This window comes from Eleginops maclovinus, chromosome 13, assembly GCF_036324505.1.
Source record: "Eleginops maclovinus isolate JMC-PN-2008 ecotype Puerto Natales chromosome 13, JC_Emac_rtc_rv5, whole genome shotgun sequence".
NCBI lineage: Eukaryota > Metazoa > Chordata > Actinopteri > Perciformes > Eleginopidae > Eleginops > Eleginops maclovinus.
Window position 1 is genome coordinate 1,965,038 of NC_086361.1, and position 60,948 is coordinate 2,025,985.

Genomic DNA, 60,948 nt, shown 5'->3' on the forward strand with positions numbered 1-60,948 from the left:
ATTAATAAAATGTACCTCAAGCTTCTGATGGAAAGCTGTACTGTATATGTATATGTAATGCACTGCATGATTCTAAGGAACATTAATTAACACAATATATTCATAGGAACTGAATATGTATGCTTTGATTGTTACCATATTTGTTTGAAACATTTGTTATATGTTATTAATTGAATTAAATCTGTCTCATAATGATTTAAACAAAATGCTGGTGTTTTTGCATGTTTGACCCTTTATATTTTTCCTTCCCGATTTACAGTTTGCTTCAATTAATTTTCATCTGAACACAAAAACCATAGCCAGAGTCATAACAAAAGCATGCATTCACAATAACAGATCGCTAAATTGCAGTTTTTACATCGATATGTGGGCTTACTTATTCGATATATAAGGTGTAAAGCAGCCATGGTTAGCCAAGGGCTGACTGGAGTCTGGTAGGGTGATCACTGGCTTTGATTGAGAGGAGAAGTTATCAAATGTGGCAGCTTTTGTAGGTGTTCTTATAGATGGAGTAGTATATTTCTTCTTCTTGCTTTGCATTTAAATGTTGGATATTTTCCATATGCAAACAATTGATCATCAATTTTGAATGTATTACCATCTTCCTGTCTAGCCTTAAAGGCAGAGAGAACTCTCTGCTCCTGAGCTTCTCTTGGTAAACTGGACTTAAACTCACACTGTACATTTTACATTTATGTTCTATTTAATATTCCATTCCTTACACACTTAATGTATATAGCATATCCTGCTTTACATTTTGTTTACTGTACGTTTTTATTTCAACATGTATATTTTCTGCTTTTTTAATGCTATTTTATTTCTATTGAGATGTTTACATTTTGAATTGTTTATTTCTAGTCTTTTGATGTACAATGCCTTGTGTTTATATGCTGCTGCAATGCAAACATTTCCCAAATTGAGATCAATAAAGTACTTCTTATCTTATCTTAAATCTTTAGTGCCAATGACTAAGGCTACATGCATTAAATAGCCTGACACTCCTTAAAGTAGCAGAAACTATATATAAACTATAGCAGAATAAAGCATCACCATGGCAGACAGACTCAGGAGTATAACATCAGTATAGCAGCTACAGATCAGTAACAAGTCAAAGGTAATAATGCAAAATGCTCTTTAATCATGACATATCAACATAAATATGTGTTTCTGGTGTGTCCACCATACTACCAACGTGCTAGCCCGAGCATCAAGGCCCACCAGATCTTTGCACTGAAATGCATTCTTAAGAATGTTCATTAAACAGCAGGATTCACTTCAAAACTGCAGCTTGATACCATCTGTCTGTAAACCAACTTGACACATTTAAACAGTGAGTTTGGGTTATGTTGTTACTCTTTATATTGCATGGTAGCCTGTCTAACTTAGCGTTACCATGATTTGCTGCTGCTGTGGCTAGCTTCGATCGTACGTCCAAAACTATTTGTTCACAGCGTGTTCCATGACATCATTTGAAGATGGTAAGATAACAACATTGCTAGGTTGGATGTAATTGTTTTTCCGTATAAACAACCCCCCAGGCCCTTGGAGAGGTGGGGTGGGCCCAATAGGACAGATCACACAACAAAGGAAGTGAGCATCAGCAGAAAGCAAGATGTGGCGAGTAGGGCCAACAGGACGCAACATTGGTGAAGGCAGGGAAGAATGAAAGGTAGAAGGCCTAATGGTGGAGAGTAAGCCCCCTTGTGAGCACAATACTTTCACCAGGGTCCGCAGAACTGAGGCAAGCCAAACTTCACATGACAAGGAATCCTCCAGGATGAGCAAAATCAATGGGCAAAGGTAATCGAGGCAGAGGCATGGCACAAACCTGACAGTCAGGAGACAGTACAGCGATCCAACAAGTAACCTCCAACCACGAACACCAGGGTATGTGCCTCATTGTAACTCGCCAACATCAGGGTTCGCCATCATGCCCCCCAAGAACAGCAAGATCAGAGATGTTGTGGAAGGTGCAATGGTCCAATCAGCACCAGGCCTCAAGTACCCTACGAAGCTCTAGAACTGTCCATAGTTGCGACAGAAACTGGCTGGAAAAAGCAACATGTTCCTACTTACTGGCAAAGAACAGTAGTGTCACTCATGCCAAGTGCTTGGGGCTGAAGACTTCAAACACATCAGACAATTCAGGAGCAGCACCTGCTAAATGTAGAAGAATCTTTTCAGTGCTAGCCCAATGCCCAGACAATGCATATATTGAAACCATCTGACAAAAGGCTGGAATTCCGGACTTCCCAGGGTGTCTGGAGGCCTCTTCAATGATTTCGGAACAGATGCAGAAGGCAGAACAATCTGCATGTCATCTAGCATCTACACCTCGCCAGTTCTTTTGGATCATTCCAAACCAGTCGATCAGCTATGCCCTGGAGTTCTTTTACATACTTTCCTATATTAAGAGCTTGGTAGCAAACTACTTCCAGGAACACTCTACATCAGATTTAACGATCCTGATACAGAGGTCCTTCCTTTGGACAGTTGTAAATGAATGAAGTTGTACCTGCTTCAGTTGATTTACCATATTATATAGGAGATACATGTATCTTTTCAGTTGAAAGACCAACTGAAAAGAAAGAAAGAGGAATAAGGAACAAATAAAGATGAAACTCAAAGGTTGTGTGTTGTGGCGTGTGTGAGTATGGTTGTCGTACATTCCCGTGGTTGCACTCACATTGTATTTGGTTACACCTTACATTGTGTTCCCTTTCCACAGTGCCATTGTGTTCTTCTGTTCTGCTGACAATGCGGCAGCTATTAATCTTTCTATTAGCAGCTCTGAGTAAATGTTGCTTCTCAAACAAGTAAGAAAGAGTGGAGCTATTCATGGGTAACTGTATACACAGCACTTGGTATTTTATCATTGTGATTCATGCACTGATAAGCAACTGTAATGTAAGAAAAGGTGTCACTATAGTGGGTCCTGCCCAGAAGTGTGGTACCACAGTGCCATTCAAACAATTGTTGCAGTTAGACAATCAGGGTTTGTGTTTGTATGCTAACGTCACAGCCCTGTATAACCCTGGGCAATGCATCACCATTGAATATTTAGATTCTTCAAAGCAGTATGCACCTTTTCACTACAACACTGCTTTTTTTGTCAATGGATATAGTCAAGAGTGATAAATAACCAGGTTCAATATACTGTAGGTCATACACAGTGATGACTCGTGATAACAACTGGAGCCTCACATCTGTTGCAGAGCTTGTTAATGAAACAGAACCTATAGGAATAGTGACACAGTGAAACAAAGACTGTGAGGAAGACCCTCTTTTTTTCATAATTGAAGGGGCCCTATTCTGCTCATTTTCAGGTTCATATCATTTTGTAGTGCCTCCACTGGGACATGTCTCCATGCTTTAATGTTCATAAAGCTCTTTATTTTTCTCATAGTGCCTGTGCTGGGGGTTATAGAAAATCCATCAGGAGGGAACACGTGGGATTTTAACCCTTGCAGACCATTTACATGCACAAAAACCTATAGAACACTCTAGGGAAGGCGTGTCCAAACTATCTTGAATCGGCCCTCAGCAAATTCTAGAAGTATAATGGAATATGGACCACAAATGAAACCTGTGCTTGTACTTCTTAAATATATATGTTTACATATATGACACATTATTCATGTCTTAATAAAACCACTTGTCAAATAAATGCAGTAAACTAAAGTAGAAAATGTTTTCGAATAAATCTTAGTTGATAAAAAAAAAGCCCAATAACTTATTTGCACAACATGCTTGGAATAGACCCTTCATATTTCCCCTTCTTATGAGCAATCCGAGGCCTCTGTTTTAAGGAATGAGCTGCCAACAAAATAATATAAAGGCTGCTTTTTTATTAAAGCATTTTCAAGTATAACATATAATTTACCTACATTTGATTGATTTTGCTAACTTGTAACCTCACCTTTAGTGAGGGGCCCAGCCCTTCGTATGTTTTATTGTATATGGCCTTCAGTGAAAAATGTTTGGACACCCCTGCTCTAGAGGAGGGAAAAACAACAATTAACATAATACGGCCTCCTCACCAGAAATAACCTTGAGTAAACATTGGAGGAAATGTATTCTTTGCAATAAAACCGTCCTTCAAAGCAGACAAGTTCAACTCAATGGTCCTGTCATGTGTCCTGATTGTCTAACACGTTCCTCAGGTTCTTCTTTTCTTCTTGCTTTATTCAAATCTTGCGGCTTTGCCTCCTTAGCTGGTCTTCAACATTGAAAGATAACTTATAATCAGTGGGGTTGAGGTCATGGGAGATAAGTAACATTTCAGTGCTTGGCTATACAACACTCATTGGTTGAAATTGTTGAAGAAAAATATCCTTAAACCACTAAATGACTCACTGGACCCCCTGCAGTTTGCCTACAGAGCAAACAGGTCCACGGATGATGCCATCTCCCTCACCCTCCACACTGCCCTCTCCCACCTGGACCAGAGGAACACTTATGTGAGAATGCTGTTCATTGACTACAGTTCAGCATTCAACACCATTGTGCCCTCCAAGCTCATCATTAAGCTCAGGGACCTTGGGCTCAACAGCGCCCTCTGTGACTGGATCATGAGCTTCCTGACGGGCAGATCCCAGGCAGTGCGGATGGGGAACGTCACATCCTCCACCTTAACCCTCAACACCGGAGCCCCTCAGGGTTGTGTGCTCAGCCCTCTCCTCTACTCCCTGTTCACGCACGACTGCGTGGCCACACACAGCTCCAACACCATCATCAAGTTTGCTGACGACACGACCGTCATCGGCCTGATCACAGACGGCGACGAGACGGCGTACAGAGAGGAGGTCAGAGCCCTGACATCTTGGTGCCAGGACAACAACCTCCATCTCAACGTCAGCAAAACAAAGGAGCTGATTGTGGACTACAGGAAGAGGCAGAGAGAAGCACACACACCCATCACCATCGACGGGACTCCTGTGGAGAGAGTCAGCAGCTTCAGGTTCCTCGGGGTTAACATCAGTGAGGACCTGACATGGACACATCACACCAGGGTCATATCCAAGACGGCTCGACAGCGGCTCTTCTTCCTCCGCAGGCTGCGGAAGTTCAACATGGACTCCAGGATACTCTGCAACTTCTACAGGTGCACCATCGAGAGTATCCTGACTGGCTGCATCACCGCCTGGTATGGCAGTTGCACCGCCCTCAACCGTAAGACTCTACAGAGGGTGGTGAAAACTGCTCAGCACATCACCAGGACGGAGTTGCCATCCATGGAGGACCTCTACACCCAGCGGTGTAGGAAGAAGGCCGGTAGGATATTAAAGGACCCCCATCACCCCAGCAACAATCTGTTCTGTCTGCTGCCGTCTGGCAGACGGTACCGCAGCATCCGGACCAAGACCACCAGACTCAGAGACAGTTTTATACCACAGGCTATAAGACTGCTGAACTCCTGAGATCTGTGAATGTCTACTCACATCTGTTTATAGTACACACATACATATATATATATATATATATATATTATTCACATCTGCCATACATATCTGTTTATAGTACACATATCTATATATTATACATATCTGCCATACACATCTGTTATACATAATATATGCATCTGTCCATACCTCCTCATTCAACAGTGTAAAGTATTTAAATACTTTCAATGTATTCCACATATGTATATATTTCACATCCTCAAATCTGTATTGTTGATATTGTAAATATTCTTCTCTCTTTTTCACTATTTTATTTATCTTTTGCACCATGTATGTTGAGTTGTTGGAGGAGCACGCGACATAAGATTTTCATTGCCAACATATACGCTGTATCTGATGTGCATATGACAAATAAAACCTTGAAACCTTGAAACCTTGAAACCTAAATGTCAACATTTATTAATTTAACCCTTTAATGCGTTCTGCATCCTGGGGTATACACATTTGACAGGTACAGTGCCCAATGTACAGTATGGGTGTAATAGTGAGTAAAAAGGGTGTAATAACATTGCAATATAAGTGTCATTATTATTGTAAATCGTAAATACATGTTCATTACACTCCTTTGTAAGAGTCCTCTTGATAAGCATATGACTCTTAACAAATTGTTTTTCTGTGTGTGTTTGACTTGGCACTGTTTTTAGATCTTAGAGAGCAGGATGTAAGGCTAAGGGTTAGTGTGCATAGGTTTAATCCATATTCATACAAAGGTAAATAAATACTGTGTTTAATGTATCACAAGCGATTGGAGATTGGAAAGTAGAGCATAAGTTATGTTAGCAGACAAAGAGCCCGAAAGAGTGGCATATTGATCTATGGTATTAGCAGCTCCTATGTTTATCATATGGTTTCCCATGTCCTTCAAGATGTATAAGACAAGACCCTTTACCTCCAGTCGTGATGTCCAGTGCCTCAGAAGCCCACTCAAATCCAGATTGTCAGAATTCTCTTCATCCCATCAATGTCTTCATACATTGTTGTTATTCGCTAAGGAGGACATCTTTTGCACGTCTGTCTGTTCAGGGAAATTGAGCCCTCCACTCTTGCTTTACAAGAAGGTTTTTTTTGTATTTACATGTCTTACTTACAATGTACTTTGGGAAGAGACAAAGGACAGAGGGTGTCAGATGCTAGACATGCTATAGAGCTCCCTGGGTCAGATGATGTGAGAGAAGAGAATCTTCTACTAAGATAAAAGAAGAAGAAAAAGAAGAAAAGGAGGAATAATACACAGTGAGGACTCGTGAGAAGAAAAAGAGGCCACACATCTGTCGCACAGCTGATCAATGAAGCAGAAAGTATAGGAATAGTGACACTGAGCAAAAGACTGAGCTTGTATATCAGGATGCAGTGTCTCTACTTTAAAGAGTCCTCTCTTGCATACCCAAATCATGAATATGCATATCACAGTGCTAAAACCAAGGGGCAACTTCCGGGGCTGAGCAGTGAAACACATAGGGAAGTGCCAAAAAACTGCAGTTCATTGAATGGCAGCTTGGCCTGGCGCCAAAACAGAGCAATTTACATAGACCCCCCCTATGTTAAAAAGCCAATTTGTACAGCAGAAATAAACATGTTTACAGTGTAGTACAAAAATTGCTTTTGGTCTCTATAGCTAATTTCCCTATTCATGACAACTGTGAGGAGGGTGAATTTCTATATAACTCTCCCGTTTTAATTATATTAAGGCTTAAAATTATGCATAATTAAGGGCGTGGTCACTTTGATTGACAGGTTAGCGCCGTCAGTGGGCGCTAGCCGCTAGTATTCTGCTCTGCTAGCTCCGCTAACAGTCACTGCATTTGACCTGTCGGACATGTTGGTGGTGTTGGTGCGTTTTGAATGCAAATATCAGAAATAATATGGCTTGCTGTGCGATAAATTGTACTAACAGACCGTCCAAGAAGTCTGGTCTCCAGTTTGTCTCTACTTTAAAGAGTCCTCTCGTGCTGATGTTCAGGTGTATATCAGTATGTAGTGTCTCTACTTTAAAGAGTCCTCTCCTGCTGATGTTCAGGTGTATATCAGTATGTAGTGTCTCTACTTTAAAGAGTCCTCTCCTGCTGATGTTTAGGTGTATATCAGTATGTAGTGTCTCTACTGGGACATGTCTCCATGCTTTAATGTCCAAAAAGCTCTTTATTTTCATGCTGCCTCTATCTAAGATATAGATCCATTTTGGATAATCACTCATACGTGTGAATAATTTCAACTGATTAAATTCTCCAAACTTTCAAGATCACAGGGCTAAAAATAAAAGAACAAACCATGAATGAACAACAGAGAGCAGAGTTGCTGTCGTAATACTCTTACATCAATGAATTCTACAATCGCATCAAGGCCAGTTTGAATTTACATGAGCTCAATAAAAGGTGAAAGGTTAGTCAACAACATTTTTATTTCAACAGTCAATGATGGCCAGAGCAGTTTGAGATATTTGAAAGGCAAAAAAAGTGCAAACTTACTTATTGAATCTGCCTTCACTGTAACTAACACACAGAGTATCAGTGAGTGAACCCTTCCTGCCCTTTCTTCCCCCTCGCTAGCTGAGAATCCTTCTCTGGTTTTATGTCTATATTTTTTCTACTCTCTACTTATGTTAGTGACGTTAGTATTGGAAGAATAAATGGCTTGTAACACTGATCAACATCATAACCACAACACACTGTAGTGCACTGAACAACCTGAAACACTGACTTTAATTAACTGTATTATGTCAACAGACCTCCCATAACTGTATTAGGTTAGTTGAAATCAATAATATTAGGTTCAACTTAATAGTATTGCTTTCAACTAACCTAATACAGTTCAGGGGTTTTTATTGTCAGATGCACAGTAGCTTCAGTGTAGTATGGCAATAAAAATCTAAGTTCCCGAGCTCCTCCAACAGTGTTATAAAAGGACATAAGACAAAATAATAAAATTAAGATAAAAATAATAAAAAAGAAATAAAAAATTGTGCAAAATCAAACAGAGTAGTTTAAATTAGAGAGAAATAGTGTAGGTATGTTGTAAAACCAGTTTTTAAGTAGTGCAGATTAAGTATTTACACGTCATCAAAAATAAATAAACACAATAAGCTAAAACACATACCACAATAGGCTTAATTATGTGAAATATGTTGACGTTCTGTAATACATTTAATTAAAGTCAATGTTTCAGTGTGTTCAGTGTGTAGGTGCAGCAGTGCTTATACTGAGTGTGTATTCATGTCATGGCAGGAGTGAAAGAACAGGATGGTAACCTTGGGCACTGTTTTGGGACCCTCTAGTTTAACTTTGACCAATTCTTCTGATGTTTATTACCTTGGACCGCTGTCATCAGCAGATTTGCTTTCTCTCTGATTCATGAATCATCAATCCAAATCGGAGATTAAACTGTTCTTATTATTCCGGCCGCCAGGAGGCTGACATCCATATTTACACTCTGACTGACATGACATCACCGGGAGGAGTGTGTATGTGTGTGTGTGCTGAGTTCAGGGCTCTGATGTCAAATCTTCGATGGGCTCCACCTGGGGTTCAGTGGGGGGGGTGGAGAGTTCCTCCACCTGCTCGGAATCTGCCTCAGTTACAATGACAGCCACCTGTCAGCAGAGAGCAGATCAAACAGGAACATGAGTTGCGAAAGATATATCAATTTATTAGTTAAAGGTTCCCTGTTATGCAAAATGCACTTTTTGATGTCTTTTATACATAAATATGTGTCCCCGGTGTGTAAGGAGACTCACAAAGTGTCAGAAAAGTCAGCCCTCTCTCTTTCCCTCCTTACCCACATCTCTAAAAATGGGGGTACAAATGAGCTGATCCATTTACTGTCCTTATGATGTAATAAGTAAAATGTGGGCTGGCTTTACATTGAACTCCTGGCAACGTCCTGCCGACATTAAACGTCCCAACCTATCGTCCCTCATACAGTGGGCTAGCTGAATCCCCTCCCCAGCACCTGTGTTTGTGTGTGTGTGTGTGTGTGTGTGTGTGTGTTCAGCAGGATGTCTGCAGGAGGGACTTAGAGTTGTTGTATATATAATACATATACTGTCTCTGTTCTAGTGGTAAACACTGGAGAAAGAACAGGTTTTGTGCTGTATCAGAAACAATGTGCCACATGTTCTGGAAGTATTATGGTCTACGTTAGCAAGCATCGCTAACACTCAGAGCTAACGCTGTACTGGAGAGACTATGTGTAATATAAAGGTCCTGTCCTTGTGGTAAACCGAGAGAGAAACGTTTGAGCTCCAGACTGTTTCAGAAATAATGCTGGATGTGGTTTGGAACATAATGTGGCGTTTAATCACGGCAGCGTTTAGCTGAGTTTCTCCCGGTAGAAAACTCTCTTCAGAGGAGAGATCATGACGCTCCAAAGGGGCGTGGCCAGCAGCAGCTCCAAAGGGGCGTGGCCAGCAGCAGCTAGTTCATTTAAAGCTACAGTCACAGAATCAGCACTTCAGGAACAGGGCTGAAATAGAGGGGGATGAGGCATGCTAAAATGGGGGATCTGTTTAGTATTTTGAGCAAAACACATCACAGAGAAGTTTTGTATAGATATGGCCCTATAATATATTGTTCAAATATAGCATAATTTGGGAGCAGGGCCCCTCCTCAGCCCCACCTCTCTCAGAAACATGCCTGAGCGGAACCCCTACCCAGAGTTCGTCCTCCTGACCAGCCACATAGAAGAATCGGAGGATGAAAGAAGAAGAATCGGAGGATAAAACCCTCTTTATTAGTCACGCACAAAAGGATGTGTCCGGTGTACCACAGCAGGTGAACTCTCCAAGTAGCCATCCACTTTCCATATTTTCAAGTCTGTTCGGGGACTTGAACCGGCGACCCTACGATTCCCAGTCAAAGCCCTTACTGACTGAGCCACTGCTGGATATATAGAACATCCCTCATCCTTCTTTAAACCCCCCTGACATTCAGTACCTCCTCTAAATAAAACATTTTAACCTTGCGCTGTGGTATGATGCTTGCTAGTGAAGAACATGTTAAGCAGAGATTGAAGGGACTACAGGACACTTATTTCTACCCCACGCTTATTCATCATTTGGGGAAGTATGTACTCTGCTGCAACATTTACACTAACCGGTAGCTTATTAATCAGATACATATGAAGTAGCACCAAGTTGACGCAGGTCCTCAGATAGCTTGACGATCCATTGCACTAGAATCTAAGACCATGAGCTAACCATGAAGGACGTTTCTCCCTGTTGACTTCTTTGAGAGGTTTAAAAATAAACTTTTCCTGTTTTGTTGTTGAGTATTTTTCTCAAAAACAAAAACTGTATTGTACCTATTGAATGTTTCTATTCCATAAACATATTTTTTACTTAAAGAATATATCAGTGTAACAAAGACAGTGTGCTACCTGAGACGTCTCGGCTACAGCTGGAACCACCTGCACAACTGGAACAGGGGGGGGGCGGGTCTGTGGGTACACAGGTTTTTGTCTTGGAGCCTGCAGGGGACACACACACACACACACACACACACACACACACACACACACACACACACACACACACACACACACACACACACACACACACACACACACACACACACACACACACACACACACACACACACACACACACACACACACACACACACACACACACACACACACACACACACACACACACACACACACACACACACACACACACACACACAAATAAAGATAATTTTTAAGGCACCTAAAATAGTGACTCTTAGAGGGTCAGTTGACAGCTACACTGAGACAACACTGTAAATCCATATCATATTTCCCTGGGATTAAACTCGAACTATAAACGCAGACACAGGCACCTTCTAGGAATCTCTTTGAATGCTGCACGCCTCACTATATTACAGGAATGGTTGAACAAAGACCCCCTGATATTTCATGTCTATTTTGCCATTGGAGAGGTTATCACATAAGTTCAGAGGAACTCTTGATGAGTTTGTTAGAGACTGGTCCCAGAGAAAATATATCACAATAAGTAAACTCACAAGGAGGTGACTCCCGCTGCTTTGAGCTGAGGACACATTTTTGATATTTGTTTCTTCTTTTCTCTTTACCTAATTCAGCAGGTGAACGTATATGTTCATAAAATAGTGTGTGTGAGCTGTTTGTGTTAAACTAAAACGGAGCCTTTTCTGTCAGCCCAGATTTTATTTCTGCTTTTTTAAACTGTAGTATGTGCTCATGTGTTCCAATGTTAGGCTGCTGCCTGAATATGCTTCATGAAAGGCATCTTTTTCTATCAATACAATAATTTCTGATCCTAAAGTTTCTTTTAGGGTTGATTTAAAAATATATATATATATATATATTACATTTAAATCAAATGTGTTTACCTTATATTATTTAACAGTTTTATCAGCGACATTTCCTTTTAAGTTGGTCTTTTAATATCTTAATGGTTTATCCTCTCTTATAAATATCAATACGTTTACATATTTATTATTTTATTGTATATACATGTTTATTTGATTTATTTCATAGGTTTTTTATATTTTGTTGTATTGATTTGTTTTGTCTTTTGTCTTCCTTTATTAATTTTTTTCTTTGAGAGGGATCATTTTCTGTTTGTTTTTAAATTAAGATGGGTGCCCTATGTAAAGCACTTTGAGCTGCACCTGCTGTATGAAAAGTGTTTTATAAATAAAGCTTTATTATTATTATTATTATTATTATTATTATTATTATTATTATTAATAATAATAATAATAATAATAATATTTATGTTTCTTCTCTTCTATAGTCACATTGTTCTGTTGTCTAACATAATACATTTTGAATTGATATTTATTTTATCTTGGATTTATTTCCATTGCATTTGATAAAGAGGTAAATCAGGTTACATTACCTTTATATTTTGATATTTAGTCTATGTTGTTGATCACATTTTTTATTGAGATAACTAGAAATGGAATACATTTTTAACAACTACCCCCCCATGTTGCTTATTCTAGTTAAGCATGTACAGTACGTCAACCTCTGCTGCAACATATACAGCAGGAAAGCTTACCTGTGTCCCCCCAGCAGCCAGGACGCTGAGCCCGAACAGCATGGCGGTGATGCAGATCAGCAGCTCCAGCACCAGGAAGATCACCAGGGTCACCAGGATCCCGTCGATCAGCAGCTGCGCAGTGGAGCAGACGGAGGAGTGTGTCAGGGGAAGCTGAGTGTTTCTGACAGTGACACTGACTCATCTATCAACACAAGTGTTTCATTCATTTGTGTCTTCTCCATGCACTCTAAGTATGAGTTGTAACAGTAGTCAGTCACTTACTTTACACTTTTGCTCGATCAGCCCGGTGCATTTCCTGAAACAATGTTGCTGCAGTGGACGTAAAGACAGAGAAACATGGAGTCTGTAGTGTCAACTATGAAAGCATGGGATTCTAAGGGTCAGTGATGCTCCGTGAGTAGCACTGCCTCCTCTACTGCATGAATCTCCATCTCCATTAAGACTTGATTAAATAAGGTTTGATCCAACATTTTTACATCCCCCTGTTAACCTAGAATGTAGGTTAGCTCTTTTTTTTTCTTTTCGATAACACATTTCTCAAAACTCTCAACCCCATGACGTTTTACACTGAGGAAATTTCTACTGAGCCACAATTGGAGAGTTGAACAGGTGAGTTTTACCAAGTGAGATATGAGTGAGAAAACGATCTGTCTGTAGTTTCCTCTCTTATTTTGAAATGTATTTCCTCTTTGTGTGTTCTTAGGATTTACTTCTTGTCTTGTAGTTTTCCCATCTATGTGATTATCTGATTGTGTTCACCTGCCGCCATTGTGTGTGTGCCTCCCTGCTGCAGCTGTGTGTGTATTGTGTAGTCTTGTATGTGTTTCACTGATTCTTGAGAATTTGGCGAAAATATGTCCCAATACGGAAAGTGCTAATTGAAAAGCAATAACATTTCCTCATTTAAAATAATCAGGGTTGATCATCTGAGGGACAAATGTAACTTTTAAAAAAATGTTTGTCTTTCATTTGATAAATTATATGATAGCCCGATACCCGGAAAAACAGTTGTCCTCCGACAAGAGTCCTTCATTTCAATTTGATAACATTTTTTGAAAAACCCATTTAAATGTATAATATCTATGACAAATGAAAGAGTAGAGTAAAAGCATGTGTATATAGTCCCTTCTCCCGTTGTGTTCTTTGTCCGTTTCTGGTCTTTGTTCTGTTCTGGTCCTGATGTTGTGGTGTATTTTGTCCCTGCCTGATTCCCAGTGTTCTTGCTCGTTTTTCAGCCACTTGTTACCCACACCCAATCCATACTTGTTCAGTTTTTTTGATTTTGTAGTTTTAACCTGGTTCCTCTTGTTTTTTGTGTTTTTTGTTTTCAGCTTTATCTTAACTAAAGCTTGATTTTGGTTACGTATACCTGCCCCCCTCTCTTCCCCCTCCCTTAATCTGTGACAAACAGCTGGCAATAAGGGTTTGGCCTTTTGAACACCAGTGTTTTGTGTCCCTGAGCAATACTTAATTAATTGTCCAGTGTGACTGCACAGGTGTTGCCTATTAGTCACAGCTGTAACTGTGGAAACACCTTTTGAGTTTCATCAAAACAAAGTATGAGAGGGTCTTTTGTTTCTGTCCTGCAGACATTGTTTCAGTCTTGCACCAGGCAAGACTCACATCTTTCAAAGACAGACACACTGAGGATAGTTTGTTTCATTTATCCATGTTTATGTTGTTCATGTTGAAATGTAATTCAGTCATGTGGATTTTAGTCCTACTCTGTAACATGTAGCTAGCTGTAGCTATACTCTTTTAGCACAGATTGTTTGATCATCATTTACAACTTGAATCTACAGTACATATAAGTGCTCAGTGTGCAGGTATAAAAGACATTACCACGGCGTGCAGCTCCAGCCTGTGGCAGTGCTCACAGTGGTAGGAGTCCTGGCGGTACGGCAGGTGTTTGGACATCAGTCCAAGGGCGGCGGTGGAGAAGGCAGCACTGATGAGGTGCAGCACCAGCACGACCTTCACCTGCAGATCAGAAAGTGCTCATGTTCAATAATGTCACCAAACACAGGGCTCTACGATGCTGCATCATGCCTACAGGCTTCACATTTGGCCTTCATGGGCCAAATAATGAGAAGACTGTATTTCATTTAGAGACGATGATCCTAAAAATGGCAAACCTTTGGAGAAAGGGAATGAAACACATAAAGGAACATGGCTTCCATTTTAACATCTTTCATCTTACACAACTATGAAAATCCTATTCACAGACAAATACATGATACAGTAATACATTGTTTAAAACGATGTTCCAAATATTACATTTTCTATGTTCACAAGCTTACAGATTGTAGACTTATGCAGGAATGAGTTGTAAAATGGGTTAAGATTTTAGCAGTTTCCGCGTGACATGTTAATGTTTTTTCAACGTGTTTTTGAAATGCCTGAAAGACATTTTCGTGTTTTGACATAAAACTCGTCATTAATTATCCAACTGGTGGACGTCTGAAGCTTCAGTTCATCTTAAAAACAGTGGTTACTAACAAGTGACTAAAAGTGACAAAATATTAGCCGCTTTTAGCTTAGCTGTTGTGATGCGCAGCCATGTGACCATTACTAGCTCTTATAGCCTAACGTTAGCTCTTTACTATTTATGATTAGGTTTACCTTTCAATATTCACAAAGTGGTGTTACTATGTGGATAATATCCTGCTGAACAAACTGTCAAAGTATCATAAACATGTGTTTGCCACAGAGATTATTTTCTGCATAAACTGAAATCCAACGGAGAAATCGCATTGCTTTCTGTCAAGAGCCACACACACACACACACACACACACACACACACACACACACACACACACACACACACACACACACACACACACACACACACACACACACACACACACACACACACACACACACACACACACACACACACACACACACACACACACACACACACACACACACACACACACACACACACACACACACACACACACACACACCTATAAACAAACACACTAACTCATTAGAGACGTCAGGGTTGTGTATACAGGAGTGGTGTGTGTCGTCACTCACCCAGAACAAAGTCGGGCTCCTCCCACTGTGGACCAGCACTGAACCAGACAGGGTCACCTGGGGGGTCACAGGCACGGGATTTAGAAGAAATGTGAGTATAAATGATAAATAAATATAAATCATATTGATGTTCATAAGTTAAATCTAGACGAGAAAGCATGGCAGCATGATGTGAGTAGCCCTCACTCACCTGTATGACAACAACCAGGAAGAGGGCCACGTCTCCTGTGAAGTGCACTTCGTGGACCTGGAGCACAGAGGCACTGAGACAGAGGATCAGAACCCCAATAACGATCTGGATCGCCTACAGGGGGGGAGGGGACAGGTACAGGAGGTGATCAAAACTTTGAGTCCTACAGGGTCATTCAGAATATGGCAAAAAATCTGGAATTCTGTGCCTTCTATGGAGGAAGTTGCACTAGAGTAGACTTTTAAGTCAGAATTCCAAGGAAAGCCATCTCTGCTCATTGTCCTGTGTTGTATCCTGATAATGTAATCCCTTCACTAGTAATCCGTTACTCCCCAAGCCTGGATGCATGTATACGAGAGTTAGGCATGATGTGTGTTCTGGTCGACAGGACTCACCCCCAGGGTCTTGGGCTCCATCTTGAGGAGGGACTGCAGTTGTCCCGGGGAGAGAGAGACCACTGCAGGCATCGGGTCTTTGTCATTGACAGACATCCTGCTGCTGGAGAACAGAGGACAGGAGAGGACTCAGTCAAGGAAACAGAATATGGCTGATGAATAGAGAGGAGGGTCAAAGGTTTGGAAAGATAAAGACAAAAGGATATGGACAAAGCGATATGAATCACCTCATAGACTGTCTCTTAATGATGTCCCTGTGTTTGACTTAATTCTACTGAAATGTTGGTAAATGCAAAAGGTGGAAAGTAACTAAATACATTTACTAAAGTATTTGTTGGACACATTTATTCTTAACTTATAGTTATGGTGTAGTATTTCTATTTATTGCTACTTTATACTTCTACTCCACTATATTTCAGAGGCAAATATTGAACTTTTTACTCCCCTACATTTATTTAACGCAGTTACTTTGTACACATACATACACACGATAAGATGATACGGTATATTACTTTACAGTATTTCTAGTATCTAAATTTGGTCCATTTTTAATAAAATACAATACTAAAATGTGACTACATGTAACATAACACATAAAAACAAGATTAAATAACAATAATATCCATTCTGCATAATGAGTACTTTAACTGTTGATACTTGAAGTCCAATGAGACACACAGGCCTGGTCCTGCTGGTGTGTGTGTACCAGGCTAAGCAGACTCTATGCTGACATCCACTGGGGTTAAACAGGAAGTGGAGGGATGATGCTGTTATTTTTACTCTACAACAAAGGGTGGATTTTGATTTTGTAAGAAAGTATCGAAGACAATGGGGCTACAACACATTTCATCTGATTTCCATTGTATTCCAGTGTTTCATACTGAATTTAATAAAATGATAATGTTGTTAGGCCATCTCTTGTGCAAGCCCTTACTACGCTAGCAAGGTGTTAACACAATGTTTACTTTGTAAATGGTGATATTTTTCTTTCATTTTTGGTTTACATTTATTTTACAGTAATATAATAGGAAAAGGTAGTAAAACTAAAATAACGGTATAACTTTAACCAAACAGTATTATACTCTAAAGCTTATATTCGATTCAATATTACAGCACAGTGCTGTAATATTTTTATAGTAATAAACTGTTGCTGCAAATCAGAGAAATATGTTATTTGGCAAATTTCAAAACAATATGAAAGCATGACTCACATAATATATCATGTTATTGCAATTTGTATTGTGGGATGTTACTTTCTCTTCTTCAGAACTCTTAAACAGACCCTCTCCTGCTGATGTTCAGGTGTATATCAGTATGTAGTGTCTCTACTTTAAAGAGTCCTCTCCTGCTGATGTTCAGGTGTATATCACTATGTAGTGTCTCTACTTTAAAGAGTCCTCTCCTGCTGATGTTCAGGTGTATATCAGTATGTAGTGTCTCTACTTTAAAGAGTCCTCTCCTGCTGAAGTTCAGGTGTATATCAGTATATAGTGTCTCTACTTTAAAGAGTCCTCTCCTGCTGATGTTCAGGTCTATATCAGTATGTAGTGTCTCTACTTTAAAGAGTCCTCTCCTGCTGATGTTCAGGTGTATATCAGTATGTAGTGTCTCTACTTTAAAGAGTCCTCTCCTGCTGATGTTCAGGTGTATATCAGTATGTAGTGTCTCTACTTTAAAGAGTCCTCTCCTGCTGATGTTCAGGTGTATATCAGTATGTAGTGTCTCTACTTTAAAGAGTCCTCTCCTGTTGATGTTCAGGTGTATATTAGTATGTAGTGTCTCTACTTTAAAGAGTCCTCTCCTGCTGATGTTCAGGTGTATATCAGTATGTAGCGTCTCTACTTTAAAGAGTCCTCTTCTGGGACATGTCTCCATGCTTTAATGTTCAAAAAGATTTTTATTTTTCTCATACTGCCTGCGCTTAGCCTGTCATGTACAAAGTGTTGTAAGCCAATAGAAGTGCTCGGGTTCACAGTGATGTCATTATGGTACGGAATTAAACAGTCCAGTGGATTACATATTACGTTACAGATAGGGCCTATTCGATTTATTTGCATTTTTGTCATTGCATATTCATCATAAAGGGCTGTCACTATGCCAAGAGAATTGTATCAAAGATAAAGGCGTAGAAGAAGATTACTCAGATTTATGTTTTGTGTATTTCGTCAGATTACTTTCTTTGGCTTATAATAATAAAAGACTAACATATCTGCAACATCTGAAGCATGGAGTCAAAACTGGAAATAAAATGAGCCAGACAAAGATAAGGTTGGCTACTCCCCAACAACATTGACAAATGTTCCACCCACAGTATATTGTGTGTTGCACGGCTGATGGTAAGATTCCTGCAGAGCTGTTTCTAGAAGCCAGGCATGTGACGTCAGAGAGGTTTCATTAAGTAGCTATCTACCACATGTCATGCTAAGTTTGTGTGGATGTTATTTATTTTCCTTTGTGGAAAGTTACTCAGTATATTTACTCAAGTACTTAAGTACATTTTTAAGGTACTTGAGTATTTTAATTTTATGCTACTTCTACTCTACTAAATCTTGGCAGCAAATATTTACATACAATACAATCATTTCACAACACAGTTACTTTTGGAGATGTATTATATTATTACAAAAATTAAATCAAGGCCGGTGATGCGCGTTCACCTTGTCTGGAACAGAACGTGCAGTTGTCCGCAGCCGAGCCTAGCAGCGCTGAGTCAGCAGAACTCAGGACGTCTGTGACATGAGGAGAATGCAGAGACACAAAAACACACCGGAGCATATTCCCGTTAATCACAGGCAGCTGGCAACCCCTTAGTTTTTCATGATTTCTATGAACCTTTCAGAGACAGTGTGCTGCTGGGACCGCAGTGACACAGATCCAGCACAATGTTTTTGGACATTCTCATCACAACTATGTCCACACACACACTAATGATGCTACATGACAGCTGCAGTTTCGTCCTCGGCGCTGTGTTCAATGACACTTGTCCCTGCCCTGGTTACCTGCTGGTCCTCCTGCAGGACAGAACGCGCTGTGCCGGGGTGGGGTGGGGGGGGGGGGGGGGGGGGGGGGTGGGGGGGGTGGGGGGGTCTTACCTCAGCTCGGGTCTCCTGTTTGCTCCGGCCGGTCGTGTGTCCGTGTTGTGGTGCTGCTGGGCCGGCTTTGCTGTTCTGCAGGGTGTGTTCAGGATCCACTGCAGCAGTGTGTGTGTGTGTGTGTGTGTTCAGGATCTCTGCAGCACTGTGTGATGCTGCGGCGGCTGGTCTGCAGTCTGATGCAGTTCACCCGCACGCTCACTCTCAGCTCCTGTTACGTAGACTGCTCCTTCATTAAAGTGTAACACAGCAACACTGGATATGATTTATTAAAACGAGTTTAGAGTTGCAGCTGACTCAGGACATATCAGTCCTGAAGAAATCATTAACTTGCCATAATGGAATGGAATGTAATAAAGTACATTTAAGTGGTAGATGGTATGCTCCGCAAAGACTAAAATCCCTGTGTTCCCTTGAGAGGGATTTTCTCTACCATACCCACATCCCCCCACCCCACCCCCTGCCTGAAACGCCTCCATTTAACTCCTTTGTTTACTTCCTGAACATAGTGGCATCACTGTGTGACAATCACGCTCCTATTGGCTTGCGCGCCAACACATTGTACCTGATAGGCTAAGGGGCGGGACATCTCCGACCAACCACAACAAAACCAGCCAGCTAACCAATCAGAGCAGACTGGGCTCTGGTTTCAGACAGAGGGTGAAAAGAGGTGCTGCAGCACAGGCAGTATGAGAAAAATAAAGAGCTTTCTGAACATTAAAGCATAGAGACATGTCCCAGGAGAGACACTACATACTGATATACACCTGAACATCAGCAGGAGAGGACTCTTTAAATGGAACAACAACTTAAGTAGCTAGTAACTTTCTGAAATTAACTGAACAACAACTGCACCCTGTAATCTCATTTTTAGCTTTAACCCGGCCCGGTTCCCAGTAAACACGAGCCTCAGTTCTAAAACACAACATCCTGAGACAGACTCTTCTGCACTGAGACAGCAGAAAAATGTCCCCTGTGGCTGTATTATTACAGTACATGTGAAAGATAGATTAGATAAACCATAGATTTTTTTGACTCATGCATTAATGTTAAAGCAGGATTTGACTGTTGTTTTTGGTGAATAAAAGCCTGAATCCACTTATTATCCACAACATTGCTTGTTCAATATTTTTCTTTTTTTTACCGTGTAAGACTAGTTACTTAAAGTGAAAACACACCAGAGCAAGCACAGCATTCACACACAGAGGCAGAAGAGGAGAGGCTACATCTGGAAATAGCAAGACATTAAATAATGAATAAACCACAGTGAATGGAATTCAGAGAGAGAGAGGGAGCAAAAAGAGAGACAGTGATTGAGACCAATGTGACATTACCCCCAAAACATGCATGAAGTATAAAAATAATACAGAATACATACTTAATTCATCTCTAAGAAATTCAAATATGTGGAATGGTAAATTACAAATAACCATACAGATTTTATGCAGCTAAGTTTCAGCCTTTAGCATCTTATTTGAATCAAAACATTTTAATTTAGCTTGCTGAAATTAAGTGAAATGTATTATGCAAAGTGCTACAGATGCTGAGGGATAAAGACACAAGTCAAATCTATGAAATAAGTATTAAGGTTACTGTACAGATGCAGTGGCAGTCTCTGAGTCCTCATGAGTAAAAGCTGTAAGAGAAAGACATCCAAAACCACCTCTCAATCTGCGACCTCACATACCAAGGTGACAATACCCCAAACATTCTTTACCATAATCCTCCAATGGTAAAATCTGTTGGGGCCCAGTGGTTTTCAACCAAGGGTATGAGCACCTCTAGGGGTACTTGAGGGGATTGCAGGGGTACGTAGAAAGATTAGGAATTTATTTCCACATAAAAAAACATTTTAAATGAATTTCCATAAGCCTGGAGTCCCGCCCCCGGAACTATCAAAGCACATTAAAAGCTCTAGTCTTAACAAAAGATGTAGAAACTTCTAGAAGTGAGTCTTAATATAATCCTTTTCACTCACAACAAGTTTAAATGTCAAGTTTAAATGCATTTGTATTAAGGTTGAGTTAAACAAGTGATTTTAACCTGTCAGTGACAGGTTATTAAAGCTGGGACTGGTTTGGTTTTCCAGAGGAAATCATGTGTCTGTGAGGGGGCGCCAACACACCGCAGGGAGTGTGTGGAGACACGACAACACTCTGACCTCACATACAGCATGTGACCCTGTGAGACATTCACTTTAAAACATCCATACTGTAATCTTAAAAAGGTTTATTTCAAGCTTCCCATCTAAAAACAACTTTTAATACTATTAATGTCAACTATAGTGGTTCATTTCCTGAAACACAATTCAAATGATAGCAGAATAAAGCATTTTGTTACATGCATTTTACACATCATTATAGCATAAAAACAACCTAAACTCACACAACATTTCTGTCGGTCTGCTCTTAAAATAATATAAAAAAGGACTATTTCAATATCTTAGTACAGTAGAAAGCTTTATTCATTTGTGGCACTTTGTGTCTGTTGTAAAAACAAAAGGCCACCTTATATAGGGCACTATTTTTTAGTCCTCATCATTCACAGTTGAATTATTTTCTGAAAATTCTAACCTTTGTGTCGTCTCCTCGTCGTCTCCTGATTTGACTGTTTATAAAACATATAGTATAAAAAGTACTGTCGTTTTTAATGCAGTAGGTGGACACCTGATTTATTTGACAAAAATACACTATGATTCGGATTAATGTATTAAGCTTAAACAGCAATTGTTAAACTGTTTCTACATTTTACATATGAAATATCTTGGTTTCCTCTTTTCTAAGGTTTAATTGTTACATAAAGGTAAAAACATATTTTTTATTTTCTCTTGTTTTATTTACATTACATTTGGTATTGAGGTAATCCAAAAGTAACAGAAAGTAATCAGATTACATTACTTTATACTTTGATACTGAGATCAGGTTTCCGATTACATTTTTGAACTGTAACTAGTGTGGTCACAGATTACCCTCCCACCCCTGGTTAGGAATGGGTCAAAGTTGACGTGAGGACAACAGGAGGGTCAGTCACACTGATCCTGGAGGGGAGACACACTCTACAGAATGTGCAGCATTCCAATACTTGATCACTCCATTAAGTGGAAGCAGTATTCCTAATTCCTGCAGGCTTGTGCGGAGGTGGCATAGAGCGGTGTGTCGTCCCCCCAACATCAGCCTCTCCTCTCTGTTGGGACAGCTGTGTTCATGTCCTGGGTTCTCTGAGTCACTCTGCTTTAATAACACTACATACTAACCAGAGTTTAACGATGGGGAAACACTCCCCCCACCAAAAGGATATTTATTTTTGATTACCTCATGTCCTTGTGCCCCCTTTAAGAATAGATGTTTTTTTTCTAAGGTGTTGTAAAGATCACACGTTTTTCATTTGTTTTCTTCTTCTTCCCTCCTTTAGCAACTTCCTGTTAGATGATGGGGGGGGGGGGGGGGGGGGGGAATTATTGGCTCCCAAAATATAGTCAGTGCCCAATACAACAATAATATAGAATATTATTCTTAATATAAATAATGCAAACATGTTTACTACTGAAAGACAACAGCTTTCACTTGCCTCACTATAGCATCCTGATAAATTGAAAAAAATAAAATGAATCGCTGTCATTTGAGCTCAGGCCACCATTTTGGATGCTGGATGTGTCAAACTATTCCAAAACACTGGCATATAGATGCTCTGATAAGATTTATCAGAGATTTATTTTAAAAAAAAGAAAGAAAGATGTACTTTTTTTCCCCTCGGGATAAATAAAGCTTCTTGAATCTTGAATAAATTAGGACACACAATTTTGTGGTTCATGGCGTTAAGAAAAAGGTCGTAGACGGGACCATTTTTCCTAATAGCTGTGGGGCCTTCAGGGACCGACTCACCCGCTCCTCCTCCAGGATTCCTTCTGGCAGTTTCTGGGAGCCAAGAGACATTAATAAGGCAAACCAAAGCACCTCAGGTTTCTCTGTAGGACCTTAGAAATCAGGTGAAGTCAGAAATCCAGATGTAATCTCTTTATTTGAGTTCATCAAAATCTGAGTGACAGCCCGTGACAGACATGCTGCACGTGTCCCAATGGTGTGCATGACGCACAGGAAGCCAGTGGTGACAGCTCACCCACAGCCAAGGCACGTTCACTTGATGTGTCTCTCACACACACACACACACACACACACACACACACACACACACACACACACACACACACACACACACACACACACACACACACACACACACACACACACACACACACACACACACACACACACACACACACACACACACACACACACACACACACACACACACACACACACACACACACACACACACACACACACACACACACACACACACACACACACACACACACACACACACACACAGGCCTGACCTCTGTTCTACACGACACATGAAAGTGTGTGTGACCCGGACCACCTACCTATGATACAATACTGACAGAGCACCTGAGCTAACCCCGGCATAGACTCCTCCAAAATGTGTTTGGCAAAATTAATTCCATATAGACACGTGTATCTGTAGTGGTCCCTGGCCTGAGCGGTCTCTAAAGTATTTAAAGGGCCAGCAGCCCCTTTCTGTCTCTCTGCACTGAAGTACCACAGAGTGTCCGTCATCCTATCAGACCCAGATCCAACCTATGAGGATGAGTCAGCAGTATTTGTACCATGTCATTGGCTGTGCAAACAGATGACGCCCCCCCCCCCCCTGATGTCACATTGTTCAGATGGGGGTGTTCGGCAAATGTCCGTTAGATCCTGTGAGGGCCCCGTTACAAGCGAAACCACGGGCCTGTCCGTTACGTTTGCTCAGAACCTGGCTCCCCCTGAGGCCCTCCTGATCCGCAGGGGTCCTTCTGTCTGAGTCTCTGCTGGGGGGCCTTGCCTGGGGGGCTGTCCGGCTCCGGCAGCGCTGTCTGAAGAGGTACAGCAGTGTGGTGATGAGCAGGCTGAGGCTCAGCACCAGCAGCACAGACACCACCACCAGCTCCTTTAGGTAGCAGGGGCCCCGCGCCGACTGCAGGGGCCCCCTATCCCGGAGCTCCGCCTCTTTTGGCTCCTCCTCCCACAGGGACACGTTCCTCCCCCGCAGAGCGTCCCTGCTGGTGGGTGTCGGCTCAGTTTCTATTTGACTTGTTTCTGTTCCCTCGGGCCCCGCTGAGGGACGCAGCCGGGCCCCTGCCTCTGTGGTGGCGATGGGGGGGTTCTGGGGCCAGTTGTAGCTGCTGGGGGTCTGAGCCACAGGGCCGCTCCTCTGCTGGACGTGGTAGATGGCGACAGTCTGCTGGTAGCCATTCTCCGTGGACAGGCAGAGGTAGGGGCCCAGGGTGGCAGGGGTCGCCACGAAGCTCAGGCTGCCATCCTCCAGGTGCAGGTACAAGTCGGAGGAAAGCCGGCTGTTGGGACGCTCCCACAGCTGCTGGGAGAGCAAGGATGCTGCAGGACACTGCAGACGCACCACCTCGTTCAGAGACACCGACACCAGCTCCCCTGAGCACCACAGATGTGAAAAGAGACAGGATAAAGCGTTGGAGGCGGGGCTGTTCCTATGTCAGGTGCTCAGGGGCGTGAAGCCAACATGACCTGCCTGCAGAGACTCTTAGAGCATGAGCACTGGGAGTCCCTTAAGCCCCGCCTCCTCTCCCGGCTCAGTCAGATGAATGGAGGGAAAATAACTCTCTAGGTTTGCCTTAGATATTTGTTGTTATGATCTATTTCTCCTATTTACACAAAAAAAATGTTTCCATTCCAAGTTAGTAAGTCATTTTTTCCAATAAATAGACCTCGCTTATAATGTCCCCCCCACTGCTCTTACAGGAGTTTCTGTTATTGCTTTCTTGCTTGTTATTAACAGTATCTTAGATAAGTATCTATCATTATCACAATCATTTACATTTCAAAAGGTATAACATGTTGCATTACTTGAATAACCCAGAATGTCTCCAATAGTAGCCTGGACATTGTCCCCAAAGGAACGTAGTTTATCACATTCCCAGAAAATGTGTGATTTGCCTCTCTTTTCCCTATGCCAGTATTTACAACTTTTACATCCAAATTATTTTAATAAGGGTGTATAAAAGTGTTCAAAAATCATCCGCGGATTTACCCAATGGGAAAAACTATTTTTGGCCCATCCAGTGTTGGGTGTAACGCACTACAAAAGTAACAGAGTTACAGTAATGTATAGCTTTGCTGTAACGCAGTAATATAACGCATTACTAATTCAATTTAGGTAATATAATACCTGTGATAATTCTCAGTAACGCAGTTACAACACATTTTAACCTTAAATTAAGTGATGTTTTGTTTTTTAAGAATTCAACAACATATCAAGAGACATTCTGACACCAGAGCAATAATTGTGCAGGTAGAATAGTAACTCAGTAAACCTGTTTACTATGGGTTCAGAGGGCTGCAGAAACAGATTCCACTTTTGCAGGCAGGCCAAAGCAACAGAAAGTAATTTTCTCTGGTCTGCTGCTTGAACCCCGAGAAGTTCAGAGACTTGTGGCAGAGTGTTGAATATATGCAGCTTCTGTCCTCTGTGGAATCGCCGGCTTTTAGAAAGCTTGTCAGCAAAATCCCCGTTAATACACCAATGACAAGGTGAGCCAACGTTGCCATAGAGACTCGTTCATATACAGCATGAGTTTAATTTCTAGCTCTTTTCCTAATTTCACTATGTTCTGTCAGATAGAAAGACATTTGCCAAAGAGTTGGATAAAGCTGGATTGACCATGAGCCTTCACTGGACCTATTATAAGTTGTTAGGAGCCTTAAGGGGCCGACACAGTTGTTATGCTATACCACTTCGGCCTTCACTGGAGGTATAATCAGCTGCAATAAACTACATTTTAGCATTTAAAGCCAACTTTTTGGTTATTTTGGTAAGTAACTCAAAGTAACTCAAAAGTAGTGTAACAGATTACAGTTCAGAGACAGTAATAATGTAATGTAAGCCTGCCAGAGACTGGAATAAGGGACACTCACCTGCAGGCAGTTTGTTTGGACTGAACCGGGCTCTGTGTGAGAATGAAACACTGTTGCACGCCTCTTCAACATTCCCTCGGTCTACATCCTGGCCCCTGAGGAGGGGAGCACAGTCACATGGTCATGGTTACTGTTTGAAACCTGTTGTTATTACAGGTGTACACACTGACTTTAATGCCTTCTGTAGCCTAAAGACGCTCTTTATAAACCCCAGTATCATATAGTGCTGCGTACCGGTACGCAGAACCGGTACTGGACTTGTAAAAAGTTTCGGTTCAAGTCCGGTTAATACCGGAACGTCGGGACCCGGTACTTGGACTCGTAAAAAAAGTAGCACTTACGTATATTCTCCTTTTTATACTAAACCATCTAAAACCTTCCATAGATCGAGAAATGTGCGCTGAGAAAAGACGAAAAACATCGTGTCGGCTTCTGATATGGCGGCCATTACCGAACTCAAAATATCGCAACTCCTCATGTGATCTGTGTGACGTCAAGGGAAGCTAGCGATGTGATTGGCTTAGACATAATGGACAGCGTGGGCTGCTGTGGTCGCCATATTGGATATTTGGTAGTGTAACTAACTCCTTTGTTTGGTCTACGGCAGCGTTTCTCAGAGTGTGGAGGTACTGAAGGTGGGGCGCGTGGAATCAGAAGAAAATTGCTTTTTTTTTTTTTTGGTCATTCCTTTCTGTTTTGCCGATAAAGCTCACTCACAATGGATTCCGTAATTGTCCTAAACATGTTAAAAGAACATTAGATAGGAAACCAGCAAAAAAAAAAAAGCTTGCCTGGAACCATAGTGCGAATAATAGGCTAGACGTCGGCATGTTAATTGCGGCGGAATAATGACAACAGAACAACAGGGCAGCAGACGTGTGTAGGCTATATCGTTTAAGGTTCAAAATGGACAAGTTTGTTACAAGGGCAACAAAAGTTGGCGATTCGGCGACAACAGAGAAAGAGAAGACAGGCCAAACCAATCGAAATGCCAACCAAAGAGAAAGTATGATGAAGCGTATCTTGCTTTAGGATTCACGGTAGCTGAGGTGGGTGATGAGGAGCGACCTGTGTGTGTTCTGTGTCTTCGACAACTGGCAGCAGACAGTATGAGGCCAAACAAATTGCGCAGACACTTGGAGACATCACACCCAACTCACGTTGATAAACCCATCATTTTTTTTCAACGAAAACTCACCGAATACCGTCAGCAGGAAAAGCGAATGGTGAAAGCTGCGTCAGTGAATAGTACAGCACAAATGGCATCATACAGAGTCGCATATAGAGTTGCCCAGTGCAAAAAACCACACACGATAGCTGAGCAACTTATTCTCCCCGCTGCTGTTGACATGGTGTCAATTATGCTTGTTGAGAAAAGCGCTGCGAAATTAAAAACAATCCCCCTGTCAAACGACACAGTTGCGAGACGAATTTGCGACATTTCCAATGACATTGAAGCACAACTCACTGAAAAACTGAAAGAAAATCGTTTTGCAATACAAGTGGACGAAGCCACAGACAGCAGTAAAAAATGTGTGTTCATTTCATATGTCCGCTTTGTAAATTCAGAGTCACTGTCACTAAATGAGGATTTGCTCTTTTGCAAATCTGTGCAAACAAGAGCCACGGCTGAGGAGCTCTTCAAGATTATGGACATACTTCACAGAACATGAGCTGAAATGGGGAAATTGTGTGGGGTTTTGCTCAGATGGTGCACAGACCATGGCAGGAAAAAGGAAAGGATTGCAGGCATTAATCAAGAGGGCCGCACCAGATGCGCAGTGGACGCACTGCATCATCCATCGGGAAGCGCTGGCTTCCAGACAACTCAGCCCCGAACTTAACGACGTTTTGACAGCAGTTGTGGAAGCGGTGTCAATTTCATCAAAACGCGACCTCTGAAAGCGCAACTGTTCTCCGCTCTTTGTGAGGAGATGGGAGCTGATCATACAGCTGTGCTGTTTCACAGCGAAGCAAGGTGGCTCTCCCGAGGCAAAGTCTTGTCGCGCGTCTTCGAGCTCAGAGCGGAGATTCGGGTCTTTTTGGAAGAAGAGCGCATGTACGAGGCAGCGGCCAAATTTAGTGATGAACTATTTCTGATGAAACTGGCCTACCTCAGTGACATATTTGCAAAGCTGAATGAATTAAATCTTCAGCTTCAGGGCAAAGACAAGTACCTACCTCACCTGGCAGACAAGATCACTGCATTCATCCGAAAGCTCGAGGTATGGGGGAGGCGCATCGACCAAGGACATACCGAAGTCTTTGAGAATCTTACTGAAGTCGCCGAAAACATCGATTCTGGAGCCACCACAGTGATCCCGTGCATATAGCAGCACATCACGGCATTGGGAGGGTTATTTAAAAAATACTTTCCTAATAGTGCTACACAGTATGACTGGGTTGTGGACCCATTTAATGCAGCAGGTAGGTGTTTTGATATTTTATTTTGTAGGATATATATGCCTATTTATTATCTATCTATCTATCTATCTATCTATCTATCTATCTATCTATCTATCTATCTATCAAACATATGTGTGTTTAATATGTAATGACAAATAAAGTATTTCATTTCTTTCTGCAGCACCAACTGATTTTAGCTCTGCTGAAGAGGAACAACTGATTGAAATGACCTCTGACTCCACCCTGAGGTTAAGATTTACATCTGAGACACTCAGTCAATTTTGGCTTGAAGTGGAAAGGCAGTATCCACTCATTGGGCAGAGAGCTGTGGGCATTCTTCTTCCCTTTGCCACATCCTATCTCTGTGAGATCGACTTTTCAGCGGTTGCTTCACTGAAAACAAAGTACAGATCTCATCTTGACGTTGAGCATGACTTGAGAGTGGCTGTATCAAGCATTCAACCCCGTTTTGAAAAGATGTGTAGCACAAAACAGGCCCATTGCAGTCACTGATGCTGTGATAAGGCAGTCATTTGTTCACCTGCCTCTGCTCATGTTTTTTTGCACTGAACTGAATGAAGCCCAATTTAATTTTCTGTATATTTCTTTTTTATTTTGAACACTGATGTTAATGTTTTTCTGGTGTTGTAGTGTTAAGCTGCTACTGACTGTTACTTCAATAAATTAGAAAATTGTAGTATTGTAGTAAGTGTATTTTTTTTTACCATTTTGTTGGTGCAATATGGGACAAGTGGGGCGCGGAAAATTCCCTTCTTCTGAGGTGGGGAATGACAGAAAAAGTTTGAGAAACACTGGTCTACGGCGTCACGGGTCATGTAAACTTAATGCCGCGGGGCTTTGAATCCAGTAAGGTGTGGGACCATGTGACGAAACTGCCGCTAGATACTGCGAAGTGTAAGGGATAGAATACAATAAGTTCACTTTCGTTACTCACACAAGCCATGGGTTCAGGTCCGGACTGAACCTGAACCTCTGGACTTCAGTCCGGACCTGAACCTGAGTGCGAGTCCAGGTATCCAGCACTAATATCATATATCATCAGAACATTTTCACACATGGTTTCCAACATGATACTGGAAGAATCTTTGCACTCACAGACTGGCCTGGGAGCTGGAGGCCTCCACACAGGCCCTGATGTTTGGGTCCCAGCCACAGAAGGGGTCCCGGGCCAGAATACACTGAGGACAGGTCCAGTAGAAGGAGCAGTTTGCTGTTGGGACCCTCACCACCCCCTCTGAGGAGCCCACATATAGCATACCCTACAGAGAGAGAAAGTCAAAACGTTACAACAGAACTCATCTTTGAGAGGACTCTGGAGGAGCCTGGACCCCATGAAGGCAAAAGAGGAGAAACACAAGTCCCTGCACATCTCCACATGAAACACTTCTTCTCTCTCGGACATAAAGACGTGGACAGCATCTTGCAGGTATCACTGCTCAACGGTGAATGTCCCTCAGTGTGTACCTTGGCTGTGGACAGCTTCAGGCTCTTGATTGGCTGAGGCTGCTCAAACACCTGCACCTCCTCTATGATGTGGGCCCCGCTCTGCAGCAGCACGGCTTTGTGAAGGTACCCAGAGTCTGAGAGAGGAACACAGGGAGGGAAAACACAGTGTTCATGGACACATTTAACACATTAAAGCCCCTTTCACAAGCGAACCCTTCCCCAACTGGGTTCCTCACACTGTTAACAGGTGTTTAATCTCCTAGCAAGAGTATATGTTTGAATGGTCTTTTAGGATTTTACTTAAAGGCAATTTTAGTACATGTCGTTTTGTGTGAAGGGTTTTAGCCACGTGGAGAACATTTACATTTTTTTAATAGAGCGAGGGGTCAGTGAAGCTCTTCTGGACCGGAAAGCAAACTCACCTCAATATTCTCCTGTAACGATGCTCACTGATGTTGTGGATACCAATACGTTTACTTTGTTAAAATTTATATACCAGTACCTCCATCTCACAACTGCTAAACCTTTCCTTTCTTTAGGCTTTCTTTGGGGTCATTTCCAGGCGAAATAACACCCTCGCCCACTTTTGGGGGAAAACATTCGCTTTCATTTGAATGGCGGTCAATACAGATTCTGAAGTCACATAAAAAAATTCAGATAACAAGAAGCCCAATTATGATGGTCAGACAGCCAAAGTATTAAAAAATGTAAATGGAGATCGATGATCTGCGTTGATTTATAGTTTAATTTTAATCAATAGGGAATACTTCTTAATATCTCTCACTGAAACTGTGATTTCTGAAGGAAGTAAAGAACCCGTAACTTAAGACATGAAGAAACTATTATTTTCAGCTTCGCTCTGATGCATTATTTCCCATTGAAAGTAGGAGGGGCTTTCATTTTGCCCAGAAATGTCGTATGTGTTACTGTCATAGTAATTTAAATTAAACAATACGTTGATGCAGATCATCAATCTCCAATGACATTTTTTTTATAGTTTGCCTGTCGGACCATCATAATTTGGCTTATAGTGGATTAAAGACAGCGCGGTTGTATTGATTTTTGGATGTGAATGCGGAAAACTTTAGAATCTGTATTTACCGCCAAGAGTGGCCGAGGCCGTAATGTCGGCAGGAAGTGACGTAGGTGTTACTCTCATCTATGTATAGGGTTTAGGGGAAGTCACCTATGCTAATAATAAAAAACTATAACATTACTTTCAAGCGGAGAGGGATTCATCATTCAGAACACCTGGGTGAGGGCACATGTGATGGAGGAAAATCCTGAGTTGACTTATCTCAGTAAATAAAGTATATTTAAACATTATAATGACACATGCATGTGCTGTGCTGGTGGTGCTGACCTGTGAGCAGGAACAGCACGGTGTAGCTCCTGCTGTTTGCGGCCTGCACCCTTTGCACCGTCAGGTGTGTGTAGCTGTGCTCAGCCGACACCACGGTCACACTCCTCCCCACCGGCCGCACGCTGTCGTCTGCCAGGAAGTTCTCTTTGACGAAGCGCAGCGCGTTGTCCGACGCGTTGTGCAGACCGCACTGACACAAAGGCGGGGGGGGGGGGGTTAATTCAGAACAAACACTGTGTAAGATCTAATTACAATATGACATTAATAGAAGTTAGCATCACAAGGGCTCCAATGACAAAAAGCAATGGGATTTTTCCATTGGATTGCGGAATTTGTAAGAAAATAATCTCTGTGGCAATTTAATGTTTATAGTGCTTACAAATTTGGTTCAGCAGGGTAATCTCTAAATATTAACACCCCTTTATGATTTCTGGAGACAAACTACAGCACAGTCTCATGGCTGAGCATCACATTATTTTTATTTGCCCTCTTTATAAATGTACTCTGTATTGAAGCTGCTGCACAACAAAGACACCGTTGTGCAGCAGTTATAGTGTCCCTCTGCATGACTGAGTCCTATCCCTGTTCCATATTCATACGACTCATCAGAGAGCGTTTACCTCTCCTGGATTGGCGACCTTCTCTTGAACCCGTGTGCTCCACTGTAACGTGTCCCTGTTCAGGACTTTGTAGTTCCCAGAGAACACTGATTTGATGTCAGCGAGGCGGAATGAACACACTGCTGAGCGTCCGGAATTCACAGACCTGGGTAACGGAGGGAAAAACATTAAAGACACGATCACTTAGATAACTGAGACTGAAACACAGGTCAACAAGAGTGAGCAAACTTGACATACACTTGATACTATCTTCATTGCCTCTTTCAAAACGTTAACTCTCTCTATACTCTGACTTGGTTATGTGTGGTAGTCTATAACAGCTGGTGTTTCCTTCATTGTATAGCTCTGCTTCAACCGTTGGAAAACACATTTTGCTAAATGCCTGAATTTCTCCTCATGTAAGACTCTGTAAGATCCCATTTAAATGACCCCTCTCTGTGAACTCCAAACACACGAGACTAGTCTGTATTTATGACTCAGACTGTGGGGGATATTCTTGTATGCTGGGGAATGTTTCGAGTTTTCGAGTAAAATATCTCAGTGAGCTGGAGGAATTCTCTAAATGCTGATGAAAGCTGCTTCAATGGTTCCTTTGACAAACATAATGCCATCCCATAATTCTGTGTAGTAGCTGCATCTAAAGCAGGGGTGTCCAAACTACGGCCCGGGGGCCAATTGTGGTCTTGGTCCATTTTGAATTGGCCCGCTGCAGATTCTAAAAGTATAATGGAATTTCGCCCCCCACCTGAAACTAGTGCTTATCTCGTGTTGCACCTCTTAAATATATACAAATATGTCACGCAGTATTCATACGTTAATAAACCACAATTTCAAAGATATTCAGTGAATTACAGCTGAAAACATTTTCTAACAAATCTTAGTTGATTAAAAAAAAGCCCAACAACTTATGCATAACCAGCTTTAAATATACCCTTCATATTCCCTCTTATTATGAGCATCTGAGGCTTCTGTTTTAACGAAAGACCTGCTAACAACATAAATAGAACCCTATGCAGAGCTGTGATGAAGGCTATATTTTTGACTTAAAGCATATTCAAATATCAAGAATAATTTAGCTACATTTGATTGTTTTTGCTAACTTATAACTTAACTTATGAGGCAATATACCTCACCTCTAGTGAGGCCTTAGTAAGTGTTTCTATATGCGGCCCTCTGTGAAAAAAGTTCTAAAAACCCTGATCTAAAGCCACCATAAATTCTCCCTGTCACTATTTAAATGTTTGCATTGGATCAAATATGAAAAACATCCATCTGAGGAGGTGTGATTGTGATTGAGAAAGGAAGCTTTGCTTTAACTGTTAACAGCATTGACATTATGCTTTTCATTTCATATGGGTTTTAAAAAGGTTGATTTGATTTCAGGCTGTATTTCTGAATTATTGTTTGTACAATCTTTCAAAACATAACTAAAGCATCGACAAAGCCACTGTCCCAGAGAGCTGCTATGAAGATCATGTGTCAGTGTAAAATTATTCTCCCTGCAGCTCTGCTCCTACAGAGAGACAATGTCCACTCTCTCACACTGCTGTGACACTGCTAGAAACTGGAGCATGGTTCAGCTAAATGCCTTTCCTCTGTCTGTATCACACCTGCAGAACTAGTGGAGAAACATGGGTCATGGATCTGATGTGCCGTTGTTTACTTCTTTCTCAATATCCAGTGGTCTCTAGTCAGTGTAATTTCTCATGCTGAACCTTCTTAAGCAAAGAAGTTCAAAGCCCTAGAGAGGCGCAAGATCTCTACTTGGTTGCCTAAGTGCCCCCCCCGACCCCAGCTGCTTGGGGGTCTGACAGGTGGAGAGTTCAACATTTATTCTTCATCTTTGACTTGTTAAAGAATGCATGCTAAATATGTCCCTAATATAAATGTGAAAAGAATCAGGCAGGTATGAAACCTGTACTGTATGGAGGCTTACTGACCACTGGGAGGTGAAGATGCCGTAGAAGAGAGTGTCATCTGCAGGAGCACCCTCTGCTGGCGGGAGGCTGTCAATGTCCTGGATCACGTTGTAGGGCAGCTCGTTGTCGGCCTGGCACAGCAGCTGAGCTTTGGCAAACGTTGTCCAGCGCCTCTGCAGGGTCCGCTGACCCCCCACGTCACTCTACCAGGAGGAGATAAACACAGTTCAGCACTGCCACACCGTTTCAGACACAGACAGATCCCCTCCCCTACAGGGTAAAACCTGAAGTTAAGGGGCCATATTCTAATAATTTTCAGGTGTATATCAGTATGTAGTGTCTCTACTTTAAAGAGTCCTCTCCTGCTGATGTTCAGGTGTATATCAGTATGTAGTGTCTCTACTTTAAAGAGTGCTCTACTGCTGATGTTCCTATAGAACAAACTACAGAATAGGGTCTTTTTAATGGTCAGTAGGAACAGGGACATTGTAGCTGGCAGGACCTGGAGACATCCGACTGATGTTTTAGAGGTCCCCTGTTATGCAAAATGCACTTTTTGATGTCTTTGATACATAAATATGTGTCCCCGGTGTGTAAGGAGACTCACAAAGTGTCAGAAAATACAACCCTCTCTCTTTTCCTCCCTACCCACATCTCTTAAAATGGAGGTACAAACGACCTGATCCAGATTTGCTTCGGTTATGACGTCATAACCGAAATGTGGGCTGGCTTTACATTGAACTCCTGGCAACAACGTCCCGCCCACATGACACGTCCCAACCTTATACAGTCGCGAGCTGAATCCCCTCCGCTGCTGCTCGGTGTGTGTGTGTGTGTGTGTGTGTGTGTGTTCAGCAGGATGTCTGCAGGAGGGACTTAGAGTTGTTGTATATATAATACAGATAATCTCACTGTTCTCGTGGTAGCCACTGAGAAGTGTTTCAGAAATAATGCTAGATGTGGTTTGGAACATAATATGGTGTTCAATGATGGCAGCGTTTAGCTGAGTTTTTCTATTAGAAACTTCCCTCTTCAGACAGAGAGCTGCGTTCCAAAGGGGTGTGGCCAGCTTTAGCTCATTTGCATGAAAGGGAAAGTCCCAGAATCAGTACTTTCAAAAACAGGGCTGAAACAGAGGGATATTTCGAGCAAAACACATCAGACACATGTTTTTTTTATATATATTTGAGACCTATAAAATAGGCCATAGAATAGCATAATAGGAGACCTTTAAGACAAACTTTAGTTCTTGAAGCATTTCAGACATGGTTTATTTAAGCGTTCTTGTTAAAAACGTGGGCCAGGAAAATGAATACCTACTTTAAAAATATCCAGCAGCGTTAAGGCTGTTCATGAGTATAATGAATTCAGAAAGTTGCTGTTGCAAATCCTGAGCAGAGAGCAGATCTCCGTCGTCCTGTTAGAGGAGCGCTCTGCCAGAACATCATTACCGAGCCCATGATGGTGCTGGGAATGTAGGTCTGTGTGTGGTGAGGTCACAGTGGCATTGTACTGCCCTACATTACATGTTTAGAGACTTGTTCCAATGTCTTCACTAACATCAGGGGGGCAGGATATTAGAAACACCTTAAACGGATAATATTCCAAAACTACTATGAGCTCCACGCTAGAACATTTTCATTACAGGACCATAAACATCAGGATTCCATTCATTAGTAAAGGTGAACCTAACAATGGAGACACAGTGGTTATTGTTTAAATATAAAATGTATTCACAGAATCCTTGTATATGAGAATGATAATGTATGTCTGTGAATGAATGACTAATGTATGATGATAAAAGTGTGCTAGTCCTCACCATGCAGATCTGAGACACGCGGGAAACGATGAACTTGTCGATGAAGTCGTACTCTCTGCCCACCTCACTGAAGAAGAAGTAGATCTTCTCCTCATCGGGGATGAAGCTGGAGCTGATGAAGGTTGGGTCTGTAGCAAACAGAGGGCAACGTTTGTGGAAACATGTCAAAATATAAAAATAAAAGGATATTAAAGCTTATCACTCTCCTTCGTTTTCAATCATTACACCAACAAGCTGCTTTACTCTCAGTAACCACCGCCCCCCCTCCAGCAGCTCATCTTTCTTCTGTTGGTTTTTATTTCTGTTCTCTTTTTAGTTTCAGTAGTTCACAGTTACTCAAGTAAGCAACATTTTTAAAGCACCTGTAGTAAAACAAGTATGAGTGTAAGTACTACAAATATTTTAGTTTGTGTTTCACATTGTCACTCACTCACTCACTCACTCACTCACTCACTCACTCACTCACTCACTCACTCACTCACTCACTCACTCACTCACTCACTCACTCACTCACTCACTCACTCACTCACTCACTCACCTACCTCACTCACTCACTCACTCACCCACTCACTCACCCACTCACCCTCCAGCCAGCCCAGCGTGTCATCCAGCTTCAGGTCCACCCTCCGGCCCTCACTCAGGTGTCTGGAGATGACGGGCCGGTTCCCCCTGTAGTCTGCCACAGTGCCGGTGTAGAGCTCTCCGTCTGAAGAGCAACACCAAGCACAATCCTGAGGAGCCTTCACACTGAACACTCATCAAATAACTAATATTATAGGTACGGCATGTCAGCAGGACAGCTAGAACATCTGTATGACAGCATCCTCCAAAGAACTCAAAAATGTACAAACTGAAATTAGTTGGTAAACATTAGCTGCTGTACATTTCATTTCCCCTGGTACGATGACAATCAGTTAGCTGCAGGTTAATACAGGATTCCTCTTTAGTTTTCTTTCGTTACTATTTATTTCAGCATAACCTTGTCTGCATATTTTGCATTTCAACAGATTTATCACCCTTATAATGTATAATATTATACATATTTAATATATTTTTCTTTGCAGACAAACCTCAGGTTAGAGGAAGGAAGTTGTTGCCTGATAGTAATCCTGTGTTCCTCAAATCACATTTTAGTTTTTCTGAAGATAATCAGATAAAAATAGTTATTGAGAGATAACAATTTGTTTTTGTAAGTGCCATTCTTTAAACCAATTTTCAGACTACTGGGTGCCTCAAGTTATTTTTAGTCAATATATAGTGATCATAAATAAACAAAGAGCCTGTGGGTCCAGGTCCTTCACAGCTCTCAGGGACTCGGGGCTTAAAGGAACTACAGCACGGTCACATGACTTCATCTCACCACTGCTAAGCTAAATGCAGCTAATCGGCATGATGACTTTTAGTAATGGCATTTAGTCTCTTGTTAGTAACTGCCGTTCTTATTGACACATTGAAGTCTCAGACATTCACCAGTGGTGTATTTACTGACGTATTTAATATCGTAGAACAAAACTTGAAATTCTGTTCAGCTTGTTTTAATCACAGAACTTATTCCAAGTTTTGTGACAGAGTCCAAGTCCGAGTCACCCAACGAAAATCCGATTCGAGTCTGAGTCATCATTACCTGTGCTCGAGTCCAAGTCACACAAGAAGAGTCCGAGTCGAGTTCGAGTCCAAATTACTTGTGCTTGAATCAGAGTCCAAGTCACACAACAAGAGTCCGACTCCAAGTCCGAGTCACTCAGGTCTGAGTCCGAGTCTCAAGTCTGAGTCATCATGTATCATTGAGAGGATATATTTGTTTAAATGTAGCTGTTGGTTTGATTCTAATCAATATTTGTTATTGTCGAGTCCGAGTCCAAGTCCGATTGCCAATGTGTCAGTCAGAGTTTGTATCCGGGTCTTCATGAGGCCTAGTTCGAGTCACGAGTCAAGAAAATCAGCACTCGAGTCAGAGTCCAGGACTCCAGTACTCCCAGTCTGGTAGGTATGTTTGAGAAATGTCACACAGAGACTACTGATAATCTGTTACAACATGTTGAAATGTTGAATCTCAGCTAACAAGTTGTTAACAGGATAACAGATTCTCTAGAAGCTATTGCTGCGACGTCAACCACTATGAAGTGAACATTGGTTGTAGCAGCGGACGCATCGTGGCCGTACTGACCTACGATGATGGCGGTGTTGCGCTGGTAGGGGTCATAGGGGCAGCGACCTCGGCCTTCATCGGGCTTCATGCTCATCATCAACGTCTCAGAGGTCTGGACAGAAAATATAGAAAGATATAGAACTAAATCGAGATGAGCAGAGAGATCAAATACGGCTATTAAAGTAAACCTTGCTTGAAATCCATAAAAAATGTTAAACCGTCAAAACCTGGTCACTATTTATTACCCATGTTAGAGCTTATCCCTCACCTGATTCACTGTGCAATTGTTGCAATCTTGGATAACCTAACTTGTCACACTAAGGGTTTAGAAGGCTGTCAGCCAGAACAGTATAAGCTAAAATGCTTCACTTGGGTTATGTGTGTGATGTTTTATTATGTCTGAGTATTTACTTGTATAATTTCTATTATCATCATTATTTTTGTTGTATGCATTTATTTTGGTCTATTCCTTATTTTATTTATTTATATATATATTTGTATATGTGACTTGTATGATCATTTATTTATTTTTTCTTTCTGTCGTATGTTTGTTTATTCATTGGGGAATGCCACCTGGGGGGGGGGGGGTTGGGGGGTTGGGGGGTCTGCAACTGTTTGGCATCAATGTTCGAAATAATGCGTGGCAAACTGAAAAATAAAGTTGTTTAAAAAAAAATTAAACGGTCAACAAATAGATCAAACCAATCAGTTTAATGTCTGTGTGAACTCACGATGTAGGTGCAGCGGGGACTGTAGGCGAACGTTCCGCAGGCGTAGATGTGAGTGGCGTTCAAGAACTGCAGCACACGGATAAAATTAGGACAGTCTGCCTAGAAAAAAAACATCAAGTTAGATGTTTGAGTTAGCCAAGATGCACAGCAAGCAGTGTGTGCCTTTAGATTGTAAGGGACGTTCGGATATCTTCGCAAAGCAATTTTTTCAATCTTGTTTAATTGGTAGTAAGGGTCAATAGGAGACTTTTTTACTTCCCTTTGGTAGTTCGATCAGTTCACTGTATTAAGATTAGTTGAACAAATTAAAGCACTTGCCATTTTCTTGCCCTTCATGGAACACTGTTCGAGGTCTTTCTCTGAAGGGCTCCAGTCCAGCTGGAAGAAGAGAAGAGGAGCGGTCATGCACGCTATACACACACTGCAGATCAACCATGAAACACTCTTTGCAGACATTACCGCTTCCATTACAAAGACGGAGTATTGTGAAGGGTTGCTGGGGGGGGGGGGGGGGGGGGGGGGGGTCCATTCACACGACTATAGCTGCTAAATGTAACAGGTGTTGTTGTCTTCATGTTTGATCACAGCTATGAAACTGAAAAGCACTAGTTCATTGGAAATGTTATTTTAGTTTGTTTTGTATAAAAAAGGAGCAAACAATATGGTCTCCTAGTGGCGTCCTCTGTAGAGAGGGAATATAAAAGACTACAATTCCCACAACTCCAGCCTTTAAGAGACACAGATATGGGCAATCAGTGAGTATTGGTCTCTCAGACCTCCTTCACCTCAACACACCCACAGGCACTCTCAGGTCTTCTGCTTCCATCCACCTCACTGCAGCACCTTTCTGCTTAACCACCAGGGGGTCCAGAGCCTTCAGCCGCTCTGCACCCGCCTCTGGAACTCCCTCCCACCAGACTCCCTGCTTTTGTTGTGTACCTTGTAAAGTGACCTTGAGAGCCATGAAAGGCGCATTTATAAATAAAATGTATTATTTATTATTATTAATGTTCAAAGTCTAAACATATTTTCAGACTTTTCATTAATTCATAGATTTAATTTAATTCATAGGGAATCTGTCTGTAGTAAATCTCACACATGCTTGATCAATCAATATAGATACGTTCACAACACATACAGCTGGATATTGGTATACCAAAATTGCAGGAGGTGACTTAAAGCACTTCAGGTGCGAACTTCCTGTTGCTCTTCAGAAAACATGTTCTTGCAGTGTAAGTTCCATGAATTGAACATATAAGTGAAGTGAAGAGTAGTAGTGATGAGTGTATTATCAGTGGTCGCTCCCCACCTTACTCCTCAGTGTGATAGCCTCCTTGTGGCTAACGTCCAGAGCTAACACAGCATCCCGGGCCCCCACATACAGCATGTCTCCGTCCTCACTGAGCAGCAAGGTGCTGGTGTTGCTGACATCAGGGCTGCTGAAGAGGGTCACATGTCTCCCAGGACTCCCTGTTGATCCACAGCAGGTAACACTGGGATTAGGAAACTTCACACATTCACCACAGAGAATTAGAAGCATCCAGATGTACCCAGGCTGCAATCTGCTCACAGAGTATTTATCACCTATGTCTTAGTTAGCCCTCTGAGGCCTGAGCCCTTTTTTGCAAATGTTTGGCTCGCCTGAGATCCAAAAATCCTTTATTCTGTGATTCGATCTGGGATAGTGTTAGGACAGAAGCCATAGGGTTCTAACCTTAATATTGAAAGTTGTGTTTGAATGTACTTTTACAAGATAACTAGAGTTGGGGACCAGGGTAACCTATGCTCACAATCCTCACAAATGGGACAAGTTTTCTGTATGCTAACAATTTTCTAACAATATACGAAGTGATCAGGAATAGATCTAGCTCTGGTACTGGAGTGCAGTTGGGTCATCAGTGTGTAACTTTGTGAAAATGGCAGCATCGTGTTTGTGTTTTTTCTGAACCTCTTAGCATTCATCAGCTGCTCAAACAGACTCTTCTGATTTCAGGCTTTCCACCAGATGTTGGAACCTAGCAGCAGGGATTTGATCCCTTTCAGCCACAACATGCGGTCTGTCTCTGGTCTGCCTCTTGGACCACAGCTCTCTCCGACCCCCATCCACACTTTATAACTGCTCTGGCAGAAACCCTGTGTGTGATCCTCTTCCCAGGTGTGTAAACTGCTGAGCTGTGTGGTGGTAATTATTCAAAGCTACCCCTATCACCATGGCGACACCATCATAGCATAAAGCTATCTTCACTCTTAACATTTCAAAACACAATGTACTGTCTACTTCAGAAAACATGAGCACATTTATCTTTCTATGACATCAATCTGAACGGAGGTTTGAAGCCATCTCCTCAAAATCTGTTTTAACGGCTCTCGCATGAACTCAAATCAAACATCACCACACTTTATTTAACACCTTTCAAGCTGTAAACAATGACTCAGACTGCTGGTTTACATGAAGAACTGCAGTGAATAAACACAGCTATCCAATCAGAGCAGACTGGGCTCTGGTTTCAGACAGAGGGTGAAAAGAGGAGCTGCAGCACAGACAGTATGAGAAAAGTAAAGAGCTTTCTGAACATTAAAGCATAGAGACATGTCCCAGGAGAGGTACAACATACTGATATACACCTGAACATCAGCAGGAGAGGACTCTTTAAAGTAGAGACACTACATACTGATATACACCTGAACATTAGCAGGAGAGGACTCTTTAAAGTATAGACACTACCTACTGATATACAGCTGAACATCAGCAGGAGAGGACTCTTTAAAGTAGAGACACTACATACTGATATACAGCTGAACATCAGCAGGAGAGGACTCTTGAAATTAGAGACACTACATACTGATATACACCTGAACATCAGCAGGAGAGGACTCTTTAAAGGAGAGACACTACATACTGATATACACCTGAACATCAGCAGGAGAGGACTCTTTAAAGTAGAGACACTACATACTGATATACAGCTGAACATCAGCAGGAGAGGACTCTTTAAAGTAGAGACTCTACATACTGATATACAGCTGAACATCAGCAGGAGAGGACTCTTTAAAGTAGAGACACTACATACTGATATACACCTGAACATCAGCAGGAGAGGACTCTTTAAAGTAGAGACACTACATACTGATATACACCTGAACATCAGCAGGAGAGGACTCTTTAAAGTAGAGATACTACATACTGATACACACCTGAACATCAGCAGGAGAGGACTCTTTAATGTAGAGACACTACATGCTGATACACACCTGAACATCAGCAGGAGAGGACTCTTTAAAGTCTACATACTGTAAGTAAGTACCTTTAAGTTTTCCCGTAGGAAAGGCAGTCTTTACTCACCCATCTGGAAGGAGACCCTGGGAGTCAGTGCTGTCAGACATGGGCTCAGGAAGCTTAACAAGGCCAGCGAGAGGGACAGCAGACTGCGATTCTCCATATCAGCAGTCTGACCTTTAATACATCTGAGGTCAGAGCACTGGTCTGATGTTCATCCAAAGGGCTAGAGACGTGTTAGAGCTGGAGACACACTCCGCTTCCTGCAGCACACCATCACTGCGTCTGAAGGACACACACACACACACACACACACACACACACACACACACACACACACACACACACACACACACACACACACACACACACACACACACACACACACACACACACACACACACACACAGTTAGGATTTTCATTTCATCCTGATCATAAACGACTAGATGAGTGGATGGAACTTTAATGAGTATGGGGGATAAGGAGTCCTTGCAGCTGGACAGAATATTTAGAACAGGACCAAAATTGACGGAAAGACTAAAAATAATGCAACAGATACTGTAAACAGTATATGTACTATATGTGCTTTCGGGGGCGGCAGTGGCTTAGTCTTACAGGATAGGGAACAGAATAGACATCGGATGGTCGCTAATTCAAGTCCTCGCAGTGTGGGCTTGTAGCTGGATGAGAGCCAGTTCACCTCCTGGGCACTGAACCTGTTCTGCAACAGTAATGTGTGCCCAACAACAGAAGGGAAACTGAATCTCTTGTGAATTATTGTTCCTGATCATACTGCTCTGTATTGCCCATGTGTGATCCTTGTGACATTCAGCCTTCTGCAGAGACCCCAGCTTGAACCGTTCATGCAAATCAATGAGAGACAGACAAAGTCCAAGTTTTGCATTGACAGCAGTGGTGTCAAGTAAGTACATTTACTCAAGAGACATTACTTTAGTATTTCAAATGTTCCTACTTGTTGCATTTACCAAACTACATTTATTTAATCCCTTCAGTTACTTTACAGATCTGGATTAATGATGTTAAATATAATCAGCCCTTAAACCAGACTTTAGTTCACCTGCAGTAAATCCAGCAGCTACCCTGCAGTATACAGAGCCATTCAAACTAGCTGCACCTTTACCAGCTCTGAGAACACTTTAATGATCAATAATTATAAAACATATCAGAGATATTATTCTGAAATGGACCAATCAAACAATGACTACTTTTACTGTCGCTACTTTAAGTACATTTAGATGAGAGTACTTTCTACTTTCACTGGAGGAACATTTAGAATACTTTTACTGTGACAGAGTATTCCTACACTCTGGTACTTCTACTTTTACTCAAGTACAAGATCTGAGTACTTCTACTTCTACTTTTACTCAAGTACAAGATCAGAGTACTTCTACTTTTACTCAAGTACAAGATCTGAGTACACAAGATCAGAGTACTTCTACTTTTACTCAAGTACAAGACCTGAATACTTCTACTTTTACTCAAGTACAACACCTGAGTACTTCTACTTATACTCAAGTACAAGATCAGAGTACTTCTTACATCCCTGGTAAACAGGTTAAACACATTGAGGACAAGTGTCCAATACTAATTTGTGTTTTTTAAAAGGAATATGTATCAAGTAAAATACTTAGGCATAATAGGGAACAAGTATGATATTTCTAATACTTTAAAAAGGTCAGTATGCTATTCTGACCTTAAGTTAATTTAAAGTTGATAATAGATGAGCAGATCTAGGCTAGTACTTAAATAAAAGTAGAACTACTAGAGTGTAGGGATACTCTGTTAAAAAGGTGTGTGTGTGTGTGTGTGTGTGTGTGTGTGTGTGTGTGTGTGTGTGTGTGTGTGTGTGTGTGTGTGTGTGTGTGTGTTTTCCACATGTTAGCATTAGCTGTAGCTCATTCCTGTGCTCAGCCTACATTGTTTCTGCACAGATGTTGCAGAACTGAGCTAAAATGCATCAGTGGTGCGAACAGTTATCAAAACACGTGGTGCGAGTTGGCTCCACAGTGAGGCTCACACCCTGCTGCTAACACCAACACAACCCTTACACAACACTAACGCAACACATTCCCATCCATTGTGTTATGTTTAAGAGCTGTACGGACCCGTTACGGTCGCTTCGCCCTGCTGGGGTTCTACTCACATATCCTATCTGTGCAACAGGATGCCGTCCAGCTAAAGGAGTCGTCCTGTCTGAACCTCAGAGACAGACAGAGCAGAACAAATGTGACCGAGGGTTCTTACATGTGTCCGGTGTGGCTCTGGAGGAACAGCCGCTCTCCTCTGCTTCAGTCCCCGCTCCGTGCAGTACCGTGCCCGGGGAGAAAGCGCTGACCGGTGGAGCCTTTACTATCACAACAAAGCCCCGGAGCCCCCTCCCATCCGCGGCTCCAGAGCCTCCACCTACAGGCACACACACAGCCGTCAGAGCTGAATCAGCACCCCTTCTGGTGGGCTCAGGTATGGCAGCCTGTCACCCCAAGTGTACCCCAGGATTGTTCCAGTACCAGTGGCGGTTCTAGACTAATTTTACTGAGGGGGCCAGGCTGGGGCCCATTATCTTAAGAGAGGGGCAAAATAAATGCGGGTTAAAATAGACAAAGACAATGTATTAAATGCGTGAAATAAACATAAAATACAGTAATTGTTATTTGTTTCTGTACAGGTATTTATTTCAGTAACTTTAAGTTAAGGTTCATTGTTTCAGTAACAACATTGATTCAGTAGTTCATTTTATTTTGCAATCCTTGTTTTATTAACTATTTACAATTTTATTAAATTACATAAACAGGATTTGCTGCAACACTGAATATAAGGTGATGACCAGTTCAGTCTCTGCTGTCGATCAGTGCCTCTGAAGTTTTCTCTTCTAGAAGTTCACATTTCAGCAACAATATCCTGTGGTTTTGTGATTTTTAGTTTCTCAACGCTTAGGTTTTAATCTTACTTGAAGTAAAAGGGAATCTCTTGTCTAAGTTGACAAGTGTTGTTTTTTTTTCCTGCACGCCAGGCGGCCAGTGGTGGTGTATCGCTCCATAGAGTCCGACTAGAATGCCGAGTTACATTACTATAGCCATAAATAGTAATATTATAAACGTTTCTTCGGGAGGGGGGCCACAGGGGGGCCCAAGGTCAATGTTACTGGGGCACTGGCCCCTGCTGCCCCTCTCCCTAGAACCGCCCCTGTCCAGTATCGTTCTATGTGATTTAACAAAGATTACATTTATTTTTGACACACTGATACACAGCACCACAGGAGAGCCTTCAGTTCATCTGTATGTGGACACACAACGGGGACATTTATTCTGGATCTGGATTTTTCCGGTATCCACCTCCAGTGAAGAGCCTTTTCTTATCCAGCTTGAGCAGAAAACTTCCTGACACATATGAACTGTTAAAGTCCAGGGGTTTATAAACAACTGTATGACTAAGGTGAGAAAGTGCCACATACAAAAGAGGATGGCAGAGCACCTCATGACTCAGCAGGAGTAACATTCATGAGAGCAATGTCATCTTCAGAACAGCCTTTTTTTTATGCTGCATGATGCCTGAAAGCCGAAAAGCATTATATTATGTTTGCATTTGGAAATTCTTTACATATTAAAGAGATTACCAGCTTAAATGAGTGCACTTAAACAACACCGTCACAAAACACATAATGATGACTCTAACAATTTCTCCCACCAACACTGAGGGGGTTGTAAATGTGTTTATCGATAAATGCAGTCTATAAAAGAGGGGATATTTTTGTTCAAATCACATAGTTTCGGAGGCTTACTCAGAAGGTAACATACACACAACACAATAAAGCAATATTCTCCCGGTGTAACACAGAACGCCAGAGGAAGTCCTTCCTTCCTGTGGCCATCAGACTATTTAACTTATCTACCTCAGGTCAGAGGGACAGTGGAGACACTGCGTCCTGAGGCCAAAATGTCACTTTATCCAATTCCATTGTATCACTTTATTTAGTTTATACTTATTTTATTTTTATATATGCTGCTAAATTGCACAGTGCGTATAGTTGTATATTGTATATACCTACGTATTAACTGTAATTTTATTTATTTTACTTACTATTTACTTAGTTTATTTTATGTTAGTTTGATTTTACCTCTCACTTTGTATTACTTTCCCACTTTGTCCTGCAACTGTTACACAGCAATTTCCCTTAGGGATAAACAAAGCTTCTTGAATCTCTTGAATCTGCACCACTCTTTAAATGCAATATAAAATAGAGAGAAACCAACCATGACTTTGGTCCTACAGGGTGCGGACAGTATGGATACAGGTGGAGGACGATCAGCTGTGTTACGTAATGTTTTAATATCTACTTTATCGATGACTATTTATGAGAAATATTATATAAATAATATGTGAATTTCCAATTGTCCAGTCCTACAGATTGGCCTGAGCCTGTAGTGCAGTGGGATTTCAGACACATTACACAATAGGCTTCTCGCCTGAACAGGGACTTGAACCCTGGACCCTCAGATTAAAAGCCTGATGCTCTACGGACTGAGCTATCCAGGCTTCAAGAAGGGCCCCTCGAGGAAGTTATGAAGAGAGGTCAAACCGACTGGAAACGCAACAAACCTGATTTGCAGATATCATTTGAGATGCAGACAGATTACCGTTTGACCTGTTTCTGTTAGTGATATCTGTGGCTAAATTTAAATGAAGGTGTCCCAGTTATTTGGGCCTTAAAAACGTTTGAATAAACATGAGTGTCACCAGGGAGTAAGTACCACCCTCTGGAGAATCGATCACGCTCTACTGATTGAGCTATCCAGGTTTGGAGAAGACATCATCAAGTGAGGTCCAACCCGAGTGGAATCCCAAAGACCCTGATTTGCATTTAGGTTGACCTAAAGATTGTTTGTAAAGGCACAATTAAGACAATTTAAATCCAGTACAGTATACAATCCAGACCATGGAATGTGTGCAGCATGCGTTACTATAGAGATCCAGCCAGGTTGAAAGAGAGCCACCTTTGTGACACAGAAAACTGCTAACCCACTGATCTGACGTCAGGTTATAGCCCTCACTTCCTGTTCCAATCCCTGCTCCCTGTGTTCACTGCATCATGACAAAAAGGCCACTTTTGCTGTAACATTTTATTCTGTTTTCATATGTTATAATCATCTTAAGAATTTCTGTTTATTTAAACACAGATTTCCTTTATTTTATAGCTAATTTGTAGCCTGGCAGCGCACTCTAAAGTCGAGAGAAGCTGTCAACGCTGTGACATCGTTATCCAATTACTCTTGATCCAGTGTGCGTTTAAATTATATGAATCTTTGTTTTTGTGTAACTCTTCCTTGACTTTTTGTTGTGAAGAGGTCAAGGTAGGGTGAAGATTGAGGTAAAGGAAGGTGTCGAGAAAGAAATTCTGATTCTGATTGTATTATGGGTGTACATTGTTTGTGAGATGTATCCAGTAAAGGTCTTTCAGTCCCTCAATGTCTCAGCGTGCCGCACAGATCCTGACGGTTTTACTAGTGAATCTGTTTTACACCCATACTTAATGAAACTGCACTACAAGTGTCAGGAGTCCTTTAGGAAGCATACATTAGTAAAGCAAATAAAGATCTATTAATAAATTCAATCTTGTGTATCTCATCAACACCACTGACTCAATGAAAGTCCTTATTACACATTCATTTTGAGTGGACACAAAGTCACAGATCCCAATATTTTTAAGACGTCAAATGTCAGTGGAACAGCAAATCTAAAAATGGTCACTCACTATAAATCACTGTCACAGGGTGTTTGCTCAATACATGCAGGTAAAGTGTTTTAAAGAGATAAAGGTAGCTGGATCCAGATCTCCACTAAGATATCATGTGTTTGTACCTGTTGCTTCTCTTGATTTCCGCTTGATATTTTCCTGAAGAGTCTTCTTGTCTTCAGGTTATGTCATCTGCTCCTTGAGATGAAAAAAGTTGCTGCAGATGAACGAGTTAGACCCTGACAAAAACAAAGGCTTTATGCACGAGGATTTCCCTCGTTCAGACGCTCCACTCTTGACTCTTCTTAAAGCGCTCGCCACCCACTTTCCAGTTCCTCTGGTGATCCAGTGTCTGTTTTGCCTGTCTTGTCACGCTATTACAGATTAGCTGCAATTTAAGAATTTAAGGTTCAAACTATGGTGTGTAAAGTTAGTTTTCAACAGAATTATTCAAAGACAGGCTTCCTAATGCGCGCAGCAGGGAAAGGAGAGGGTAAGATGGCTAATGAGGAGAAAAGAAGATTGGAGGGGATTAGCGGTGACCTGGAAACAGACGTGTGGTAACAGGCTGAAGCCACGCCGTCAAACATGAGGCTGCGCACACAGGTGGATGTCACCATGTGATACTCACTGTTGTCACCTACATCACATTTCATTTAGCTGGTTCACATTACTGTTGTTATTTCTATTAATACATATTTCGAAACTTTTTTTCTTATATTCTTGTGTATATTCCATGTGTTTTGTCTGTGTTTCTTTCTTATTCTGTTGCTGTAATGACGCGTGAATTTCTCTACGGGGATCAATAACGTTCCATCTTATCTTATCTTAAAGTTCTAATGCACTGGCATTGAAATTTCATTCGGGTGCCATGTAGATACGTTTAATGTTTTTTTTCATTTTCTGCCTGGCTAACCTCACTGATTTGTGTGCATGACAGTCACCTCATAGAGCTTCCACATTTATTTATTCTTTTATTTATTGATTCCTGCATTTATCTCCACATTTATTTATTCCTGTATTTATTTCCACATCTATTTATTTATTTTTTGAATTATTTTTTAAATTATTTATTCCTGTATTTATTTCTGTATTCATACTTTTATTTATGCATTTATTATTATGCTTATGTCATGTGCCGTCCTCCATACATTTCAAGATGTTTAAAGAGTTTTTATTTTCTCACTTAGTTAAATACAAAAGTTCAAACAGGCGTATGGAGAACATATTAACTCATTACAACTGAGAACATGACGGCCACAAATACTTTTCAAAGTAAATAACTGAAATTTGTAACATTTTTAATTATGTTTTTGTGAGACAATACACCTCATTTAGCTGGCACAAAAAATGCGAAGGTACAGTGGAAACAGATGAGTTTTCACTCAGAGGAGCATATCAATGCTCATTTCAACACTTTGGAGCCAACATCGTGCTCCACGGTGGCTGACCAACACCATTGACAAGTGTGTGTGTGTGTGTGTGCGTGTGTGTGTGTGTGTGTGTGTGTGTGTGTGTGTGTGTGTGTGTGTGTGTGTGTGTGTGTGTGTGTGTCTATGTGTGTGTGTGTTCATTGAGCTAATCCATACATTGTTATAGTACATCTTCACTGTCTAATGAAATTACCACACGCTAATTGCCACACGGGATCTGGTTCATTTTCAGCACAGCTGTTGTGGTTGCTTTCTGGAGATGCACGATACATGAAGACATGACTGTGCGTGCCTCCCTGTGATGAGTGTGAAGGCTTCGAAAGTCATTAACCCTACACTTTTCTTCTTTTCTAAGGAGGACAGACCATGACATATACTGTAAATAAATAAATGTATGAATAAATACAGCAATTCATGAATAACTACAGAAAAAAATAGAGTTATAAATAGATTAAATAATAACTATCAGTGGAAATAAATAAATGTGGAAACAAATACAGGAATGAATAAATGAAAAAAAACATTATTGTGGAAATAAATACATAAATAAATAAATACAAGAGTAAATAAATGCATAGATAGATGTATGACTAATTACAGGAAAAAATGATTAAACAACCCGGAAAAAATAAAGGCATAAATAAATGAAAGAATAAATAATTGTTGAAATAAATACATGAATAAATAAATGCATAAATGAATATGGACAAAATGTATGAATGTATAAATAAAAGAATAAAACAGAACAAACATCATTATATATATTTATTGTATTTCTACATTAATGTTCACTTACATTTATTTAATTATGTCTGTGTCTGTATGCTAATGAGGTAGGCGGTCCTAACCTAAGTCTGTAGCAGGATTGGTTACAGGATTGTTGTCTACTACTTCTGCCTGGCTAACCTAGCTGATTCGTGTGCAGGAAAGTCGCCTCAGAGCTTGCAAATTAATATATTTCTGTATCTATTTATTCTTTTATTTATTGATTCCTGTATTTATTTCTTTATTTATTCATACATTTATTTATGCATTTATTTATTCATGCATTTATAATTATGTCATGTGCCGTTTTCCATACATTTCAAGATGTTTAAAAGCTTTTTTTTTTCTCACTTAATTCATACAAAAGTTCCAAAAGGCGTATACGCCTTTTGGAACTTTCTCCATATGGAGACATATTTTCGTCATGTTCTCCATATATGGAGAACATGACGGCTACAAATACTGTTCAAGCAAATAACTGAAATTACATCTTTACTTTCTTGGACTAAATTCGATTAGAAGTACTGTTTTGTCATCACTGCAGTTACTTCAAATACTTCAAACACGTGACTCCTTTCTTTACAGGAAGTGTGTGAAGGTGATAACACAGTGTTAGCATCCTGACAACTTCATTGAGGAATGATTGCACAAAGTTTTATATTTTTATAAGAACAGAAAATCCCAAAACATGTTCCATTTAATCATTTAATTAAGTCCTCTTTATGGGGCGGATGTTACATTTTCTATATCACATACTGTATAAATTCAATTAAAACATTTTTATATTTCATACTCTATGTTATTTAATATTGTATCCTATATATTTTCATTTTTCCTGCAACTTAAGGTTCATTGCATTATTTGATGTGTTATCTGTATTTTGTATGTTGCATTGCTGAAGGAGCCTGGGACTTAAGACTTTCATTCCCAACAACTACGCTATAGCTACCATGCATTTGACAAGTAAGGCCTTTGAACCTTTAAAGCTTTAGATTGTACAATGCACCTAATAAATCCTTAACTCAGTTTGTGCTGTTCCTCAAGTTGGAGCTGAATCTATTTATCATTGACACACCTTTACTGAAAACACTTTGATATGTGAACATATGTCTGTTAGCTCCACACAGTGAAGTCCTGAAGGGTTCACAGCCTGCACTCTGCTAATGTTTAACTGATAAACTGTGAAGTCATGAATGTCATTGTCATTCCTATCTAACCAAATGTGAGCAGATAGGAGCCGCAGCGCTGTGCCTGCTGACTTCACACCGACCTGTACTTCAGCAGCTCTGCCGAGGAACCATGCTGGAATCCTGTGGATTTTCTGTTTTAATTGTTCAGCTGTGTTTGGCAGCAACAATGCATGCTGGTAAGGTCATTACACTTTTAAAAATAAGCTTTAGGCCTTACATTTGTGGCGTTTTATTGAATCCAAATGAATCAAAGAGTTAATACTTAATATTCAGTGAGCAGTAGAAGTAAAACACAGGTTTAGTTTGACCTACAATGCATCAGTGGAATACAGTGAATCAGAGATAATGATTATTCTATTAGTCACTTTATCTATGAGCCGTTTTCTCTTTACAGGTGGGAGTGTTCGGAGGACTCCATGGAGCAGGACTCTAGAGAGCAGGTGAGACTGCACATGATAAATGAAGCTTCTGCTTTTATGTGATCAACTTGACATGACTATTTACATTATCTCTGAGGGAAAACATCTGCACAAAGAACATACTGTGAATAATTAATACTAATACAAAAAAAGAATACAGATTTGTTCTATCTTGATGACCTCTTTTGTATGCCACCCCAAAATCAGCATCACAAAATGCAAACTTTTTTATTTTGTATTTGTCTGGCTCTTTACTAGCCCATAACTTATCTATTTTCAGAGCATACGTTCAGAGGATTCCACCATCCTTTGACTCGCTGCAGCCTGATCCTGGAGTACTGTGTTCCAGTAGTCAGAGGGGACCTGGTTTACTCAGTGCTTCTTCTCACATTGAGGACAACCCAGTTTTTTTGTCTCAGGCAGACCATTTTATATTCAACCAAAACGACACATTCCAGACAGACATGATGTTTCCACAACAACAAATGGCCCGTTGGGAAGGGGTTGATACTGAAAGCAGTCATCAGACTATAATTATCATGGAAGAAGACCCTGCAGTGACAGAGGCAGCCACTTACCTCTTTGAGAGGCATCTCACTCTTTCAACTTTGCTGAGATACCAGAAGGGAGCGCTACATATTCTCAGACGAGGCCATTTCTTTTCTTCTAGAAACCATGATGTCATACTGGTTGGTCACGGCAGCATTAGTGCTAATGGAACAGTCCAGCTAGCTGGTCATGGCCCGGAGGAACTTGCTAGATTTGTGTCGACCTTATTCGGTCCTCTTGGCTCCATCAGGTTCATCAGCTGCTGCCTGGGGAATAACCGGCACTTCATGGTGCAACTGCTACAAGCGCTGCGCTCTGTAGGTGTGGAAACAAAGCTGTACCTATTCAACTCCTTCCTGTCTGTAAGGTCTGATGGAGAGATCATGACGAGGACTGATGAGGTCTGGAGGTCTCATGACCAGACCGCAAGAGTCCTGGCTGAACTGGACCAAAAAGGTGACCTGCTCACCGAAGTAGAACTTGGCTGTGCAGGGCCAGTGTTTTCTGATTATAAAGGAAAGGTTTTGTATATCCAGACATTGGAGTGGCCAAGCCACCCCCAAATGTTTGTTCCGATGGAGCTGCGCAAAAAGTACCCCTATATCGACTGTCTGGAGGGGCTGACTTGGAGCTTATTCTTTGAGGAGAGTGAAAGAAGGCGTGCTCCTGATTATGTCCCAGAAACAAGACTCCTTACAGCAGTTTGGCTTACAGAGCCAGAAGAACACAACATTGACTTCAAGCACATCACCAACATTCAGGACCTCCTTGCTGAGATACGGTACAACGCTAAAGAGGAAGTTGCATCCGACCTTTACTACGTTCTTAATGAATGCATTTACAAAGTACACGGGAAAAACCTAAAAGTAAGACTGGCGGGTAAGTTCATGAGCACCAAGAACCAAGCTGAAGTTGAATACTTCCGTCAGAGTTTCAACGATCAGCAGGGGGAGGCCTCGCTGCAGGAGCTGGGGCAGGGTCTCAAAGCGTCCAAATTCACCGAGTTCTGTCGCCAGACCTTCCAGTTCCAGCAGTGTAACTACAACTGTGAGAGGTGGGGGCGCTACTTCATGACTGCAGTGTTTTCCGCATCGGTGTGTAACTTCAGAACCTTTTCGCTTTTCCTCATGAGTGTCATAGGTTGTGAAGTAGGCCGCTCCCGAGGGACTGACAGCCCCCTGTGCACAGCATTTGTTGGAGCGGACCACCCTATGGAGACTGACCAACCCTGGCCCGAACAACTGCGCAGAGGGTTCTACGGCTGCACTTTAGAGAACTTCGAGATTGCTCCGGTCAACAGGCAGATCTGGCTGGATGAAGTGGTTTCAAAGGAAAACGCTCTGTACATCAAATCCAATCAGATGATGAATGCTGTGGACCATGACGAACAAACTGAGCTGGAAATCTTTGGGAAGGTCAAAGTCATGAATAAGTACGTGTTTTCGTCCTATCTGGAATTCTTCCGAGGTACACCTGAGGGGAAGAAACTCAAGATGGGATGTGCTCCCTCATTCAATGAGGAGTTCAATCCGTAATCCTGGAGTAATGTGTGATAACAGTAGTTCATCTCTTTGTGTTTTTGTAGCATAGTAGGCTCTTGCATTCGTGTGCATAAAGCTGCATTTGCATGATATGCGGTAAAACGGTTCTGTGCTGACCTTGCCGTGGCGTTTCTATAGAGAGAGTGCCACCTGACTAGGAAGTGCCAGTGTTTTGTTGGAAAAATATGCTGGTCAAAATGACCGGTAAGATTTCAGTTTACCAGTCAAATGGAAAATATTCCATCAAATATTATCTTTATTTATGATTGAGCTTGAAAACAATTGATAAAAGAAACTATATAAAGGAAGACATTATTAATGCATGTACATTAATAGTCCAGCCAGAACAGACAGGAAAGTAAGCAGTAAATTAGTATATGTCCACATGTCAACAAGGGCGCATCCGAGCCGCTTTCCAACCTTTTTGGTAATGCATACGCTGTTGTAACTAAACAATGTAAATATGCTCAAGAGACGATAAACAGTTATTATTCTTAAAATACGGACAGTTTGATATATTAAAACAAATTCACAAAACCAATTTCAGTATCGTATCTACATAACAGTAACTTCCTGATGTTAACTCACCCTCCATCTGCCTTTATGGAGATAGGTGTTCTGTCTCTGCAGGAAAACAGTGCCCTGGTTGCTGAACAACAGGTGCATGTAGAGCCTGTAACACAGAGCTTCAACCCCCCTGTTACCCCACTCCAAAATAAAAAAATCTATGATACTGCAATACTAAGTTACTGTGCTGTGACCTGGTTCAAAGTTAACAGGGATTTTTTTTTCACTAATGTGATTTAATAAATTGAAACTAAGTTAAAAAAAACAATAAAACAATAAAACGTTTGGCTGCATACATAATGTGTGTATAACCACAAACTTATTTTAATGTTCTGTATCTTGGGCCAAAGTAATTACACAAATAAAATAAAATTGTAACAAAGTCATTGACACAAACTCTATTACTAACTCAAACATCAATCATAGTATTTTATGTGGGTTTTTTTTGCCAGACTTCTACAGATTATTCAGGTCAAAGTCTGCTAAATACCGGTTAACAGAAACACAGTAAGCACTACCCTCATCGTTGCAGCTTTTGTTCTGATATGAAAATGCTATAAAGTTTTCCTGATTAGTTTTCTGGCACAGCCTCTTGTAGATTGTTGCTAGAATAGCGGGCACGCTCCTAATGTGCTACATTAAAGCATTTCCACTTACATCAGATATTTCACATTTTCACAAAAGGGTCATTCAAGAATTGAAGGACATTTTCCGTAACGTTTTAAATGATCCATGACCAAAATGTCAAAACATGCACTTGTTGTGTTAGCTATACCTGTAAATAAAGATGTAGAAAAACTAAACCTCAACTAATTAAATATCTCCTCCTCAAAAGCATTTTTCTATTATCTTTTCAGTCTCTAACCAACCCTGTTACTCATACTATCAGAATAAATGCGATTCATTTCAAAGTCTCCTCTCTTTAGATTCTGCAGCTAGCATTCATTCCTGAGCTAAAAGCTAACATTAGCAATGATTTGCAACCCTGTTACATTAATTCAAGTAATTCAAGTTACAGTGCTGCATTTCCTGCAGTAAAATGTATCATCTTAAGTAAATTGTAATGTTTATATATAATCTAGCATCATCTACATGTTTGAAATGTATAACTGTATTGTCCCAGAGTATCAATTGCCTTTTTCTTTTTTGCTACACATAGCCTAAGCATGTTAAGGTTGCAACAATTAACAATGATCTCAAAATGAACACAAAGGTGTTTAAATAATAGTCAAATCAAGAGATTAAAAGACAATATAAACACACATTTCTTTTGATTTCTAACCCACCATTGAGTGCTGCTGAAAATAAAACATCTAATAAAATATGTAGCATTAATGCCTGAGCTGGCCAAATCCGTTTTTGTGATGGTTTATTTTAATTTTGTTTAAGTGTTGATATCCTCCAATTCTGGAATGTCCCATAAACTACTGAATCTGTGTGATACGGTGCTTTTTAAATCAATAAATGAGTAAACTGTGACTAATGGCAGTATGAGTGATTTATTTGTATGTTTATTACATAATTTGTCTTATGCTGTCACACAGGTTTAGAATACAGAGAATAACCAAATATAAATACATGGAAAATGCAAGATGGCATTACTGGTACAAAATGTATAAAAGGACTAAAAAGCACACACCAGAGGGCTGCAAAATCAAACATTCAGAAGTAACCTAGAATACACTTTGTGTTCCCGACAAAGTAAGACGTCTATTTGAGATGTTAAGTTTTAAAGACAAGGTTAACACTTGAATTAACTGCGTACATTGATCTCGAGTAAGTTTTGCACAAAACAGGAAAACTCGTAAGTGTTTCAAAGATTCTGAAAATAAAACAATGTGCCTTCAGATGAGACTCGAGTCAGCAGTTTTGACGCGTAAAGTTGACTACACTAACTGTATAAAAACTGAATGCCTGCATTTATGAAGTTAACTAGTGAGATGAAGATAAGAGCCTTTTGGAAGGAATGATGGAAACCATTTTCAAGTGTCAAGCTATAAGAAAATGTGCTTAACAGAGGCCTGTTCATCTTTCCATTGTGTGTAGTAAACCATATAGCCACATTAATCACTTTATACATGGGAAACGGGTATCAAATGACAGGAAGTGACACGTTAATGACTAAAACTGTGATAATGCCCAGCTCCTTTTGCACCAGTTACTTTCATAATACTTTCATAAAACCCATGTCCTGGCCAGTTCAACTCAACCTGTGCAGTGAAATAAAAGTACATAGTCACCAAAAAAGGCTACTATTTGGTAATCAAAAGCATAAAGATACCATTTAAAAAAAATAATATGGTTAACATTTTTGTTTCAGACACAGCAACGTGTACAAATGATGAAAAAATAAAACTAGACTTTGAATTTGAACTGGTGCAAATGATGCTGGGCAGAATTCCCTCTGGAATATGAGACCATAGCATTTGAAAACTTAAGTGATTAAGTCAGATATGTTAGGAACAGCATGATGTGTGCAGACTAGACTTTATTCTGTCTGCCACCTGATTAGGAGAGTGATGTGCATACTGTAACTCTGTAAGGTAAACTCCAGGGTGGAGCTGGGAGCTGACGGTGCTCCTCACAGGACGATGCAGCTGCAATTGGAGCCCGGCTGGCCGGCGAGGAGGCCGTGCTGGCTGGTGGCTACTGACTGGATTAAATTCCAGAAATGCTTGAAAGAGATGCCCTCGCCGTCACCTACACCCATTGTCCTCAGGATTTGACCCAATCCCTGCTCTGTGCCAATCCCTTTGACCTAAGCGAAAAAGGCAAAAACATTTAGTGTGTTCAGTGTAAAACCAAACCATCTTTCATTAACATTTTAGAAGGAGCTGACCATGAGAAGAAGGATGTGGCAAGAAACTAACTACTGTAGAGCTAGAGTTCTAACCACACCCACCCAAACCACACTTAACACACTAAAAACATCTTCTTTTATGATGATCAACAGGCTTTCCTAAATGACCAAAAATGTAATTCTGCAATACCATATCTATTTATATATAATGGGAATATTATTGTTTTTTCCAGAAAATCTTACATTTAAATATGTTGATTCAAAGATAAATATATTTTAAAAACATATTAAAACGATGCAAATAAAAAAACAAAAATGTGCCTAAAAACATGCAAATGAGGAAACATCTTCAACAACTTGAGGAAACATGAGCAGCGTTTACTAAAAGCTGCAGAAACCAAATGCTGCAGAAGCTCCAAACACAACGGAAACCAGGGGACATACAGCTGGGGCCGGAGCGCTTGGTGACATTCAGGATCATAAAGCCGAACTGTCTCTGTTGTTGGAAACTTACCTGAAATGTTTTCTGGTCTTATTTTAAAACTGTGATCACATGACTCCTTCTGATGCTACTGCAGATCTGCTGTGAGCTAGCTAGCTAACGTAGCTAACCTTCAAATATACTGACAAACACTTCCAGTTAGGAGACAGACTCACTCTGCCAACAGAGACAGTGTTCCAGCTTTGTAATCCTGAACTTTACCAAGCCGTACCGGACAGAATATAACATATATCTATAATGTGTGACTGAGCACACAGAGAACATACACATAGAGCAGTTTTACATTTACCATGTTAGGCATCTGGGAGGACAACATATTTTTAAATTCATCGGTTTTCAGGGTTGGAGCGTTGTCAGCCGAAGCGGAATGGAACTGTGTGACCAGTGTGTTGATGGCCTTCTCCAGGTCTGAAAACTGGGAGAGGACAGAAGGGAAAAGAAAATCATTACAAGTGAAAGCTGAGTGACGGTCCCCAGAGAGCCTTTCTGCTGAGAGCAAGATTTTCTGAATTTTATTTTTGTTACAGCATTTGATTAATTGAATCCAAGCAAGACCTAAAGAGAATCCGTGCCTCCTCTCTCTGGAACCCACTCCCCAAACACATCCATGATTGCCCTGATCTCACCATGTTGAAATCACAAATCAAAACTCTGTAATTAATGTTGTGTTTTATGATTTTATTTTTAGAAAAGCTCTCTATAAATAAAATGGATTATTATTATTATTATTATTATTATTATTATTATTATTATTATTATTATTATTATTATTATTATCATCATCAAATAATTGATTATAAATTGATCCCTTGGGGAACTTCACAAGCTACCCAGCTGTAGAAGCAAAGGATCCACTTTAACCAGCTGCAATATTTAAGGGATGAATATAGTCACTCTTTATATACCTGGGGGCTCCCGTAGTTCTCTACACTTGAAAAAGGAGGGATGAACAACCTGCAACCTCACCACCACATGCTACTTTAACTTGAAGTGAAATTTGAATGCATGACGTAACAGAATACTTTTAATCTACTCTCTCATGAATACTGAATACACTACACTATAGCTTCTAACAGAAGTTGCTGTTGGATTGGAGCTCCTGGAAGATAGCGTTCCTCCTGGGAGTTTACAAAGGGCCAGAGATGGTCTGACAGCCGGAAGCTCTTAGAGAGTGTCAGAGCTGTTAGGCAGGTCCCCGATCGGTTTGCATAAGGCCACGAATGAGATCCGCCCAAAACCGTTTGATCCACATGAGTAAATGCAGTGAGCTCCTTCTACGTTTCTACTTGTGTTTAACCGAGAGGAAAAAAATCTACCAAAGGTTTAGTAAGACAACTCGAGAATATTCCAGTGTTTCCAGTAGTGTTTCCAAGTAGTATTCCTTGATTTCCTGGCCCATTGGAGAGAACACCACATGGAGTCATTACAATGATTTGTCAGAAAACAGATGCTTGTGTCGACGTGCGACAAACCCAGAGCGACAAGACTCGTTATTTGTGTCCCTCTGTTGAGTCTTTCAGCTCTGTGTTTGGTCTAGAGCTAAGTAACTAGGTATATTTACTCAATTACTGTACTCAGGTACACATTTAAGGTACCTTTTAGTTAAAAAACATTTCACAGTTCCAGCTTCTTAAATAGGAAGATTTGCTGATTTTGCTTTAAATTACATTTCAGTATTTTGTTTTTGTTTTTATTGCAATGAGTACTTTTACTCTAATACTTATTTTCATCATACTTACTTAAGTATCATTTTTGATGTAGTAGTTTTACTTGAAATGGAGTATTTTTTGTGATATTAGTACTTTTACTCAAGTAAAGATTCTGAATTATTTACTTAAAGCCTTTGCTATGAAACAACTCTGAGAATAAACTTTAATTGTGCTCTAAAACCAAATATGAGCTGATAGTGTGAGAGTGCAGCAATATGCAGTCCTTTGATTGAGTGTTGGTGTGAATGTGGCTTAAATCAGCATTAAGGACGGTTGTCTTGCTACAGTTATTCAGTGCGTGTGGGCAAACAGCTTTTCAAACCACACCCTTTGTGACGGTGCTAGCACAAGCTGCTGCAGGCCCACTGCACCTCAGCAGACACTGTCCTCACATCCAGCCCCAGTTTCACAAGGTTCAAATGAGCCTATGAATCACAAGCTGCCACATTATAGTTATTTGCAAAAAAATTGCCACTTTGGTTTTGACTTTTATTAAACATTTCAAAGTGTGTAAGCATTGAGGATGAAGTCTCACTGGGAATAATTAAAGACAGACTCCCTTGTTTTTTTGTGAGACTGCCCATTACCACACCCTATCCCTACAACTGTTAGATCTAACTCTACAGAAACAGTTTGGAAACTTTGTTTTAAATAGTTTTACTTTAAGATGTACAATGCCAACGGTGTTTAGCCTTTGAGGAAGCAGTTTCATGTGGGACAGACAATGTGCCATATACATGATAGATCATTAATCATAGTTTATGAAGTAAGATCGTGTAGCAGAATGACAAAGGTCGTATAATAAAGAGGAAGCCATGCTGCATTCAGGGCCTACAGGTGATCAGCTACACCATAGACTGCATATGATTTGCATCCATATATCACAGCTGTGTATGATACAGTATCACGGTGGTTGTGTAGCAGTTTGCTACAGTAACGTTACTGTTCGCAGGGAGGGGCCGGAGCTCCAGGCTCCTTAAAGCCGAGCAGCGACGCTCACAAGGTGGATAAAAAGTGCTCTCTGTCCGGGGGAGGCTCTGCTCGGTCCTGGGCCTCAGCAGCAAACTATTCTATAATGGTTCCGCTCACTTTTACAATCCATCTGCGCATTGTTTTATTACCCAACGACCAAACTCAACAACTAACGCAACTTGATGTAAAGTTAAATAAGTAACCATTCTTAACCCGTGTCGAGAATTACTTTTACTAATCAAAGTTCGGTTTCTTACCTGAGACATGTCGACTGGTAGTTTCACTGCGCGATTCTCCCCTCTGTCTGTCTGCCTGTCTGTCTGTGAGTGTGTTCGTGTGTGTGTGCGCGAGAGTGAGTGCGCGCGCGCGCGTGTGGTTACTGACAGTCACTAACTGGCAGCCTTCCTGGATCCTCCCTCTGCATGAGAGAAAGCCAGGAAGAAGAAGAAAAGGGAGCATAGCCTACATGATATGTTGGCAACCTCCACTCTACGTGTGTGTGTGTGTGTGTGTGTGTGTGTGTGTGTGTGTGTGTGTGTGTGTGTGTGTGTGTGTGTGTGTGTGTGTGTGTGTGTGTGTGTGTGTGTTTGGTGCTGTGGACACACTGAGAGTACAGGAGTGTATGAAGTGGTGTGTTTAGATGTTATAAGGAGCAGATCACTCTCAGCAGACTCTCATTCCACATCTGGAAAGCTTTAGTCAAAGTTGGACGCTTTGCGCAATAAGTGTGTGCATGTTGAGGCAGGCATTCTGCATGTCACACAGTTAACCTGTTCGCTGCCAG

The 60,948-nt window shown here is 41.0% G+C and overlaps 3 protein-coding genes across 6 annotated transcripts; all 3 read right to left on the minus strand.

The window, feature by feature from the left end:
• Positions 1–7,841: 7,841 nt before the first annotated feature.
• On the minus strand, positions 7,842–19,443 carry LOC134874694 (uncharacterized). Of its 4 annotated transcripts, none has more exons than XM_063898822.1 (10): positions 19,204–19,443; positions 18,769–18,840; positions 16,112–16,211; positions 15,717–15,830; positions 15,527–15,583; positions 14,326–14,463; positions 12,745–12,792; positions 12,481–12,594; positions 10,833–10,922; positions 7,842–9,048 (listed from the first exon to the last, which is right to left on the minus strand). In XM_063898822.1, the coding sequence occupies exons 3-10, from the start codon at positions 16,205–16,207 to the stop codon at positions 8,941–8,943; spliced, it is 765 nt and encodes a 254-aa protein (XP_063754892.1). In that variant the 5' UTR covers positions 16,208–16,211; positions 18,769–18,840; positions 19,204–19,443; the 3' UTR covers positions 7,842–8,940. The 4 variants fall into 4 exon arrangements, with proteins under 4 accessions (XP_063754892.1, XP_063754891.1, XP_063754894.1 ...); XM_063898821.1 differs by having other exon boundaries at positions 16,112–16,214; XM_063898824.1 differs by lacking the exon at positions 12,745–12,792 and having other exon boundaries at positions 16,112–16,214.
• A 3,323-nt stretch (positions 19,444–22,766) lies between these two features.
• On the minus strand, positions 22,767–48,184 carry sema4ab (sema domain, immunoglobulin domain (Ig), transmembrane domain (TM) and short cytoplasmic domain, (semaphorin) 4Ab). Its single transcript, XM_063898789.1, has 16 exons — positions 47,843–48,184; positions 44,231–44,389; positions 42,031–42,249; positions 39,997–40,157; positions 39,002–39,065; positions 38,688–38,782; positions 37,975–38,068; positions 36,391–36,513; positions 35,808–35,935; positions 34,010–34,191; positions 32,070–32,214; positions 31,450–31,639; positions 30,105–30,220; positions 29,736–29,899; positions 26,214–26,308; positions 22,767–24,713 (listed from the first exon to the last, which is right to left on the minus strand). Exons 3-16 carry the CDS (start codon positions 42,125–42,127, stop codon positions 23,947–23,949), a joined length of 2,421 nt encoding a protein of 806 aa, XP_063754859.1. The 5' UTR covers positions 42,128–42,249; positions 44,231–44,389; positions 47,843–48,184; the 3' UTR covers positions 22,767–23,946.
• A 7,477-nt stretch (positions 48,185–55,661) lies between these two features.
• On the minus strand, positions 55,662–60,675 carry s100v2 (S100 calcium binding protein V2). Its single transcript, XM_063898834.1, has 3 exons — positions 60,422–60,675; positions 57,773–57,898; positions 55,662–56,939 (listed from the first exon to the last, which is right to left on the minus strand). Exons 1-3 carry the CDS (start codon positions 60,428–60,430, stop codon positions 56,763–56,765), a joined length of 312 nt encoding a protein of 103 aa, XP_063754904.1. The 5' UTR covers positions 60,431–60,675; the 3' UTR covers positions 55,662–56,762.
• Positions 60,676–60,948: the final 273 nt, after the last annotated feature.

Bases quoted from the DNA above. Each gene is read 5' to 3' on its own strand.
- s100v2 (XM_063898834.1), bottom strand. The intron at 56,940-57,772 runs GTAAATGTAAAA...TTTTTCGCTTAG, and splicing joins CCTCCCAGATGCCTAACATG to GTCAAAGGGATTGGCACAGA.
- LOC134874694 (XM_063898822.1), bottom strand. From the start codon at position 16,207: ATGTCTGTCAATGACAAAGACCCGATGCCTGCAGTGGTCTCTCTCTCC. The intron at 14,464-15,526 runs GTGAGTGACGAC...TCTGATCTGCAG, and splicing joins GGAGCCCGACTTTGTTCTGG to GTGAAGGTCGTGCTGGTGCT. The intron at 10,923-12,480 runs GTAAGCTTTCCT...TGTCCCCTGCAG, and splicing joins TGGCTGCTGGGGGGACACAG to GCTCCAAGACAAAAACCTGT.
- sema4ab (XM_063898789.1), bottom strand. From the start codon at position 42,127: ATGGAGAATCGCAGTCTGCTGTCCCTCTCGCTGGCCTTGTTAAGCTTC. The intron at 39,066-39,996 runs GTGGGGAGCGAC...CTCTTCTTCCAG, and splicing joins CTATCACACTGAGGAGTAAG to CTGGACTGGAGCCCTTCAGA. The intron at 24,714-26,213 runs GTGAGTGTCCCT...TGTGGTGCTCAG, and splicing joins TCCAAACAAACTGCCTGCAG to GGGAGCTGGTGTCGGTGTCT.